The sequence below is a fragment of the Hoplias malabaricus genome, chromosome 7, assembly GCF_029633855.1.
Source record: "Hoplias malabaricus isolate fHopMal1 chromosome 7, fHopMal1.hap1, whole genome shotgun sequence".
NCBI lineage: Eukaryota > Metazoa > Chordata > Actinopteri > Characiformes > Erythrinidae > Hoplias > Hoplias malabaricus.
The window spans coordinates 37,801,861-37,863,947 of record NC_089806.1 but is presented as its reverse complement, the minus strand read 5'-3'; the positions used below and the strand labels follow the sequence as shown (position 1 = coordinate 37,863,947).

Sequence of the window (62,087 nt, the reverse complement as noted above, 5' to 3'; positions counted from 1 at the left end):
GTGTGAGTCACTGGATGAACGTGTGAAATTGTCCCCAGATGTGACTGGGTGAGTGTGTGAAATTGTTCACATGTGTACCCTGTCCATAAAAGAGTGGTTACAGAAGATGAATGAATGCAATTACACCCTGGAAATTTAAAAACTCTAAAACATTATAAATCTTAAAGCATGAGACGCTCTATTTTGGGACATCTTTTCATCTAACAATTTTACTTGAAATTGAAGTGTTAGAAGATACCTGCTGTAGGAGCTTCTCCATATTTCTGAGAAGGCTTTAGACAGTGAGAACATTTGCTGTGAGCCACAAAGGCATTAGTGTGATCCAGGAACTGATTACAGACACCACCTCGTCCCAAAGGTAACGAAAGGTGCTTCGTCACTCCTGAGAAGTTCCAGTTCTCCGTAGTTCAGTGTTAAAGGGCTATAGCCCAAGCTTCCACTGTGAGCTCATATGCAACTGCTCCAGAGCGCCTCCATTTTGCTTCATGCTTTTCTATAGGGAATATACAAGTTGCATATCTGAATGTCTAGGTCCATGATGGGTGCACTTTTTAAAGCAGCTGAATTGTCTATAAACCTTTTAGCCGTTTCCTATATAAAATACCCAGAACACATAGGATCTTGGCCCTTTAGGTTATTTATAAAATGTTAATATCAATCTTCATGTTTTGCTTTGCTTCCAGTTCATTTACCAGCACTAGTTTTGCTTTTCCACACTTAACGCTCCTCAACTGGTTATTCTTTCATTCCCATCTCTCCCATATTCTCTTTCCCATCTATTCACTTCCACTTTTTCAAAATTAACACACAGGGACAGCGCTTTCCATATCAATTTCTCTCTAATTTCATTTCTCCCTTCACTTCCCTCTCAGTGGTTTCTCCATTTTTGGCCATTAGTTCCACTGCTACCTGTTCAGGGTGGAATCAATCACACTGAAATGGAGCCGGGGACAGATGGAGACGTGTTGCACTCCCTTCGCCGATGTTCTTTTTATTATTGCCTAATTTTAACAATGGAATGGCTATATTTATGTTTTCGTAAAGGGTAAAATGCATCCAGGATGATGGAAAGAGGGCGGCACGGTGGTGAAGCAGGTAGTGTCGCAGGGTTCGATTCTCGCTCCGGGTGACTGTCTGTGAGGAGTGTGGTGTGTTCTACCTGTGTCTGCGTGGGTTTCCTCCGGGTGACTGTCTGTGAGGAGTTGGTGTGTTCTCCATGTGTCTGCGTGGGTTTCCTCTGGGTGCTCCGGTTTCCTTCCACAGTCCAAAAACACACGTTGGTAGGTGGATTGAAGGACTGGTGCCCCCTCCAGGGTGAGTTTATGCCTTGCACCCAATGATTCCGTGTAGGCTCTGGACCCACCTCGACCCTGAAGTGGGTAAGTGGTTACAGATAATGAATGAAAGAATCATGGAAAGCATCAACGTTTTGTGTTAAAGGGACGTTTGGTTGGCTCCTATAAGGAATAATGCTGCTTTGTAATAAATAAATACAGTCCAGATGTGCTGAGTTTAAACATGCTAGAGTTAGATGTGTTGGATATGGCCAAGGGATGGGTTCCCACACTTGATGCTTGACCCTAAATTGAACCCTGTTTTTTAATTATTATTATTCTCAAGGACATTTGTAAAAAGCATCTCATATGAATTGTGGCTCTTGTTTTCCTCATTCACCTAAAGTGAGCTGCATAGAGTGTTTTCAAGGCCACATACTTATTTATTTAGCATTTAATATTATTTAAATATCTATTTAATACATAAAAAAGTGTTTAATAAACTAACAGTAAAATGCTGTTATATAAAACATAATTTGCACATCTACAAATTTAGAGCAAATTAGAGGCGCGTCATTTGTAAGTTAACTGACCTGACATTGGGGTCTCAGCCCCTAGTTGGTTTTAGTAATATATACTTTCCACTGTTCTACACAACGTCAACAGGTTTAAATGTGGTCTAACAGAGCTGGTTGTGTTTTAGCCACATGGGGCGGGGTTTAGATTGTGGGTGTGACTCGAGTCCTTGGACCCGCAGGAACTGGACAGCAGGATGGATCATGTGCTGTAGAAAAGCTGTTATCTTTTTCCTGCTGCCTTTTCTTCCACAATCACTCCACAAAATCACCCCATTCATCAGCTCCCAGGAGCAAGGCTCTAATAATCCACTGTCTGGGTCTGACTCGAGGCAGCAGCGTGTAGGACAATGGAGTCCTACTTTGTCCTCGGTAGTATAATAGCCTAAAGTCAGGGAAAATAAACTGTCTACACAATTGGTACTCAGATCTTTTTATGATAGTTTTTAGATTAATCCCTTTCCTCTTGCTCTATTTAATTTCACATTTAAGTTGGATCACAATTCCACAGCCAGGAGAAAGGGTTAGGTTCAGATCGTACTCAGAAACTTCAGCCTGTAGTTCCATCTCTGTGGTTGATTCATTTCTGTTGGTTATTTAGGCCATTGTCTTCTCTGGCAGTTCTGTGCAAAAGTCCAGTCAAAATGGCCCTACAAAAGTTACAAGAAGCTTTTTTGTTTTTTTCCTCTCAGTGAAGCATTGCACTGACTTTGAAGCTCTCATTTTAATTTAAATTTGAGTAGAAACAATGAATAAAAATGATTAAATGTTAAAATGAAAATAGGACCCCTAACAACAATTACAAGGCCTGGTAGCCCATTATTATTATTATTATTATTATTATTATTATAGTGTTGCCCACAGTTTTAATGTTTAATAAAAATAACGATAATAAAAATCAAGACATGCACACAAAAAAAGTAAAGGTCTATCCAACCCCGAGACCAGACCTCAACATCACTGAATGGACCTGGATCTTTAGGGACTGAACTTTTGGAGGTATGCAAAGCTGTCCCTGCAGATTTCGGCGATTCCCCCAAAAAAGGAAGCTATAATAAATGCAATGGGTGGCTGCACTAAAGCAAGTTTGCAAAGGCATCAATGCCGTTTTCTGCTTTATTCCCTAACACTGAAAAAATGTATTTAATGACTGCTTTGACTGATGAATAAAATAATTAATGGGTGGTCTCTGATATTGTGTGTTGCTGTTTGATGTAAAGATTGTTCCTATAGGAAATAAAGCCAGCATTGATGTCTAAATGAGTGATTTGTTTTTTTATGTTTTTTGATGTAACAGTAAAAGGGGGAGCTGTTGTCTTTATCATTTAAAAGAGATGTTTTTGAAGCATTATTTATTTAATTAGATTAAACTGTGCTGAAAATGTGTTGCTATTTGTCACCAGTCATAACTAGTGCTTGTGTAACCTTTCACTCCATTGCATTCATTTTACAACACTCTGCCTATCCTTCCTTTAAACCAAGAAAATCAGACCGATGGGTGTCTTCTATGTTTGCTCTCTCATGGCTATGTTTATTAAATCAAGTGGTATGCTGTTTTGATCAGCGGGTCCCGGCGTGAATGAACAGCTTGTAAAAGTGGGTTCGTTTGCCTTCTGCACCCGACACCCTCAGTACACGGTCCCGTCTTAAATCCAGAATCTGTTCTGTGGTTTATATGGCTGTATAGTTGTCATGGCCACGCAGTGAGGAGGTGTATGAGCTGTAAAGGATCACCGAATCCATTATTCTGCTTGTCAGGGTTTGCTGATGTTTGTAGAACAGTGCAATCGTTCTTTCTCTCTTTCGTTTTACAACCAGTAACACAGCTGTCATGCCAATAATGAGTAAGTATTGTGTGTACCCAGAAGTGAGGGAAAACACGTTTTAATAAAATGTGTGTGTTGGGAGGAAGTGGGAGATGAAAGTCATGTGACAGGGACCTTCCAGTACACAACCCTAGGGGCTTTTCTAAACATCTTTTTTTATTTTTTTTGGAGAAGGCCCACACATCCTAAACACCTTCTAGAATTGACTGAAAACATACACAAAATGCCCTACAGGGCACTAGACGGCCACTAGACCCGCTCACTATTGGGTCAACCGTTCAGGCCTGTGAAGGATATGGTATAGGGTAATACATCTGGCCCCACCACGTTATGTAACAACCATTACACCGACCCTCAGTGACCTGGATGTATCAAAGATTCTGTTCCAAACGTATTCTGTAAATGACCGTACCCATCAGGGAAGCACAAACTGGTTCATTCAAAGACTTCACCACAAACTTGACTCGTCATGTCATGTGAGTTGCATATAATAAATAAACCCTTTCATAAATGTTGGTTCCTTTTCGGTGGTAAAGATAGCATGCACCTTTAAGTAGGGCTATGTAAGCAGGTGTGTGTATAATAACCCCACCTTAGTTATTACATGGCACCTGCACTGTTCATTAAGCTCTAAAAATAATCCCAAGTCCTGATTCAGCTGCGATTAGGCCGGTGATACATCAAGGAGGGACACTGTCTGGGGGTCATCCAGGAAGCTACAGCACCCACCAGGCCTTATGGTCCCTGCCCCTCTCTCTACCTCAGGAGGGGTGCGGTAAATGTCTCCTAGCAACAGTGAAATATGACCCGAGGCTCCAGCCAGGTCCAGCGGGACCCAGCATGACAGCCAAGGGCCAAGGTGTCATAAATCAGCCTCTTTTATTACCCACAACACCCCTCTCCCTCTTCTCATTTCTCTCTCTCTCTCTCTCTCTCTCTCTCTCTCTCTCTATGACCCTCCCAGAATGCAGTGTCCTCAACCATAGTGCGATCAATGTAAATCACTCCATTTTTATTGTTTTCTTCCCCCCGCCCTTACCTTCCCCACCCTAGTCTGCCTGTTTTACTGCAGTATTCTGCAATGGGTTGGCACTCTGGGCAGAACAGAGTGACAAGGACATCCACAGAATTGTTTTCACATGTGCTCCAACTCAAATAGGAACATGTGTGAGCTGTTTAAACCGTAGGCACAGTACTCATTTTATTATTAAACGTCTATTATTGTACTCCCTATATATTAATCCTATGCAACTACTGTGTATGTCTTGCAGTGATTGCTGTGAGGAGTTGATCTATCCATTCTCTGCCCACAAATGTGTGTTTTCATAGCAGCCGCACTGAGGCTGAGGTTAGACAAGCTTTGGAGACCACTGTCAAAAGCAACTCAACCAAATAAGAAGCCTTAAATCACATTCAATCTCCACTATACAATGCCGGATTCCCCAGCTTTAGCCCACTAACTACAGTCAATGGCTTTATACCAGGCTAAGTCCCTACTGCCATTCTTTATAAATGGGAACTACTCAGTCGGCTCTGTCACTTGGAACAGAATGCGGCGGCTAGGATTTTAAGAGGAATAAGAAAAGGAAAGCATTACACCTGTTTTGGTGTCTCTTCACTGGTTACTAGTGAAACACAGGATTAAAGACTTGATTAATGGGTTTTAAAGCTCTGAAATGGTGACTCTCCCACATACATCTCTCTGACATTTTGAGCCTCAGTTTAGATCCTTAGATCAGTTGCTATTGGCCAATCCTCATTCTCCATTAAAATCTGAAGGTTTCAGAGCTTTTTATGTAACTGCCCCATAACTGTGGAATGGCCTACCGCTCTGTATAAGGATGTTACCCATAGTTAAGGTTTTTCAGTCAAACCTGAAAACCTATTTATATTCTCAGGCTTTTTCCACTTAAATTAATTATAGTTTTAGATCTATGTCCAGGAATTAAATTAGTTTTATTCATTCATTATCTGTAAGCCCTTATCCAGTTCAGGGTCGCAGTGGGTCCAGAGCCTACCTGGAATCATTGGGCGCAAGGTGGGAACACACCCTGGAGGGGGCGCCAGTCCTTCACAGGGCAACACACGGACACTTTGAGTCGCCAATCCACCTACCAACGTGTGTTTTTGGACTGTGGGAGGAAACCGGAGCACCTGGAGGAAACGCACGCAGACACAGGGAGAACACACCAGCTCCTCACAGACAGTCACCCAGAGGAAACCCACGCAGACACAGAGAGAACACACCACACTCCTCACAGACAGTCACCCGGAGTAAACCCACGCAGACACAGGGAGAACACACCAAACTCCTCACAGACAGTCACCCGGAGGAAACCCACGCAGACACAGGGAGAACACACCAAACTCCTCACAGACAGTCACCCGGAGTAAACCCACGCAGACACAGGGAGAACACACCACACTCCTCACAGACAGTCACCCGGAGCGGGACTAGAACCCACCACCTCCTTGTCCCTGCAGCTGTGTAACTGCAACACTACCTGCTGCGCCACCATGCTGCCCATACATTTGTTTTAGTTTTATTTATTGTAAATAGTACAGCATATTGGCAGGCTTCTGTGGTCTTTTTAAAGCTCCTTTAGAAATAAAGATGGACTTGGCTGGACTTGACTTGTGCTGCATGATTAACCTGCTCAGGGGCTGGTCAATTTTGGGATTACAGATCAGACAGACAGTTTTTGGACCAATTAAGACAAACTTCTGACCAATTATTAAGAAATATGAAGGCATTAACCTTGTGAAAATGTCACTTTTAGCACTGGAAATATATATATATCAAGAATATGAAATCAATATCTTCCCCTTCTACTTGAGTCTTTGAAGGCTAAGGGGTTAAGAATCCTTTTATCGAATTCACATTCACACAGGCACTATTATGCTCTCCAGGTTAGAACTCTTACAGTGAGTATTTGAAAGGCACAGCCTTATGCTGTTGAGCTCCACTGCAGAAACTGTGTTATTTGATTTTTTTTCTAGACATATTCAGCAATCTCTTTCAGCCTCCGATGTAATAACCTCAGCATTTCCAGCCCTTATGAGTTCTGCAATGATGTCTAAATCCAGTGTCATATCCCTGCACTTCCAGAAGAGCAGACCTGATTGGTTGCCCCATAATAATGCAAATGAGGAAGGCAGTAAATCCCTCCTCCTCCTCAGATCACTTGCTGACTGTAATTGAAACTTGTGCTGCATGCAGCATCAAAAAATGAATAAAAGCTGATAGAGATGTGAAGCAAATTATATTTCATTTCTTCTTATGGTAATATTCTGGTGTGGAGTGTTCATAAACAAACCAGGCAGAACAAGAGCCATGTATGTGCTTCCTGTTCTTCCTGTTCTGATTTTTAGAAAGGGAAGCACCGTCACATTTTGGCTTCAGCTGTGCATATACACCTCTACAACACATGGATCGACCAGGATGCAGTTTCATAAAACACAATATTATGGTCTTATCTTGTTAGAGAGAGCTTAATGTGATGCTTGCCTTACTATTTGGCTGTGATTTTAATATTATAATGTCTCTAAGAACCTCAGACATTACACTGTTCATGCTTCCGGTTCCTATGAACTCCACTGTGAACATTTCTGACTTGGTAAACTCTTCCAAACTTCTCTTACTATGACTATGTTTAAAACCATTTGATTTATTTATGCAGGAACTGTGATAAATCAGTGAAATTGAACAGACTTCTATCAGAGGTCTAATCTTTCCCTAATTTGTGACTATGACATGATGTAACTATGACGTTTACATTTTAAATATGGTATTTAAAGGAACACTAGGTAGTATTTTTACTCTTAAACTACAGCTTTGAAATCATTGAGATGCTCCACTGAGCAGTGATAGGGAGAATAGAGCCTCTGTTGTCTCTACTCTGGGCTCAGCACTGCAGAACCAACACTGTGTAACTTCTGGAGGAGGGTAGGGAATCCCCCTTGAATCCCTGATCCCTCACCCACTTCCCTTGATTTCAGGACATTGTTGTAAAAATCAATTGCAATCAGCAACTGTAGGTGGAGCCAAGGAGCACAAAAACAACAACAACAACAACAACAAAACCCTAATGTTGCTTTAAGCTCAGACAGTTGTCTTGGTTCTGGTTAGAGTCGCAACAAAACCTGCATATCTCCAAAATATATGGTAATGTTATAGAAGGAAAAAACATGTGTAACTTTAATGGAGGAATCATGAGAAATCGTTTATTTTAAAATCACTCTACAGCATTTTGATTTTGAATTCTGAGACAGATTAAACAGCAACTGGATTTTTTTTGTGTTAGCAACTATTTGTGTAATAAAAATGAAAAACAACAAATGTGGAAATGCCAGTTTTAGACCAGACAGTGGTGATATAAAACCTGTGTATTTTGGTAGACCAGTCTCTGTTGTTTAAAATCCTCATACACTTGTCATTGTCATACTGGAGGTAACCAAGCTATGGCTCCAGTCCCAAAATTTTTTCAAGGCAGGGCTTGGGTTATGGGGATGAAACCTGCCTTTGTTCTGAGAGAACAGAGAGAAATTCAGACAAGAGTGCTTCAGGGGAATATGTGCTTCCTGCTGTTATGTATTATATAAATCACATTGTGTGTGTGTGTGTGTGTTTGTGCTTAAATTCCAGATCAAGAGTACAGGCTACAAGACAAGCTTAAGTGGCATAATTATATCTGGCAGACTTTAAGCAGCAATAGGGCAGTGATGTAATGGACAGGTTTACCTGTGTGTGTGTGTGTGTGTGTGTGTGTGTGTGTGTGTGTACTCATGCTCGCTTGTGTGTGTGGGCTGTCTGGCAGGCTGCTGGGAATCTGACCTTTGAGCAGCCAGGTGGAAGACCTGTTGAAATGCTTTGATGAACAAAGCTGTGGGACCACAACATCCAACCAGAGCTACAATGCCCTGTGCATAATTAAACTGTATATCTGCATTTCTATATGCTTTATTCCATTCAGTTTGATAAACAGAAGTGAGTGAGTGATAGGCTAGTTCTCTAAGGTGCTTGCATTTATGAACCTAATTTGTAGGTTATAGGGTGGCATGGTGGCACAGCAGATAGTGTTGCAGTTACACAGCTCCAGAGACCTGGAGGTTGTGGGTTCAAGTCCTGCTCCGGGTGACTGTTTTTGAGGATTTTGGTGTGTTCTCCCTGTGTCTGTGTGGGTTTCCTCCAGGTGACTGTCTGTGAGGAGTGTGGTGTGTTCTCCCTGTGTCAGTGTGGGTTTCCTCCAGTTTCCTCCCGTAGTCCAATTACCGTAGGGGTGAGTGTGTGTCACCCTGTGAAAGACTGGCACCCCCCTCCGGGGTGTGTTCCTGCCTTGTGCCCAGTGGCTATGGGTGGGTTCTGGACCTGCCATGACCTTGAACTGGACAAGTTGTTACAGACAATGAATGAATTTGTAGGCTATATTAATTCTTTCAGAGTTTTACTTTCATCTTCTGTTTGACTTCTCTGTGATGCCCTTTACACCCTTATATTGTTTACGCTGTATGCCCTAAATTGTATCTGTAACTGATTTAATCTAAAATTATGTTGTCACTGTTCTTCACAATTACATATTTAGAAATGACTGACAGAGGTGACCAGTGCCTTAAATTTATGATGTAAGAAACCTTGGCTGTCTGAATCGCCCATTTGAGACAGTCTTTGAAAGATTAAAACAAAAATGCATAGCTATGTTAACTACTTATTTCACGTGAGATACGTTACCTAGCACATAATAAACACCACACAGACGTTGTAACAAGGTAAAATACTTGATTTCCAAAATATTATAGTAAGCAAATTTATTGGCACATACTTTAAAACTAAAAGGAAATACAATTTACATCAAGTTAACTTAAATTTGATATATGTCTACAGATATGATACTTGCTTACCAGTTATTTGCTGAATTTAGCAAATTGGAATAGGATCATACGCTAAATTTATGGAAGAATAGCCTTTTCTTTAAGCATTCACTTTGCAGGTGGACCACTATACACACTTTTTAAACATTATAACACTAAATGTAGTCTTTTCGATGCTAAAATGCGTCTTCTTGCACACTACATTAATCTTAAAACCATGTCTGAACTGCGTGATTTAACAAAAGTCCGTTCTACTCACCAGCGGCTGTTTTCCACTACATACACATCCCATAGGATCAACGTAGTTCATCATAATGGCGCAAGCATTTTGTTCCCACCCGTTTTCCGACAAGTCCCACCTCCTGCCAACTCTGATTGGCTGAATGCGTCCGCCTTCTGTTCACTGTGATTGGGTGACATTCTCCCGCCTTCTGCGCTCGGATTGGTTGAAAGAAAGTGGCTGGGCGGAGCATGTACGAAAACAGGTGGGGAAAAAACAACGCGGGGTCTCGATCCTCCTGCTGGGTTTTTTTTCGTCAGTTGATGAATCTTGCTCCCTGGGATCAGGATCATGGGTTCGAAGAGCAGGAAGATAACCGATTAAACAGCTTTATTTTCGAGTCAGAAGAACATGTAAACTCAGTTTGTGTTTCAAATAAGCTGAAAAGGTTACTGGGTATAGTTTCCAAGCGAGTTTCCTTCAGTTTTGGAGCAGTCGAACTCGGGAATAAAGTGTTTTGTGGGAAGCGGAGCCGAGGCCGTGTTCAAGGTAAACGTTACCGTTAACACTTGCGTTTTTTTAAAAGCCCCCGGGCCAACAACATCACGTTATAATTTTGTGTGTTTAGGTTTTGGTCATTTCACATGAATTGGCTTGTCGTTATCTTGACTTAACTAAAAGATAAAAGGTGTTTAATGTCGTGTTTGGTTCAAGTTAACATTAGATAAAACTGTGGCGAAAGCCCTGAGAAAGACACGAGTTTAGATATAAACCTACATTTGGCATATTTTGCGGATTTGGGGATTTCCCTGACTCTTACTTTAAGCTGGTTTCGTATCACAGGCGGTTAATTAAGTTGCTGTAGAGTGTGAGGCTGGAGTCGGACTTGTTATTTCAGTTATCCGCTCCACCTTAAATGCTCCAGTAGTTGTAGTCTGGCGCCTCAGACTTTAACCTTACTATGTTTTTCTAAGACACTTTACTGAAAGCTGGTTTAAAGGGCACAAATAATAGAACACTGAATTTCCCTCAACGTTTAAAACATTTACTATGTCTTATAACACTCAAAAGCATAGAATGTAACGTTAACAGTTGTCTTCTTAAGGTGGTAAGGAAAGTTCTAGCTTAAGTAGGAAACCAACTTATCTGTATCATACACCGATGAGCCATAACATTAAAACGACCTCCTTGTTTCTACACTCATTGTCCATTTTACCAGCTCCACCGACCGTTTCTGTGAACCTTGTACCTCTGCAATTATAGCTTGGAGTCCATCCGTTGCTCTGCATACTTTGTTAGCCCCCTTTCATTCTCTTCTTCAATGGTCAGGACCACCACAGAACATGTATAATTTGTGTGGAGGATCTTTCTCGGCGCTGCAGTGGTACAGTGAGTGGGTCAGACACAGCAGTACTGCTCGACTTTTTAAAACACTGTGTCCACTCACTGACCACTGACCACCTTGTAAATGTAAAGTCAGAGACAGTAGCTGTTCTGTTGCTACGCAGTGTGTGTTGGTCGTCCTCTAAGTCCTTCATCCATGGTCAGTGGACACTGTCGGCTGGATATTTTTGGTTGGTGGACTATAGTCTTTGTAGTGAAAGTCCCACCTACTAAATACCTGCCCTGTGGTGTTCTTAGGGGGGTCTTGACAGTTCAAGAACACAGTAAAAATGGGTTAGAAAAGTATATTAAGGTGATGACGATGATTAAGAGATGTACAACGTGCACCTGTGCATGAGTGGATCTGATGAAATGGACACTGAATATGTAGAATTAAGGTAATTTTAATGTTATGGCTGATCTGTGTATAAACAAATATAAAATGCACTTTTAGATTATGTAGTTTTCATGGAAACTAAGCTACAGTAACAACCCGTTTTAAATTAGTTGTTTTTTTTGCATGTGTCGTTATCAAAGACACAGCAACATGAACATCCTGTTTAATCCTATGGGATGAAGAGAGTTTGGAAAATGGCCATGTGATAATGAATTATGACTGCTGCAGCTGTAGTAACTGGAAATCTACGGGGGAATAAATTTCAAGAAATGTAGGATGTGGTTCATTTAAAATTGATCCAACTCGTTTGGCGGAAAAGAAATAGATCTGTCACATCCAATAATAGGACTGTGGGAATGTGTATTCTCCAGTTCTACACAAATTAGTAAATGTATTCAAGCAGCGAGTGAGTGGGGAAACACCAAGTTTTCATAACTGCTGCAATTAAACTGTTCTGGTTAGAGGGCTCATATTTTTGAATCCTAATTTAAAATGTTTAATGAGACCTTTTAAAATGAAAGCTGTGCGCCAAACCTTCTCACTCTTCATCTGAGATGTTGCTTTAATAGTTCAGGCACGTAGACACGACTCTTGAACGGAGCAAATGTGAAGATAAAAGCAAAGCCAGCTTGTTTCAGTGTATTCATTTCATTTGAGGAGCCAGAGAGTTAGCGGTCCGCATGTATTTTTGGTTGGTCTGGTGGCTGTGCAAGTTTAGAACACGTTACATTACATGGTTCATTGTCCTTTTGTTGGTGTGTGTTTACAGAGGGGCAGGCTCAGTTGGTTTTCCTTGTTGCGTCTAACCTAAATCCCTGATGTATCACCTCGATGAATCATGTGGAGTCTTCCTAATGTGCTGTGAATTAGGACAAGTCAAAGCCTAACAACCTGATTATCCTGTGTTTCTTAAAAAAGTCACAGGTGTTCATAGGGAGTTTGATCCCCTTTTGCTGCAGTAAGAGCCTTTGCTCCTCTGGGGAGGCTTTACACTAGACCTTGAGATCGTTGCCATTGATGACTTGATTTCTTTCAGTCACACGAGCATTAGTGAAGTAAGGGAATGGTGTTAGAAGATTAGGTCGGCATCACAAACATTGCTGCAGCTCACTCTGGATTCGGTCGTACTCCATCAAGTCCAGTGCGGAGTAGTGGAACTGCTGAAACGATGTGTGCTGGAACTTATTATAGGGCATTGTGACTTTAGCTTATAGTTCATCAGTTCCTTTCACTGAGTTTCTGGATACTTTTTTTGTTTTCCGTATCATGTAGCATCACTGCTTCTCAATTCTGGTCTTGGAGAACATCTGCTCTGCATATTTAGATGTTTTCACAGCTCAAGCACCTAATTAACTCCCTAATCAGCTCATAAACAAGTAAAAAGTTAAAGTTGGTATGTTAATGGAATGTAACTCGGCTGCAACTGTAGCATACTTTAAATTGACCATAGTTTGGCGTCTATCCCTTTACTTACAAAAATAACAGAAAGCACAACATGTTTTTATGTGCGTGTATGGGAGACGCTAAACAATAGAAGTCAATGTGCAGATGCTATAATTTAGTCAGTGGGTTTTCTGTAGTTTTCAGATTGTATAGACAATGCCGGTACTAACTGACCATTAGCTGCAGAAGCAGCAGAAAGTGACAAGGATGAACAATACCGCAAAAATTATTGTAGGCTTGAGCAAACATAAACATATAGAGGAGTCCAAGCCTGGGCACAACTGTTCTAAAAAACTCATTCTGTCATGTTTCTTTGCATTATACTAGGCATCTTCTTTACGTCTAAAAATGACACTGTGCTCTTTTTCTGTTTCCCTGCAGTGGCTGCTGGTAACGTGACCATGAGCGCGGCATGGGAGTGACGTGACAACTGGGGTGGATCTCGGCGCTCTTTCTTTCTGTGTCTCTCTCTCTCACGCACACACAAACACACACATGCACACACACACCATGCCTCTCTCTGCTTCAATAGACAGAACTGAGTGAGTGAGTGAGCGAGAGAGAGCGAGCACGTGGAGGAGTGACAGCCTGGGTGCCAGAATGGACGAGTCTGCTCTCCTGGACCTCCTGGAGTGTCCAGTATGTTTGGAGCGGCTGGATGCCACAGCCAAGGTTCTGCCATGCCAGCACACATTCTGCCGCCGCTGTCTGCTGGGCATTGTGGGCTCGCGTGGGGAGCTGCGATGCCCGGAGTGCCGCACGCTCGTGGAGAGCGGCGTGGACGAGTTGCCTAGCAACATTCTCCTGGTGCGTCTGTTGGACGGCATCAAGCAGCGGCCCCGGCGGGTGGGGACAGGACCGGCGGCAGCGGCGGCTGCTGCTGCTGTAACGGTAGCTGCGGGCTGTACCAACGGCTCGGTGGGTGGGGGAGTGAGGAGCCTGGGGGCCGGAAGCGGGGGACAGAGAGACCAGACCAGCACAGGAGCACAGCCCCAAAGAGTCCAGGCTAAGAGCACCCCAGTGAGGGTGAGCTGCTGTTATTATTTTGTGTTTTACTGACATTTTCAAAAGGTTTCAGGGTGATGATCGTATTAGAATAAGTTTGTGTAAAGTAGCACAGGGCGAATCAGGAATGTCAGCTTTTTATACTTTTCTTTGCTGCCTTTAAAGCAGGTTTAAAACCTGACAATGTGAATAACAGGACTTTAACTTCTGTCACAGGTTTACTCACTTTTATGGTAAAACTTGACTGATTTCGGTACTCTGTTACTACCACACCAACAAGATCATCACATAGGAACTTGAAGTGTGTGTGTGTGTGATATTTAGTTTTAATTTTGGTCAATACAATAGAATTCTGATATTGATACATTTACATTTATGCATTTGGCAGACGCTTTTATCCAAAGCGACTTACAAAAGAGGATCTAACATTCAAAATACTGCACAATTTATACAAAATTGTGCTGTTGATATATTTTATTATATTGATGTAAACAATATAAACTGCCAAGAACAAGCAAGAAACATGATATGACCATCAAACCTAAACCTCTTGGCTTTGTCAATATTAATAATTTAAAAATATATTTAATGCTGTGTGCAATGAACTGATGGAGATGCTGTAAATTATGTATATTGAAAATGTGTTTAAAAATTAATTATTTATTTATGTTTTTATTGAAACATTTTAAATTGTGATGTATATTGATATTGAATTATCGTCCAACCCGACTACACTCCTGTGCAAGCACAAAAATATCAGCCTTTGCGTTCGCGTGTAAGATTCGTATTTATTGCAGCTGGTGTGGCCTGAAACATTTTCTGGAAGTCCGTGTTTTTGTCTGGTTAATATTTAGAAAACTGTGGTTTCCTTTGGTGCAAGTATTAAAGAAGGAAATGGAACAAAACAGTCTGAGCAAACAGTCTGTGTCAGGAGTATGGGACATGATTTTGGTCTAGGATTCAGTTCTCAGGGAGCATAGCATTTTAATTAAGCACACCGTTAATTTATAAGAAGTTGTGCTGTGACTTTAATGTTTAATTTCGTTACTAGTGTAACATTTGAAGTATTTGTTGGGTCTTGCAGTCTGGTAGCTATCTGTGAATTGTTCTTCAGTTTGGAGTGGAGTAGCGGACATTTGCTGTCTGTACAGAGTTTGATGAGTTAGATTGAAGGCTGAGTGTGTGAGGGGAATTTTGTTAGTACAGGGCATTGTGTAGCTCCCAAATTGACTAGCGCAGCTGAGCTAAGCTTTCTTTACTGGCAGCATAACACAGCAACAACTGGCTCTTATCCCTGTTGTGTGCAGTAATCAGACACAAAAGGAAAGTGTATACACAGAGATTCTGATATCTCTGCTGGTACGCAAAAAGTATGTGTTTGTGTGTCTTGCCATTATGAGTTTGAGGCGAGATGTTTTGCTTATGTGGTGATAGTTGTCATAGCAGCAGTTTGTTATGTTTTTGTTTTCTTTCTTCTCCCTCCGTCTGAATCTGGTCTGAAACGCAGGTGTCCTATAATCAATGCTTCCATTCCTGCTCCCATTACCCCGTTTGAGTCATCACCTCTTTTGTTCCGAGCTCATCAAGCAGGTCATATTCAGCTTCTATGTACAGTCTTTTCTTCTTTAACCATCTTTTAGGAGTCAGGTTACAGCTTGGTAGGCCTTTATGCATGTTCTGTGTAGATGGCCAGTTTAAAATACAGTATCAAATTGACAACAAGCTTGGGCATCCTCTTGTTTTTCTTACCTTGAATGCATACTGAGTTTCTGTATCACTGCAGGCTTGTTTGTTTTGAAACAGAAACAAAGGATACATCCAGGAAGCTATAAATTGTTTTCCCGCTGCCTACAGTCAGTAGTGGAGCTGCAAGATCTATAATCAACCCTGTTACTCATTCAGGTTCGTGGTGGGTCTGGAGCATACCTGGAATCATTAGGTGCAAGGCGTGTACACACCCTGGACAGGGCACAAATCATCACGGGGCATTCACATAAACCGTTTTATGGTTTAAGATTAAAGTGTGTAAAAAATATCATCAAATTGTCATTATCTTTCACCTCAACCATAATAATATAGCGCTTCAGTGTGAAAGCCTAAAAATACTGAGGTATCTATTGTGTCATGTTCCTGATACACAGACATATTTATTTTAATTTTTTTACTGAATTACTTCATATTAGACATATACATTGAACACTACCCAGAAAGAAGAAATACAGTGGAACCTCTACCTATGAACTTGATCCGTTCCGTGACCTGGTTCGTAACTAGAAAAGTTCGTTTCTCGAGTCAATTTTCCCCATTTAAAATAACGGAAAATCAATTAATGCGTTTCAGCCCCCCCTCACCCTTTTTGCACTGATATATCTTTACAAAACTCTCAAATTAGTAAAAAAAAATACATGTAGCATTACTAAAAATAAGAAAGAAATATAGTGGTAACAGTAATAAAAAAGAAATAGTTTTAAGTGGTTACACATCGCTACCTTGAAGACGTGACGACTGGCTGGAGGAGTAACACAGGCACTGGCTGTATGACGGGAGGTGGGGGGTGGGTGGAGAGTCGGCGGGTGAATGTGGGCGTAGATACGGCTTAACTTAGCACGAATTTTGATGTCTGCTATTTACACTAATGCTAAATTGCTTAAACTACAATTTGCTAATCTTAAAAGCTCACTCTAGTCTGGGCGCTGGGAGACTCGCCTATTGGGGTCAGTGGTCATTTCCAGCCGCCGGCTCGGCGGAGGCTCGGGTTCGTTTCTAGAGTCGTGGTTCGTTGGTGGAGGCAACTTTTCAAATTATTAATTTCAAATTATTCAAATGCCCAGTTCATATCTTGGAAAGTTCGTTAGTAGAGGTTCCACTGTACACAACTGAGAATGCAACAGAGTATAAAGTGATTGTCAGCTATTTACAAGACTTTCTTCCCCCTTTCATATTTGATCTAGCATTGTCTCCCAGTTCCAGTATTCATCAGTATGTCACCAAACTCAGCACGTAGTGTAACTATTAAAACAATGGTGGCAGTTTTCCTATAATCATGAGTGTCAGCCTTTACTAAGAATAGCACTGTTACTGTTTAACTGTCCACCAGGGTGTCCTCTATCAGTTGACCTTTAGAAATAAAACAAACTCAGGTGAGCACTATGTACTCAGGCTTTCTGCTGTTTCACCTGGATTAAAAATTGTTCTCCGTTCTTTTATTCCAACAGGAGACGAAATGCTTCTCTGCGTGCACAGTCAGCACCACACTGGCACTTTTAAAAATTCCCAGTCTCTTGTTTTCTTCCCCTCAGATCAATTTGAGTGTATCAGCGTGTGGCAAAAAGCCTACTGTCTTTGGAGGCCTGTTTGTATCAGGCCTCTTTGTGAGAGATTCTTTGCCCGTTTAATTCAGCTATGTTCTGGGGTCTTCTTTATACGCAGATGCTTGGTGTTCATTGCTTAATATACTCAGGTGGCAGCAGATATCAGTGATATCAGACCCTAACTCAAAACGTCATGCTCTGATGAGTGAAAAAATTAATGCTGTATTTTAGCTTTTCCCTTTGAAGGAAGGAGGCACCTGTAATAGGTTAAAGAGCTCTCACCTGCCTGCACAGTGTCAAGTTCTGCTGGACAAGTCCAGAGAGATTACAGCATTAGAGCTCATGTGTACCAGCATGTTCTTTGATCTCTTGGCTTTTCATCTGCTCTCAGCTTCTGCCTGTGTACCCCTGCAAACCACCACCATCATTCATCATTTTTTTCTCTCTCTCTCTTTCTCACCCTCTCTCCTTCTAAAGAACAGCATGGTGCAGAGAAGGCATCTTCTGACAGACGAACATAGTGCTAGGCGGTATTAATATTCTGTATCCTGTTATTTTCCACATATCACAGTATCATGTAATTAGATGAAATTTCAGTTGCCAAGTTAATGAGCCAGTGCTTCCTGGGTACAGATTCTCTATCCAACATGATGCCAGTTTGTGGCTCATAGGAGAACCTGCTGGCTTTTTCAGTGGTGCTCCATTGCAAAACGAGAAATACGCACAGCTAAAGGTTCGCGGTGGTCTGTCTACCATCATTTATATGAATATACTCTAAGTTAAGCGAATTAGGGGTAGAATGTATGTCAGGATAAATCACAATATTCCATTCTATTCGACTGTGATGGTTTCAAAATGCATAATGTTTCACAATATTTCAAGACTGGTGCTGCGTTCCAAAGTGTAGGCTGCAGCCTCTCATTCAGAGAGAGTTGGACGATGGTTCTAATGTGTCCTTTGTGTCATGCGCTTAACTATAATTCGCAGCACATGTACATTTATGGGCAAAAACTTGAACATGGTTTAAACCAAGGTCTCCAGATTGGAGTTTGTCTTAAATCTATTAAAGCTTTTATATCGGTCCAGTGAATCAGAGCCTCACCCAGGATGTCAGCCTTGCCTGCGTTTGAGAGAGCTGTCGACTCTCCTGAGGACTTTCCTATTGAAAACACACACGTTTCTGAGGCTGCAGCCACAGCTTTATTAGAAACACAATGCACTGGTGGTTCCCCGTTTAAAAACAGCCATTAAACCTCATGCAATTGTTCAGTGTCTTTTAAGTTTATGATATGTACTGTTACTCCTCTCTCCACCAAATTACACTACAAGGAACGTCCAAACAGAAAGCAGGTTTCCAGACATTTTAGGTATACAGACCAGTTCTTTCAAAACAGCATTAACCCTCAGCAAATTACCTTTTGTTTATTTACACCTCTTAAATTAAAATCAGTAATGTATGCTGCAGATACTGGTATAGATCCAAGGCATTGTTCCTAGCTAAGTGTGCAGCTGACAGGGAGTGGTAACAAGGCAGATGTCACACACGATGGACTGTTCCTCCACACGCAGCTGTCGGCCCCATGAATGACTCGAAGGCATGGGTGGGAGAGGCAGACGTGAAGGGAATAGGAATAGGTGTTGCAGGCAGGGGTAGAATGGGGAAGAGCGCTAGCAAAAGACTGAGGTGTCAGGAACTGAAATGGCTCGAGGACCAAATGTCAGCCTGGCGCTGTGACTTGTCGCAGTTAGAAAAGCCACACTCAGCTGAAACAAGTCAGCAGGAGGATTTTACGCTCACAAGCTTTAAAAGAACTCTGTGTGTGTTCCCGCGCAAGAGACTGATTCATCAAACTTTTCTCAGGAGTCACCTTTTGTTGGTGTGAGAAAAAACTAGTCCTTTAACTTCAGCTATGTGTGTGTGTGTGTGTGTGTGTGTGTGTGTGTGTGTGCGCGCGCGCGCCTGTGTGTGTGTGTGTGTGTGCGCGCGCCTGTGTGTGTGTGTGCTTGCACGTGCGCCTTGTGCACACTTTGACTTTGGTCAGTTGTCTTGAAAGCAACTTCATGGGAAAATAAATACAGTCTCAAGCTCTACCTTTGACCTGGGTCAATTTCTATAGTCTCTCTCTCTCTCTCTCTCTCTCTCTCTCTGTCTCTCTGTATATATATATATGTGTGTGTGTCAGTGGTCTATGACTTTTAACACAGTTACAGGTGATGAGCAGCATGTGTTGCTTTAGTGGAAAGGTCACAACTGTCCTTTCCCCTAACTCACTAAGGTTTCATAAAATGTGTTAAGCATTTCTGCATTTAGCAGCAGTAGTGAGAAGGAATTTAAAGCCAGGCACTTTCAGCAATTATGGTATTTTCTTGCGCCTGTATAGGTACTATTTTGGTGATGTAAGTTTTTCTTTGGACTGTGATGTATTGTATATATTTTTGTGTATTCATTTGCTCAGCCGGCAAAGCCAAGCGGTCTCTGGTGTTATTGTGTTGGTAAACCGTTAATAAGGCACTTTATTCTCTGCCATGTCAGTTGATCCGACACAGATGAAGCCCACAAAGGAACAACAGGAGTGGTCAGAGGTTAGGGGTGAAAGGTCATGGAGCGTGTGGTGTCAGGAGCAAAGCGGGAGAAAAGGGGAATTTTTCTTTGAACCTTTCAACACACGGGGACACACACACACACACACACACACACACACACAGAGACATCCAGAAGAAGTGCGCTATTAATATTTCATGTGAGTCAAGAGCAGCATCATGTCTGTTTTAATGAATTTTTAGAGCTTCCAGTGAAGCTGTTGGTGAGGAGTGCTAGCTCACACCATTACACTGTGTTATCTCGTAGTGAGACACACGCGCACACACACACATACATACACTGAGTGTTGGTGCTCTGTTAAAGGGAAGTTTAAAAGGCCTCTGGGTGGTACAGAAGAACAGGTGCTGAAGTCGGCAGGACCCGAAGAGTTCAAAAGTGTCGATCTTAAGCCAATCTTAAGTCTGGGCCTATAGTAGGTTTAAGCCTCCTAACGACAATCTGAGCAGTCATCATTAATCTGTGAAAAACTGCAGTCAATTTGGATGATTTAGATTACACAGACCATGCTGACCGTGGTTTTGAGGCATGCAAAACCATTCATTATCTACATTTGCATCTGCTGTCTCGTTTAAAAGCTTCTGTATCAGGACATGGTAGTGTTTTAAAACACATGATAATCCTTACTATACAGATAAGATGTGTCAAAGACTTCCAAGCACAGATAGTCTTCCCTGTTAAAGAAGGAACAGATATATCTTGTTAGATATAACATGACAGTAACAGTAGCATCTAGGCTAATTAAATACAGTCATTATATGTGTTAGTGTTATTTTTAACAAAAATAATTGATCTAAATTCATTAGCTATAGGTGCTAAATAAATTAATAAATAAAATCTAGAATAATGTTCAAAACCTTTAGCTAGGTTTTTATTCTTCTGTTTTAAGCAGGTTTCTCTTTGGCATTGCCACACTGCTCTGCTAAACAGGTTGAAAAAAACAATATTTAAAGATGCTCCTCAGTCTGTATAGTAGAGTTAATAATGGACACTGTATTCTGGTCAAACGGGACAAAAACAGTGGCACACAGTTACCTAAAGCCCTTACAAGTGAATAATAAAAACAAATAAAGGAAGTATATTCCATTTTGCTCATTTCTTGGTCAGTTTTCTGATCTTATTAGAGCTCTAGTCACTTTTTGCACCCCCTGCTTGCATTTCACTGCCCCTCATCCGTCAGAATATTCTCTACTTCTTTTCACAGATTTGCCATCTTCCATCGCTCCCCAAGGGATGGCCCTCGTCCTTTTTAAAAGGCCTCCCTCATTCCCAAGCATGCACTTACACACACATACAGGGAGAGGGAGAGAGGGCAGTTCAGAGCTGTTGTCCATCAGTGGCCGTGTTTTGTTCAGTGTCGTGAGATGAGTGTCCCCAAACCCCAGAAGCTCACAGCTCTAAAGCTTGTCATTCCTCTTGCTTTGATGTGTGAAGCCTTTCTTCTCTTCCCGTGTGTGTGTGTGTGTGTGTGTGTGTGTGTGTGAGAAAGAAAGAAAGAGATACAAGCAAGTAATTCTTTGAACAAAACTAAGAATTTTTGGCTGGATTTTATAGAAACATGGTTGTTGTAGGCTCTACTACTAATTATTTTGTTGCTGTCCAAAGAAAAACATGAATCTCAATGAATACCTTTTTTTTTTTACACTTTTGTGTTTAATTGGGCTCTGGATCTTGGGCACAATTTAGATGTGAATTTGTAAGGATTCAGTGTTTTGTTGTTTGTTTGGTTTTAAAAGAAAGAAAAAGAACAAAAAAATTCTGTTTTTATCTATTTCCAAATAATAGAGAGGTAAGTTAGGATAGTAGCTGTGCTTAATAGGATGTAGTCTTAGAGGACAGAGCATAACAGTGCAATATTAAATCATAATCTTAGATACAGTGACAACATTGTGTAAATCTAATGCTAGTGTATTGTCTTAACACTAGAGTTTGCAAACAGCAAGCACCAGCCAATTACTCAGTGCAGCAGGTCATATCATACTCCTCCTGCCTTCCTCCTGCATACCTGCTCTGGCCTCATTAGTAAAGTGTGCAACAAAATGGATTTTTTCCTTCAGTCAAATTATTGTAAGTCACAGACCTAATATTAAGAATCAAATCTGTTGTGATGCTATGGGCTTACTCATAGTGCTGAAATGTTGTGGTAGACATTATGATTCATGAAAATATCTGCTTTTTTTGGATCGTGTGTATTCAGTGTCACCCACTCCTAGTCCCTGTGCATAAACATCTCCGGTGCTGGCTCTTGTGGCCCGTCAGGCCTCACTGATTCACCCAGGCTCTTTTTGATGACACAATTTCTGCCGCAGCAACCTCTGGCTGACCTGAGCCTGTGTCACAACACCCCTAATTAAGACTAGAGTCCTGCAGGCAAGCCCACACACACACACACACACACACACACACACACATGCATGCACACAAGACCTTAAACAGGCCGTCTCTTATTTTTCTTGAATTTTGGTTGTTCTGACATTTTCACCTTGGGCATTGCCCTTCTTGTCCTTGACTCTTTCTCCATTTCCTCATTGTCTTTTCAGTACTTGTTTAATCCTCTATACCATTTACTTGCCCTGTCCCTGCCTCATCGCCATTTTCTCTTTGCCCTCTCAGCTTTTTGCAGAACAACATTTTAGTTGAAAAAATGTTTCCCAGTGGAGGTGAGTGTGTGTGTGTGTGAGAGAGAGAGGAGCAGCCCCATTTTTATTTAAGTTTTTATGACGTCCTCCGTTTTTCTTTTTTTAGACTTTCAGTTATATTGTCCCATGCTTGGGTGAGTAGTGTTAGCAAATTTGATTGTGTAATAGGATTTGAGTTTACTAACTCTTCGTTGTAACTCAGCTCTGCATCCTGACTACATCCACAGCCCAATCAGCTGCTTTACTGTGTATTTGTGAAATTATTTATTTGTTCTAACAATTCTTCTTGCCTATAAATCTTTTACCGTTGGAAAGCCTGTTAATTTCCCTTTTAAATGGTGCCACATTTGCAAGAAACATGCATTTGTGGGATGAGAAGCAGAGCTGAGTATGTGGGTTGCGCCCATGAAAAATTCGCCAAATCCTCTCTACCAATGCCAAACAGCTTATTCTGCCATTGACTCATTTGGTGTTTGCTGGACTGGATGTTTGAAGTTTGAAGAAACAAGACATTTTTACAAACAGGGGCCTCAGTAGTGTATGGAAGAACCAAACACAGCCACAACAGCCTGGCACCTCCCACCTGCTGTGGGATGGTATCCCATTCTTCAACCAGCATTTGTTGTAAGGCAGCTAACGTGGGTGTGTTGGTCACTCTGGCACGAGCAGCACGTCCAAGCTGATCCCACTTTTCCATCGGGTTGAGGTCAGGACGTGGCAAGCCATTCCATCCTCTCCACTCCCAAATTCCGGAGGTAGTCTCTGATAAATCTCACTCTGTAGGGGCACGCATTGTTATCTTGGAGGATAGAGAATATCTGGTTGCAGAATTATATATTGATATCGCTCTGCATTGAGATTGCCTTCAATGATGACGAGCCTCGTTTTTCCAGTGAGGGAGATGCCGCCCCACACCATCACACAAAATAAGCTGTTTGGCATTGACAGAGAGGATTTGGCACAACCCACATACTCAGCTCTGCTGCTCATCCCGCAAATGCATGTTCCTTACAAATGTGGCACCAATTAAAAGGGGAATTAACAGACTTACCAACGGTGTAAGATTTATTGCCAAGAAGCATTGTTACAACAGAGAAATAATCTACCAAACACAAATCTCCTTACTTTTTAGGCTATTATTATGTTGGATAACTATATATATACTTATATATTAAGGAAAAATTCGGGCCATGATAATCATTCTGAGGACCTATATATGGATGTATGCAAGTGCTGGTTGGGAATTTTCAGAGTGTTTTGGCAAGGGTGAGGTCGCATGTAGCCAGAGGTCGCATAATTTTGGAGGAAAGCATCAAAAGAGTCAATCAGGTGATACTCCTGAAGCCTTGACTACAGACTTTTTATTTCAGAACATTGTGCCTGAGGGAAAGGGTGTGGGTGAAACTCTGTCTCGTTGTGTGTGTGTGTGTTTCTGTTGTGGTGTGTGTGTTTCCTTTTACCTTAAACTTAAAGGATGATCTTGAAAGAAAGACTTAATTATAGTTGGGCATGTTTTTTTTTTTTTTATAAAGTGTCTTGGATGTGTGTTCTACCATGAAGATTTGGTCTGATGATAACAGCACCTGCTACAGAATGCCCTCTCTCTCACACACACACACACACGCTTACTTTGCAGGTCTACACTTGTGCCATATGCCTCCTAACACAGCTGAGTCTCCTCTAGTCATTATTCACCTGTGTGTGTATGTTTCTGTCTATCTCATGGGTGGTTTGTGCTTGCTGCACCTGAGCTTTTCTTGGCAGGGTTGTTTGTGTTTTGCATGTTTTTCTTTCTTGTTATATTGCGACAGACCTCTCACACCTGTGATTGCCCAGGTACTCAAACTCCCTGAAGCGTGACGGTTGTCGAGGCTTATAGATTATACTAAATATTGATTAAAATTTAAAGTGTGTTTTTTGAGATTGGACTCTGATTTGTCAAATATAACCCTTCTAATATTGCAGTAACTTAACTGTAAGATGAAAATAATGTTAATAAAGATAGACCTGATCAAGGAAAGCTTCTGATTTCAATAGAGTGACAGCTCCAAATTTCCCTAAACGTCTGTCTGTGGAAGACTGCGGGAGGTATCCCTGGTGATGTCTTGAGCACAAATGGGCTCCTGAAGCTCATATTACTGTAAATAGTACTGTCACCTTCTCTTGGTTTGTGGTGTGTTTCCATATATGCAGTTCATTTAAACAATGTAAGGTTAGCAGTTTATATGATTGTATTAAAAGTATGTTGTTCTTTGTTTCTTATCACACACTCAAGTTAAGTCTCAAGTTCTTTTGTTTACGAGATTGCGGTAAACCAAATAATGCATTGCACCTCTGCTGAACGCTTAGTTATATCAGATTAAGTTCCTTGTTTCACTCCTAAGGTAGAGTTAGCTGGCTCAGATTCAGGAGCTCGACTCTTGACCCCTGTGTTTTGATTGGTTGAGTGACATGTTTATTGTTGGACCTCCACCCCCATACTTTGTGGTGATTGGTGGGCATTTTTTTTCTTTTCACCTGTGACCCTAGTATCATCACTCTGAAAGGAAGAGAGGGTGTGTGTGTGTATGTGTGTGTGTGTGTGTGTTCTCCCTGTCCCTGCTAGCCCACTTCTGGAGGGTTTTTTTTTGTTTTTTTTTTCTTGGTCACAGTGTTTACATTCTGTTTGCAAGCACGTCTGTTTTGTTTTAAGCATGGAGGACACTGAGGAAATTTCTGCTTTTAAAGTATGTGCACGCAACATATTTCCTTTAAAACCAAAGGTCTTCATGAAAAGGGCTGACATTTCTCTGATTTTCTGTGGGAAGCTTTCTTTCTCTTTCCCTCAAACAAGCTTTTCCTTTTTTTTTTATTCTGCCTTTCTCTCTGCTGTTTAGAAGTCTTCTCCAGTGTGGTAGGTACGTGTCCAGTGAGAATCTCTGTGTTCCAGAGCCTGGCTAGTTGAAGGGAATGCATGTAATTCAGGAATTTTTTTTTATTTATTTATTTTTTTTCCCCGTTTGTTCTCAGTCCACTTGTTTCTTAAATGAAATATTTCTGGTAAAATGCAGTAGATTTATAACTCAAATATCCCTTTTGTTTTGTTGTCTGTTGATAATGCCATCCAATGACATACATATATAAATAGAAATTTGTTGATTGCCGCATAAAAAAGACTAAATTTTCAAACGTGCGTTAAATAAAATGCTCTGAATGAGCTACACAGCTATGTAGACAGCTTCAGATATCACCATATCTTAATTCAAGAGATTTCAACCGTAGGGAGCTTTGTAGGGTCCGTCCTCGTTGAGTATAGACATTGGAAAGTTGCTTCTGCTGGGTGCTGGTCAATTGCCATGCATCATTTGCATAAAGTAAAAGCTCAACTTTTCCTGTCTCACGAAGCTCCCCATCCCACAGTCTGTTGTGAATTTTTTAAATCACTACTCTTCACTGAAAATGAAGTGGAGCAGAATATTGTATGATGAATTAGTGTACAGTGGATGGTGTTCTGTTTGCGGTCAGACATCCCAGCATTTGTTTTTATAGGCTGACAATCTGTGAAGTTTTGCTTTAGGTCCCTGGGGGGCCCTCAATCCCTTTTTAATCTGCATTTGTCCTCAGAGTGACATTTTTGCTCTTACTGTCTCTCTCTCTGTCGTGATTAAGTGTGATTATACGTGATGGCTGTGTAACTGTAACATTATGAACTGGATTAGAGAGGCAACACTGTGGGTGGCCCCAAGGCTTCAGGAGCAAGCTCTGAAATGGTGCTAATCAGGCCTTTGCAAGTGTGTGTGTGTGTGTGTGTGTGTGTGTGTGTGTGTGTGTGAGAGAGGTGGTGTGACATCCTGGCTCTCTGGGTGTCCTTTTCAGACCCTCACTTGCAATGACAGACTGTACCTCAGACTTACTGACACATTTAGACACACTCACACAAATAGGAACCACAAACACAGCGTCTATCGATCCACACTCCCAGACTCCTAGATAATGTTCTAACCTCTGGCACAGGTCCTGTTTAGGCAGTATAATGTGTGAGGGTTAAGGGTGTGTGCGTGTTTGTGCTGTTCCTGATAAAGTGTGTACGGCTAACCTTGTTAACCTCATTACACTGTCATTCCTGCTCTCCACCCTCCAGCCAAACACTACTACCCCATTTCTCTCTCAATCCCATAATAATAGACTTTCTGCTGGTTACCATGGTAATCTTTGTGTTGGGCCTTTCCTTTTGTGTGCATGAAGTTCCTCTAGAAACTAAACACTGTTTTTCAGATGATGTAGTGATTGTTTCTTTGCTTCACTTTAGGTGAACACTAGTCTTCTCACATGTGAATGTAAATGTCCAATCAGATGCATTTGTGTGATGACAATAATCAGTTGAGTGTGCTTGAAGTGACTGGTAGTAAAGAGATATGTGAATAAAGTGATGGACACCATGGATTGGCAGATGTTGATATTCACAGGGCTTTACATTTTTGATGTCTGTCAAAAAAGCACCTTGATATGCGATAGAGGCTAGTTGTAGTTGAGAGTAATGTGTGAATGTCACCTAAAATTTGAAGTAAAATAAATCTTTGGTAGCACTGATATACATCAAAAGAGATTCCCAACTAAAGCAGAGTATAGGGTTTCAAAGGGGTGGAAAATAAATTACTGGAACTTAGGGAATTTATGGGATTTTTTTGGAATTAATAAGAAATATTAGATAATTTAAAGGAAGTATCATACACTATCACCAATATACATTTTTTCTTCTTTTTTTTGGTCAACAAAAGGCATAACAATACAAATAATAACTTTGACACCTTTGATGTCATAGTTGATGCATGTGGCATTTTTCTGTTAAATAAAATGACAGTGTAAAAACACTAGAGCTAATGGTCTTCAAAATGTTAAACAAATACAAAGTATTAATTCTTTGTTACAGAAACCCATTGAGGCAAAAAAATATAAGTAGCTTACCTAGGCTAGCCTTGGTAAGCTAACTTCTTGCTAGCCAGCTAGCCTTAGAAAACTAGTCTTTTAAATTAAATTGCTCATTGAGCTTTTCTGATTAAGCAGGTACCAAGCAACTGTGAGATTACACTTTGATTTAATAGTTGCTTAAATATTTGTTGTTGAAGGACTAGAAGATAAAGTCGTTGAGGGCTGTATGTTTTTGGTGGGAGGGCTGATCTCAGAACAGTAGTGACAGTCTAAAAACTTCAGTAGTTCTACTGTGCCTGATCCACACTGTGTGTCGGCAGTGCATGAATCCAGTAGCCCCTCCCATCTCATCCAGTGTGAATCCACCATAAACATGACTGACATCTTGTGGAAAAATTACATTACCCCAGCTCCCCACGTAATACTAATTCCGTCCGAATGAGACTTAAGTCAGATTTAAGCTGGGCAAGCATTATGTGATTTTTATTTATTTATTTATTTTTTTAAATCTTAAAGTGCACATTTGAATCCGTCTTTGTGTATGGCCATCACTCCCACATTATATGCCCACGCTGAACCAAATTCACACTAACGATGGTCTCCATGATGATGAAATAATCAAGTAAAGCAGTGTGGAGGGAAATTCATTGTTCCCGCTGTCATTGATAATGCTCCACCACCCCTGACTGGGTCAGAGAGGTTTAAATGGAAAATTAACCCTAGATGTGCAGTATAACTATCCCAGTATGGTGCTCTATCTTTGTGAGAGAAAAATGGATTAGCTCAATCTGAGTTTAAAGCTGGCTAACTATAAATGCTGCTGAAATGAAATACAGGCCCAGAACAATGGAGGAGTAGAGTTAATTCGATTGATTGCAATAACCCACTTTTTTGTTGACATAAAATTTATGAGCTGCTGGTTTATTGGAAATATTGAGTTGTTTTTCAGACTCCCACAATGTGTTTTTGAGCAGTGCATTCTGGGTGCACTGTGTACCCAGTGACCAGCTGGAGAGTGAAAGTTTTTGACAGTTTGGTGTGACATTTGGTTTGGTCTCTCGCTCTCTTTCCAACTTTCTCTCTCTCTGTTTTTTTTTATCTCTCTCTCTCTCTCTCTCTCTCTCTTTCACTCTCTTTGTCTCTCTATTCCTTCCTTTAATTGCTGAAGTGGGAAATTAATATGGGAAATATTTATGTACACTGCACAATAAACACACATATGCTTGCATGTTTTTGCTAACAGACAGTAGCATATCCTGTATTCCTCTTCTGACTGTTCTCTGTACTGAAGTCAGATGCCAGTCCTCCCAAGGCAATATTTATTCCCATATTACAGCTCACTTCAATCAATCATAAAAATGTGTAAAAAAAAAAATCCCAGAACTGAAATATGACAGCTACTTTTTTTTTTTTTAAATCCCTGCATAAAAATGCAACACAATATATGTTAGACAAATTCTGATCAACTTCAAATCCACATTATAAAGTGTTAAGTAGATGGAATATTTTTCCAGCACACACATTCACTGTCACTCACACCTACGGACACTTTTGAGTCACCAATCCACCTACCAACGTGTGTTTTAGAACCATGGGAGGAAACTGGAGCACCTGGAGGAAGCCCACGCGGACACAGAGAGAACACACCACACTCCTCACAGACAGTCACCCGGAGGAAACCCACACAGACACAGAGAGAACACACCACACTCCTCACAGACAATCACCCGGTGGAAACCAACGCAGACACAGGGAGAACACACCAGACTCCTCACAGACAGTCACCCGATTGCTGGTTTCAACAGTTGCGGGACTCGAACCTGCAACCTCAAGGTCCTTGGAGCTGTGTGACTGCGACACTTCCTGCTGCACCACAGTGCCGCGCTAAAAAGAGCAAATTACGAAAAGTAAAAAGCCGGAGCCCCATATGTTAGTTTCATTGAGTTTGGCTGCAGGCATCCAACACTGTTTTGTTGTTCATCTTAAACAATATTGGTCTTTTCTTGTTTTACTAAAAAAATTTGAACCTTCTTTCGGCCCATTGACATTCCCCCTTTTTTTCTTCTTGATGTCATCTCAAATGTGCAGCAAGCTTTCAGTGTGCGAATGAGTGTTGGAGAGAGTTTGTCCTTGAGGGATGGTAGAATGAGGGAGGGGTGCTGGAGCATGAGTAGTAGCTGAGAGAGACTAAACGTGTAAAATGGGTGAGAGGGAGGACAAAACATGTCGTTGGTCTAACTGTGGGCTATTTCAAAGAGAAGGAAAATAGCATGTCTCGCCTTATTTCTCTCTCTCTCTCTCTCTCTCTCTCTCTCTCTGTATTTTTTTCCCCTGTTTCCCCATCACTCTTGTTCTCTCAGCGGTTTGTGTGTGCCTCTGAATATGTGATGGATAGTGTGACAGGGCAGAGCAGAAGAGAATGACTAGCAGAGGGGAGGAAAAGCAGAAGAGGGAGGAGAGAAGTGCAGATGGAGAGCGGAAGATGTGAGATGTGGGATGCAGCTGAGGGAAAAGAGTGAAAGGAACAGTCATGAAAATGCAGTAGAGGAGATTGGAGTGAAACTAAGGGGGAAGTTAAAGCGCAGCAAAGAGTGTGAGCCTCCTGCAGGACTGAATAGACGGAATAGATGAGAAGAGAGAAACTTGGAAATGAAATTCGAGCATGAGCTGAACTAGAGGTGGTGCCGACCTGATTCCAGGGATGAGCATTGGGTATAAGCAGAAAATTTTATATTGAATGAAGCCAAAAACATGCTACAGCAACCTACTTACAGTGAAGCACGGCAAAGCTACAGTTCATTTTGTCATCAATACACCTCAAATTAGAACACCTCCACGAAGCTCTGGTTTACTCGTGCAAACTCTGTGCCCTTAGTGGCACAGTGTATGCGTGACTTGGCGAACGACTCAGCGAGCGGAGCCATGCTGGGAGCCGCAGTACAGCCTTAATTTTAAAGTGGGCGATAAGTGCTGATCTTCTGAACAATAGGGTTGGCCCCGATAGTATTCGGGTATTCAGAAATTCGTTTGTTGGGTATGTATTTGGTTTCTAATTTTGACATTCGGATATTCAGTTTTTTGGATATGTGGTTATCAATAAAGGCAACGCTCCACCATATTCGGGCTCCAGCAGTAAAAATGGTGTTCTCACAACTCTACCCGTATTAAGGCTCAACAACATAAGTCTTTGTTAGCTAGTTATCAGGTTAGCGAGCAAAGCCATGCTGTGAACCACAGTGCAACCTGGAGAGAGGGATATTAAAGCAGGGTCGGAAGCGGATTTTGTTAATGACAAAAGTATACAACACCACACTCCCCAAATATTCACAGAATATAACGACCAAAGCTCAGACGACCTCAAAATGGTATTCGAGATAGTTTTTAGCTGTTATTTTCAGTTAAACTCAATTAAATCTGGAGGGTTCTGTCTTCTCTGAAGTGATGGAGAGCCTTGGCATGAAATGGTGTGTTTGATCCCAAACTAGTCATCCAATCTCAACACCTCACTTATTCTCTTGTGGCTAAATGCAGTCACTTCTTTCGAAAAATGTTCCAACATTAAATGCAAAGTCTTTTTAAGGGATTGGAGGTTTTTGCTGCAACAAACTGTCGACAAAGACTCTATTACATTTTTTTATTATGAAAATATTTGACACAGACTGTGGATATTTAGGGTAGCTTTGAGAGAACAGATGGAGAGATGCATCTTTTTGTCTTTTTTGACTCTTTTACTGCCTTGCTTTATGTCTGGCTTCTAAGCAGTCTTTTTTTGCTGTCTTTTCCCCCACTTATTTTTTTCCTGTGTGTGTGTGTGTGTGTTGGCTAGACAAAAAGTTATGCTTTACTGACTCTACTGTGCTCAGCCAAGCGGCCTGTGATCCACAGCCCACCCACAACTTGTCTTTGCCATGTGAATGAGGTCATGTAGTCACACACTTCTTTTTTTTTTTTAACAATTACACAGAGAAATTTAGTCAATCAGACAGGCATGCACGAAGGCACACACACACGTATATACAGTTTTTAATGTACTGCTGTACACACCTGCTGCCATTTTGCAGCCAAGAACAGTCAAAAAGCCTCGATGAGGGGACACATTAATTCCATGAAGTCTAATGGGATACTTGCTTCAGTGTAGTGCTCTCTTACTTGCCTTACTTTCACTTGACTTTTCCAGACTGTTCTCCAAAATGTGCAACTCGTTCTCTCTCTCTCTTTCTCTCTCTCTCTCTCTTGCACACACAAGGACTCCTCTCACACAGCCTTTTCACTTTATGAATACCACATGGGTTCTTGCACTGTTCTATAATTCTCCCATAAACTGCAGACCCCCTTCCTGCTTGAACACTCTGTTTTTGATGACTAATCTGTAGCTTACAAAATGCCCCCGCCTCTGCTTTTCCATATGGTTAATGTATCACTCAATGAAAAGCTGTGTTTTCCCTCAAAATGAAGCTTCACTCTGCTTTTCTTGTCTCCCAGTTTTCTAGTTCTACACATGGCCACCTCATGGTTCATTTGTCCACACATTTTAGGCCTAGGCAGCTTTGATCGCACTCAAGGACTTGGACTCCCACAAGACCTTGCACGCCAGTCCCAGGCAGCTTGTCTCAATCAGGCTAAATGACTGTGATTCCCATGTGTCTGCAAATTGTAGTTTAATGCTTGAAGGCTGGGCACATGCAGAGAAGGGAATTTATGGAGGTCAGTGGCCGATGACTGTAGAACAGGTGTGTCTTAATGACTGCTGTGGAGTGTGTGTATGTCTGAGTGTGTTGGGAGGTGGTAATAATACCACAGAGGATACACTACAGGAATCACACCCCCAACAAACACCAATTATGTAGTGTTTTTACAGTGTTTAGAAAATGCATTGTTAAAACATGACGTTCACATCTACAGACACACTTTAACACGCACATACAGCAAGCCAGCAGTATGTTTGGATTTGTTGTTGTTTGTGTGGTCATTGCCCTGGTCTTAGGTTAACCTCTGTGACTGAGGTGATTCCAGAGGATATGGAGCTAATGACAGAGGGATGAGGAGAGTAGAGAGGAAAAAATAGAAAAATGAGGAGGTAGAACTAGAGAGAGCTGCTGGGATCAGGTTCATGTGTGATCCTGGTCCAGACACACATCTGGTCTCCAGATAAGTAAGTGTGTGTGTGTGTGTGTGTGTGTGTGTGTGTGTGTGTTCATTCTGTCACCTTTTTTCATAGATTGTCCTTTTTTCTCTATTCCGATTCTAAGCAGTTCCATATTTAGCTTCACTTTCATATTTCAGTTTTTGTGTGTCTTTATGTTCTGAGATAAATTTAGCTTGCTGTAAAAGCTTGGCAAAGATGCTAAAGTAAGATTGGAAACAGCTTCCTGGTTTCTTTATTCCTTTATTTATTTCCTGTGACAATTTGCAAACCATTAATGCTGTTAGGGTGCTCATTCTTTTGAAAAAAAGGACAATTTTAATGAATTATGTTTCATTCTTTTCAACATAAGTAATGTTTGTCTGTACTTCCTCTCTTTTTTTTTTCTCTGGAGGGACAAAGAAATGGACTATTTTTGTCCAGCCTTTCACCGTTAAAGCCCCTCTCATAAACCAACCCCCCCCTGCCCCCCCCAACCCTTGTTTTCAGTGCTTCACTGCATTCATGATTGGCATGAAGTCCCATAAATAGCCCGAGAGAGGAATAGATAGAGGGAGGAAAAAAAAGGTAGAAGACTCTTGTGGCAAAGTTGCCATGGAAACCAAAACTCCTGAAGTTTCACTTTTGTCAGGATGTGTCGAGAGGGAGCAGAAGCCTCCCATCGTTCCACCATAAAGGTCAGAGGTGAAGAGAAGACAGGTGACCCCACAAGTGGTGGGATAATGATTAGAGCTTTGTTTCGCTGAGACGGCCAGAAAAGACAGGAAGTCTTGCTCTGCGCACTGATTAGCTCTGATAGTTCTCTAGCTAGCTATGCGGTGACCTTGTCATCCCTTGGCTTCTGTTCTGGCTTGTTAGGCTCACCTGTCTCCAATGGAAAGTTACCACCTTTATGATGACCCCTCATTGCTAGAGTAAAGCCTTTCTAATGACCACCATTTTTCATGCATATTAAATTATGCATACCGCTCTCACATATAGGCCTGTCAGAATGGTGGCGTAATTACTAGATTTGAGTTCATTGGAATTATCTCAGATTTATCACAGTTTCACTGTGATTTTACACATTTGTTAGTTTTAAGAATCATATATTTACATGGAAAGAATGTTAAATCAACATCTTTTTATTTTGATTTATGACAAATGCATTCAAATAAATGTATGCAAATACAAACTGCTTTTTAGAGAGCTGCAGAGAGTCAGGTTTGTTTATTTTTGCTCTAGATGCAGAGCTTGGTCTGTTGGGAGCTACTAATTGGTTACAGCTTGAAAACAAGATAGCCAATCAGCGATTGGAACAATTTAGACTTAAAAGGGACGTGTTACCACTTTTCCACACATTTACAGGTTCCTTGGGGTCTTAATAAAATATCTGTGACATGCTTTGGGAGAATATCGCAGGGATCAAACAACACAGCTGTGTTCTCACTCTGTCTGAACAGTCCTGTTCGGAACGGCTGGTTTTCAGCGCCTGTTCCTTTAAATGAGCCACGGCTGAATTCAGCATGAGGTGCCCAGGAGTGAGGAGGAGAGACTCTGGTCTTTAATAATTTTTGATTTGTTCTTTTGTTCCTTAATTTTTATTTAGTTATCTTTTATTCCCCCCCATATTTAATAAGTACTCTTATTTCTCCATGCTCGTTCTGTTTGTTTTGCTGTGTCAGCCTGGTCTGTATGCTCTCATATAAACGTGGCTCCAACACTGTGATTGGAGAGATTCAGACAAGAGGGATTTAGATAAAATGCAGAACAAAATCAGTATGGCTCATTTGTGAACAGACTTATAACAAACAAATTCACAGGGTGCGCTGGTAGTAGGCGGGAGATACACAAATTAATGTGAAAATGCAGAGAAAAGGCGCTTATTTTTTTCTTCACAATATGTCCCCTTTAAACATGGAGGCAATTAAATTGATATCTTTTGTCTTATTCTGTATGGAATTTAATAATCTGATATAAATGTCCAGACCACAATAGGCCAACCCGCAGATCAGTTGATTTGCAGCGACTGTTGTGAAATTGAAAAAGCTTTATTTAATGCTGCCACAACCCTCTTTCAACCTAATAAAATTAATAGAGATCAGTTAACAAGGCCATTATTTAAAACCACTCATTTGTAAGGGATATATTATGTTTAGAGGGTTTTTTGTTTGTATGGTGGCATATTTTTGATCTGGCTATGATGAGCACGAACAACACAGTCCAGCTTTGTAGCATAGCTTTTAAAAACCATGAACAAACAGCTGTGTACTAAATCTAAACTGCAAGCCCAAACACTAAGGTGAATGTTATTATTTATTTATTTATTTATTTTTTACCAAAGTAATGTAAAGCTTACTCAACATTTATAGCAGGTGGCTACTGGTGGATTGAGGATAGCTCAATTATTATATAACTGACTACTAGGAAAGTGAGCATTAGATAAATTGAGGTGGTGCATGAGTAGAGAAGCTTATTGCAGAATAATTGCTCTCAGGAAGGGAGTAGGACAGAACCAATGATGCAGGCACCACAGAGGCATGGACCAGAGGAGACTGGAGTGTATGGATACAGGGCGGCTTACTGCCTACTAGTTGTAAACAAGGCCATTAGGAGCCCATTTCAGCTAATGGGGATGTAATCAAAACAAGATGGCCACCCTCCTCCAACCCCGTTGACCAAGACTCATGTCAACAAGAGCACATGACCTCCATTTGGTGCAGAGATCAGTAAATCGTGGTAAAGCAGAGAAAGAAATGTGTAACTCTGTGTGCTGTTGAAGCCCTGGAGAGCTGCTTACTTACGTCTTTCTTGGTTTTGTGTGTGTGTGTGAGAGAGAGAGAGAGAGAGAGACTGTAAATCTCAGGCATGAACCTCCTGAGGGGTTTAAGTGGTCAGGGTTTAAGACAGTCTTCTGTCTAGCTATCTCCACACCCTTAATAATGGCACCTAATAAGGACCAATAGACTACAGGGATATTTAGAACAAAGGGCTACCTGTAAAAACGGGGGCGCCTTTTTTGCCTGTAAAAACAAATGCTGAGATTCAGCATTTACCAGCAGCCAACTTGCTGCTCAATTCAGCCTCCCCACTGGATTCAGTTAGATGATATATACTGTTTGGATTAGTGTGCTTTTAGGCCAGGTGTAACTGCATGATTTTAACCCTGATTGTGTGAGATGGACAGTTTAGTAACTGAATGAGCAATTCAGACATCAGCCATTGAGAGATCAAGCAGAACCAAAAAACAAGCAGTGCTTCTATTGCATGTATTCAGAAGAATTAAATGACTGCAATTCATTATAGACAAACAACATCACCACCTAATTAACTACACACAAACATAATTTGCACATAGTATATATTATTCCAATATTATATATTATTAAACACTAGCCGAGATGGCAGTTGTATGGTAACATTTTAGCATCAGAGACCACGTGTCAGCATGTTTAGACGAGTTATATTGTTTAAAGCAGTAATTCTGCAGCCAATATTTGTCCCTCTGAATTAAAACATTTGAGAGCCCTGCAAATTAATATTCTTCACAAGCTTGCCTTATAATGGTGTGATTACGATTGCTTAATTTGTGAGATCCAGTGTCTCTGCCCTCACAACAAAGACAATATATTCTGTGAGAGATGGACATTAACCTGACTTGAATATGCTAATCGTTTCCAGCCTTTGGGATGTCACATGTGGTTTAGTGTGCACCCCAATTAATGCTAGCGGAATATTAGAGCCAGTTGCTTGTTCTGAGCGTGTAGAAATACTGACCTTAATTTTCTGTGTAGATCTGTTTGTGCAAGCGCCCTCATTTGTACAATGCTGTTTGATTGTTGACATCATGTTGACAAGTTGATTCTCCGTGCTGTGTGCCAGGCCATTCTCCCAGCACTAATTTCATTAGCCCCCCCCCCAAACAAATTAAAACAGCTCTGATGGAGTACACAACACCTGATGGGTTCGTACTGACCCAAGGTGAACAGCAGGACAGAGATCTTGAGATGGAGACAAATCACAGGTGTTGTGACTCTTGCATTTCACAATGATGTCTGTGTTGTGGGATATTATGGGATATTGAGGGGAAAATAAAGACTTTAAACATCATTAAACTGACACATCTTCAGAGTACTTCAGTATAGTGGGTATCAGAAGCTTAATAAGCAGAGATGATTCCGTTAGCTTTGTTTAGAGCTTGTGATAATGAGAGTTGTGCTTTTTATTGAGAGAATCTCTTTATTTTATATACTCTTTTTCTCTTAATGTGCATCCTCAGAAAAGCACTGCTCTTGATTCAGCAGGACTGGGGGAAAAAAAGGTAATTGACTTAGCCTATCTCACTGATTGAAGCAGCAGTTGCTAAGTGCTGATTCTGAAATGGCGAAACAAATAACTCGCTCCATAGAAATGTTTATAGCTTTCGATTTGCGGCTGTACTGTTGTTGTAGAGAATACTGGATTCTGCCGTTTGCAGGAGTGCTTGAACCTATTTATAAATTCTCCTCTTGCACTGACTTCACCCAGAAGGTAATGGTCACTTTAAAATAAAAACAAGATCCAATTGTGTTTGCTTGACACACATGCTGGATGTTACAATGTTCTTCACATGTAGATTTGTAATTTAAGTTATCGCTTCCGTGGTCCTAAATGTGAATCTGACAAGCTCTGTATTGTGGAACAAAAATAACAGTAAACGTTGTATTGCATTGTTTGTGTGCTATGACAGCTGTGTTTAGATGTATGTTTTAATAATAAGCTTTTGTGTTTAACAGAACACTTCAGTTTCTATACACTTTATTACATAAAATCTACATGTATGCAAACTGTAGTTTTCAGTTTGAGTGCGCAGTATCAGTCCACGAGCTTTTATGCAGAGACGAATTTCTGTTTTTCATAAGGCATGAATTGTTTATGGTGCCTCACATTTACGTTGCTTATTCAGCATGTATGTGCTAGCATAGCCTTTATTTTGATTCATTTCCTGAGACCGGGCAAGAACTCATTAGTTTCTCATTACCCAGGCCTCATTAGTGCTGGAATAGGCACCTGAACCTGTCAGCCAGTGACAGACTGTGGTGAGATATAACTCCCCAGAAAGAGTTCAGCCCAGAGTGCAGGTCTAATAATACAAGAGAGAGCACCAGTCAGGGTGCATTATCTCAGCTCTTCCTTTTACTTAGTACAGCCGGGCTCGGACAGACCAGCCCAAAACCGAGACTCAACACAGGTGAGGAAGACTGTGACCGAATACCCAGAGGGAAGAGCAGTTCAGCTATTCCATAATCTTGTACAGATTTGATTTAGAGAAACAGTGAATATCCACTGTTGTTGAGCCACCAATTGTGGCTGGCTGTATCTTGGCTATATAAATATCCTGGCTATATGTGGATATTTAAATGCTGTTCTTGATGTCACCTGACCTGGGAGCTGCATAATAATCAGCTACTAGCCATGGTAGTATGATGTGCATTTGTCCTCTATCCTAATCTATTGTCAGTTAAGGAGCTAAATGCAGTGCTTTGTTTTTCAACAAGGCTCATCCATCATGCCTTCTTCAATTAACTGTTAGATTATATTATCGACTGTTTGCAAAATAATGCCTGTCAGTCATTGGTGATAGTCTCTAAGCAATATTGCCTCTGTTGAGTGTAAGAAGATCTCAGAAATCATCCTGCAGTGAGATTGGCAGTAACAGCATTTACATTAACAAGGTCAAAAATGTGTGACTGGAAAACTATTTGTGTATTTTGATTGCATATTTATTATCATAAATACATAGAGAATAGAAAATATGTAGAGGCATATTCTGTAAACGTGGTGACCATTGAAGCAGTACCTTAGAAAGGAGGACCAGTAGTTATGTCAGTATAGAAGATCAAAACAGAAATGCGTGCACATACGGTAAAGACTCTTGCTTTCCTCCTTTCAATCGATGTTTCCTCCACACAAGACCTCCCTCTCTGGCAAAAGTTGGAAAGTCTGTAAATCTGCTGACAGCTGGCTCTGTGAGAGGCCCACAGAGGGGAGAGGAAAAGAGCAAGAGAAGACTGTGAAAGAGGAAAAGAAAATGAGAAACACTGTGGGATTGAAGATGGGCACTGGACCGTGGGCTTGGAGTTTGTTATCAAAGACCTTGCGGTTCCACAAATGGCTTCAAAACTTGTGGAAGTGATGCGCATGCAACTGGAAGAACTGTTGTTAGCAGTATAAATTCTTGGCCAGGTGCTAGTTAACTGTGGGTAAAATATTTTAGTTGCATGTCCTTGTTTGACTGCTTTTAAGACTTGTAAAGCCCAGCTGTAGTGATGCAGTGCAGATGTTTTGGTTTTCCAAGCCTCCATCTGTTATTTCTTGCTCTTGCTATCTACTCTCTGGTCTCCCTCTCCCCATCCCTACCCTCTCTGTCTCTCTCTCTCTCTCTTTCGTTCCTCATCTGTTGTGTTTGTGATTCTGCTCCCAGCTCTGGCTGTGAATCGTAGAGGAGGAAGCTCATGGTGGGGTTTGGTTTGTCACTTCTTGGGGTGGGGGACTCTCTTGGACATCCTGCCTGAAAGGGGTTCATTGAATCAGGCAGCACTACATCCACAGCCCCCTCCCTCCCTCCTGCCAGTGGATCTTTGTCACTGTTGAATGGAGCTTTGACTGGTTCCAGACGACTGGGTCTGCACCATAAAGCTCTTCACACACTGATAAATGGGCATTGCCCCACAGTATTGTGGGTCCATGGGCAAACCCCAGCATATTCTGGGGCTGCCAGACAAGGGGCTAGTCAGTGAGTAAAGCAACACAGGCGGAGCAGAAAGGCAGCCCAACACGAGCAGTCAGAGAGACAAATCAACGCTGTCAGTGTAGCAGACGCACTGACATTAAATATGGGTTTTTGTGTGTTGTAGCATGAGGAAGAGATTATTCCCACTGCTTCTTGGATAAGGAAAGAGTATTGATAACGTCTGTAGATTTCTGTCATGGTTCTTGTGTTGAAATTTGGTAAAGGGTTTATCAAGGATTTATAGAAAAACCTTGGGATAGGGATGGGATTGTTCAGAAAATCAGCGTCTAATGTCCTCTTTAAAATCCATGTTCTGCCGCTCGTGCATACGCTGTGCCGCTAAGGGCATAAAGTATATTTAAGTTAACCAGAGGTGCTCTTATTCCGTGTATAAAGCTGACAAAATGAACTGTATCTTCACCACGTATCATTGTAAGTTGGTTGTTGTGGCATGTTAGGCTATTTGTGTGTTTCGTTCAAGACTTTTATGTTGACAAGGCTGAATATTAATGGACTGCTGGGGTGTGCATTTTTATTTTATATTTATTCATTTTTTTATTCTGTTATAGAGCCTGAACATGAGTGGAGTGTTGTCTTTATCAGGAGCCACATTTATATAAAAAAATGAATATCCAAATCTCAAAATAATAAAAAAAATTCTGAATATTTGAGAATTGTCTGAATATCTTAAATATCTATTTATATTGATGTCCTCTAAGAGTGCTATATTCTGTTACACCCTATTGTTTTAGAATAGCAGAATATTCAGTGGCAGCCCTTGAAATATTGATTTAATGATTTTCCCAAATATCACCTAGCATACCACCTACTGTTTTTCACAGCATCTCCTGATCTGTCCTGAACTTATGAAAAATGAATGTGCTTTTGAGTGCTGATGTTGCATTATCCATGAATCTTGCTTTTACAAAGAAAGTGGCCTAAACTCTCTCTCTGTCTCTCTCTCTCTCTGTCTCTCTCTCTCTCTCTCTCTCTCTCTCTCTCTCTCTCTCTCTCTGTCTCTCTCTGTCTCTCTCTCTGTCTCTCTCTCTGTCTCTGTCTCTCTCTCTGTCTCTGTCTCTCTCTCTGTCTCTCTGTCTCTCTCTCTCTCTCTCTCCCTCTCTCTCTCTCTCAGGGAGTTCCTCAGCTCCCCTGTGCCAAGGCCTTATACAACTATGATGGCAAGGAACCTGGCGATCTTAAGTTCAGCAAAGGTGACATCATCATCCTGCGCCGGCAGGTGGATGAGAACTGGTACCACGGAGAGGTAGGCGGGGTCCACGGCTTTTTTCCTGCCAGCTTTGTGCAGGTGATAAAGCCGCTGCCACAGCCACCCCCCCAATGCAAGGCCCTGTATGACTTTGAACTGAAAGACAAGGAGGCGGATAAGGACTGCCTTCCTTTTTCAAAGGTGAGTCTGCTCTTGTAGAACCCACCTAAACACTGTGCCACAAACATGCATGAACATGTGCTCTAAGCTTTTTAAAGGTGGGGCTGGTGATACGCTCCTGAAGAATAACATACACAAGTCAGTAGTGTGTACGTATCTATGTATTTTTTTTTGTTTTGTTTTGTTTTGTTTTTTTAAGGTTCCAGGGGTTTTGTAAAGTTTCTGCTTAAATGCAGCATTGAAATGTAGACATCAGTCAGATATTACAAACGCGCCATTCTAGAGAAATGCAAGTCAGAATTGTTCACAGCAGTGGTGATAGGAACCAGATGTCCAACGCATTTAATGCTGCTAAAAGCATTAAAAGCATTACATAAAGGGGTTACAGATAGATTACTAGAGATTTGATTTAGGCTTAGATTTCATTGCATAGAGGTACATGAAGGGTGCTGTCACAATAAAAACATAACATTTTAAATGTTAATTTTGTTCATTTATTGTCACTGCCCAAATTAAAACATGTATCTCCAAAATAGTTACTCTGTAGGAGGAGAGAACAACGTTAACTTCCAGTGAAAGATTCTAAGTAAATCTGGATCATTTCTATTGGTCCATTCATCATAAAATTCTCATACAATGTGAAGGACAGCTGCTGTGTTCAAATGATGTAGTAAACAAAAACAATTGGCATAAACAGATGTTGTTTTTGTGTTTTTGGTTTTTTAAGAATGTGACAATATAAACACTGCTTATTAAAGGCCTTTTTTTATTTTTTTAAGCTACAGATTTTCTTAAAATGTAGTATTGAAATTGTTTGACATGGTAAGACATTCTATTCAACAGTTGGAATGCCTATTTGTCCGGTAATGAGGCCTTTCTCTGTTGTCTCTTTCCTTTTCCTCCTCTGTGCAGGATGACATTCTGACGGTGATTCGGCGAGTGGACCAGAACTGGGCTGAGGGGATGCTGGGAGATAAGATTGGCATCTTCCCCATCTCATACGTAGAGGTGAGATACATTGCCATATATACATACACTATTATCGAGGAGTATACAATTAATAAATAAATTCGTAGCTTGTCCTGTGTTTTCTTTATTTTTACTTGGTTTATTTATTTATTTTCATTTGAGGGTTTTTTTTTTCGTAGAGGTGCTTGACTCTTCAGTTTGCTCTTTTTTTCAGTTCAGAAGCATGTCTCCTTCATCTACTACAGTCACTGTAAACACATCCAATTATTCAGCCACTTTCTCAAAATCTCTGTCTTCACAGTGATGCTTTTTAAGCTCATGAATCAGCGAGCACTCGAAAAATGGTTCCATGAAAAGAGATGAACGTCAGCCTTTTACAAAATCACCATCAGTTTGTTAATAAGTGACGCACTGTCCCAGGAGGGGCTTTGAGCAAACAGCTGCTGAGGCTTTTATTGGAGCTGAGACATGACCTCATAGCTTTCTGTCCCCTCTCTCATACACAAATGTGAATGAATGAATGCATTTATACCTTCGTTCTCCTCTTTTCCCCCATGTATGGCACAAGTTGGTGAAATTAGCCGGCCATATACAGTGGAAAGTCCCTCATAGGCACTAATACAAATTCTCTTGTCACACATAAGACAATGCTTACATCCTTAGACTAAGAATGTGGATGAAGCTCTAACCTATAGTCTTAATATACACAGGCTTTGCCACCATTTTTGTTCTTGTTACATGCGATCACTAAGAACACAATCTGAACAGAATCATTAGTCTCTTTTCTAGACACGAGCAACTTCACACTATTTTTTTTCATCAAAGCATCTCTAACCCGAGCCTGAAAATAACCATCAAAACACTCCAAAATAGCTGCTGTCGTACTTGCGCTCCCAGGAGGAGGTTTTTTAGTAGCATTTTTCGATCTCACACACATACACACGCACAGAAAACAAGAAAGAGGAACAGGGGGTAATGTTAAGGGCTTGTAAAAGCCAGAGCTATTTTCACATGGCAGGAGCTTTCCATAAACAAGTGCCTTTTGAGATCGTGGTGTTCAAATACAGTGACATCAGAATAGACACGTACTCAAGTGTTCAGTGCATTTTATTTTATTTATTTATTTAATTGTCATCGTGCGTATTATTAAAGGGGATGTAGTTTGAATAACTGTGGTTTTTATTTAGTGGGTTTTTTTTTCTTCTTCTTTTTTAAACACCTTCAAGAAATGGACTTAGAAGCTGCTTGAATTCATTTTTTTTCTGTTTTTACAATCCAAATGATCCCGAACTGGTCCTATTCTGTTATACTTTAAAGTAAAAATAATATTAAAATGCCAGTGGACACAAATTAGCCCAGGGTCACCACCATGTGCTTAACGCACTGAAGGCTCCAGTTTGTTCAAGTATCTTTACATCAATAAACATGACCCAGTTTAGCTCCAGTGAGCTTGTATCTACACCGAGACCTACAGGTGAACTCAACTGAGCTCAAGGTGCTACATGTCTGTGCCTTCTGATAGGCTGCTTTTGAGTGTGGGTGTTGAGCTGTTTGCCTGAGGGTGTGTGCGTGTGAGTGGTAGTAAAAAGGTTCTGTCATTACCTGAAGCTTTTATTTTCCTATTCCTTTGATTTCTGTTTCACATGAAAATGGCTCTCACCTACAGTTTTATTATTTTACCTTGCAGATCACGTCCCATACACCAGTTTGTAGCTTCTCTCTCCGTCTCTTTCACAAATGCTAAAGGGTTTCATCACTCCCTCTTATTGTACCACCAGGCTGCCTCTCTCCTTTTTATTCACACATTCTTTTTCTCCCCCATTTCTCTCTATTTCTGTTCTTTCTACTATTCACCAGAGTTGCTTATGAGTGACAGTAATATATGGCTGATTCTCTGTCGCTCTTTCCTCCCACTCCTCTGCTTCCTGTCTTGCTTCTGATCCTCTCATTCTTTTATCTATTCTTTTCCTTCATCTTTGCGTTTTGAGAATGGGTTTAAAAAAAAAAAAAGAAGCAGTTCACTCTTTGTCTTTGTAATCTGTAGATGAGTCACTATATATTTTGGTGTACTATTTAAATGTAACTATGTAAATATCCCTTTCTTTTTCTGCTAACAAAGATAAACATGGTATTCACTGAAGATTTAAAATCCAGCTTTTCTGTGCTCGTTTCAGTGAGCTCCACGTAACAATGACTTCTGAGAGTTAACCTCTCTTTCTGTCTCTCTCTCCCTCTCCCTCTCTCTCAACCCCCTTTAATTGCTTTTTTCCCCCCAGTTTAACACAGCAGCACGGCAGCTTATTGAGCTGGACAAGGTGCCAGACGGCGGCGGGGACTTGGGTGAAGGGCCGTCTTCCTCTGCCTCAGGCCCTCAGGCCAATGGCACACAGAAGACTGCAGGCGAGAAGAAGAACAGCAAGAAGCGTCACTCCTTTACCTCCCTAACCATGTCCCACAAGCCGTGTCTAGCCCCGCCCCCGCAGAGGCACTCCATGGAGATCAGTGGTCCTGTGCTCATCAGCTCCTCAAACCCCACGGCGGCAGCTCGCATTGGGGAGCTCAGCGGAGGACTGTCCTCCAGCGCACCCTCCCAGGTGAGAACCACGGGAATAAAGAGTTGGATGGAAATGTACTAATCAACACACCTCCACTCGTACCAGTGCAGCACACACTAAAATAACACCACCATGTGAGTATCAGGAGAGGGCTGAGAATATTCCATCATCTTGACCATTGAAGATCAAAGTGAAAAAGGGCAAACAACGTAGGCAGGAGAACAGATGGACTACATTCTGTAATCGTAGGATTACACAGTGCTCCTACATGGGCAGTGTAGCTGAGAGAATGTACAGTGAGTGTAGGGGGAAAAAAAAACTTTTTATAATGTTGTGGTTTATCTAATGGTTCAATTAGTGATTATATGCTGTAATTTTGTGACACACTTTTGCCATTATTGTCACTTTGCACTGCATTTAAGTTTCTCCACACACAAAAAATAAAGATGGAGTTTAGCGGGGGAGGTTTGGCTGTAGCAGATGAGTACCTTGAGTGACAGATGGAGAGTGAGATGAAGGAAGTGCATGCACTCAGTCTGAAGTCCTACTTCCATTCACCCTTTCTGATATGCTTTCCTTCAACACTGTCTGTTCAAGCCTCTCTTCTTTTTGTCTGCAATTAACCCCCACCCCCCTTCTCCATTCCACACATGTCTCTCACTCCCTCATTCCACACAGTCCGAAAAAAAGAGAGAAAATCAGGATGCGTAATGGCAGCCCCCTCCAAACTCCTTCTGAGTGGTTACTGCACCAACCACAGAATGACAGCCACTCACAGCTGTTCCGCTGCTTGCCTGGTGATGTGGACCTCAGGAAGCCAACTCGAGTCAGTGGAAGTCAATTTGTGACATCCTATAATCTTGCTTTAGGAAGCTTCTAGAAGGCTGCCTCTTCTCCTTTCTCCTGAGCAGAGATAAGGAGAGATTGTAAACGGGACTAGATCTCCTCCACTAAAATGGATTTGGGGTTTGCGAGTTTCTGTCTGAAATGAAATCTAACGTTAGGAGAATTTTAATAGCAGAAGCCACTTCCCATGAACACAGCACAGCTGTAGCTCACTAACATTTTTTCCACCTGTCTTTTTTTGAATTTTATTTCTGACAACAGCTGCAGCAAGTTTCAGACAAGAATCTTGAGCTATCATGAGCTAGGTTTCTTATTCACGTTCTTGGGTTTCATTTAATAGTTTAAGTAGATGGTCTAAGAATCTTAATTAGTGTCAGTTATCAGTCAGTGCCTCAAAGATTATATCTTAGATTTTAACTTTTTTTTCTTGTCTAAATTTTCTGCAGTTCCTGTAGCGCATTGATTTCTACCAATTGTCATAACTGCTGGGAGCAGCCAAGGAAACATGGTTAATTATACACACAAGTAACTATCAACAGGGTCCAGGCACATCCAAAATACTGAGATCTCTGAGCCATTCAAGGCATTTAAGCAGATAAAAAGCAAATGATATGTTTTAAGAAACACACAAATTTATAATAATTTTAGGGTCATGAAACGCCAATTTAGAAACAGATTTTCAAGAAAACTACCAGGAAAACTTGTACCTGAACTAATACATGAATTGTATGTTTTCTTTTTAATAATTAATTATTATTTTACAGGAACATGTTTCATGCCATGTGTCAACTACCCCATTACCGTATTAGGTCCGGAGGTGTTCTGAACTTTTCTTTACCTTTTGTCATGACTCATGAGTCTGCAGCTCTGATAATGGAATGAGGAAGCTTTTGTGCTTTGTTACTCCTTTTGAAAGGACAAACAATGCCCCCACAATGAGAAATCTGATGCTGCTCATGTTGTGATGATGTGTTGATATTTGGCTGGTCTCCATGGGACAAGCTTTTTGTTTGTTTGGTTTTTTAAACATGGGTAATGATGCAAAAATGTTTTCCTGTACAGTACGTTCATAAAGCCTATGAAGATGTGTATTTTTATATAGACACATTGACACAACACAACTTTAAAGCCATTGGACAACTGTCAGAGCCTCTCCATAATTCAGGTGTTGTGGAGTATGCCTTGGTTGGTATCTACCAAACATAGCCATTGGACGTTAGTCTTGTGTCTGAGAAATGCAATGCTCTGGCCAATCTCCTGCTCAAAATCCTTGGGTTCTGGCATTCTTGTGGCTGTTGCTTTGACATGAAGCACCTATCTAATCATGGTTACAGTCTAAATATACCTCTTAATTGCAACACTATTCCCTTATGCGGGAATATAGCAAAAGCTATAAAATGTATCTTAGTCTGTTTATATTGTACCTGTTTATACACAGTGTGTTAGAATAGCTTAGTATGTGAAGTGACACAGCATCTCAATTTTCAAATGTATGAAGCTTGACGTTTGGTGTTTTGTTGCGCTGTCTAAAATTAGACTCTGTTTTTAGTTCTGCAAATGCAGTTTTTGTTTATTTGTCTTTTCATGATTCTGCAGTAAACATATTTTGCCAGAGCATGGATCTCTAAGCATGACTAGTTACCCTGAGGCACTCTGCTCTGATCTTGCTTTGTCTCACCCCCCCTCTCTATTTCCTTGTATGTTTTATCCCCCCTTTCTTTATTCTTATTTATTCTTCTCTTTCTGCATCTTCCATGCTGTCGTTCTTACATTTTTCTCTCCCTCTACTCTCTCTCCCTCTTTACCCCCCTCCAACCTGCATGCTTTTTTTTCTTTTGTTGACAGCCTACTCAATCCCAGAGCTCCTCTGTAATTAATTCAATTTTATCAGTGTTACCGCTTTATGCCGTCTGACAGACGGCTGTCGTCTGCCGGCTGGTGCCAGCTGTGAACCTCCTGAAATCAAGCCCAGCATGACTAGCACACACTTCACACAATGACGCACATCCCTTCTTGTTCCTGAATAAAATAGCCATAAAGCACTAGGTGCTTAGTGTCATGCAAGCTCTTGCTCTCTTGCTCTATCTTCTTCTCGCGCTCTCTCTCTCTCCTTCCTCTCTCTCAATTTTGCACTATATCCCTGACCACCCCTCTCCCTATCGTATGAAGGGGTATAATCAGTTCGTTTTAACATTCTGGCCTGGACATTTCAGTGCAAATCATTAACCGCACACTCCAAAACCCACAATAATGAGACAGCCTGTTCATGCCGCGAACATTACTACTCCATAGTCCTCCCAGTTCCGCGTTATGCTCTCTGACTTCAGGTTACAGAGTTACATCATGGAGCTTATTAAACGTGGCACACAATAACCAAACCTTCTCCAGGAGCTGTCAGTGTCTACCCGGTGTATATCCTCCTTGTTTTTCCTTTTTCTCTGTAGCACCAATGAAAGACTTGTGGCAGTGGTTTCATGGATGGAGTGAAAGAAGGAGATAAAAGGGTGGAAGGAGAAAGCTGGAGGGAGCGATAAGAGAAATCACCGAGCTGACTAGGGGAAGTGGAGAAATGTGGTGATGACAGAAATGTTGAGGGAGATAGAGGCACAGTGACTGAGGGATAAGGCTCTGATTCTGATAGTATTTGAGTATTTTCATGTTTTATACATTTTCGTAAATTGCTTTTTGCCAATTACACATGGAGCATGTGTTATTTATACAAGGTTTCCCAGATATCAGAAACTTTATTTGAATACAATTATAACAGATGATATCTTGAGCTCCAGTATAAATATGAAACTTATTCTCTCTTGACCATTTTTTTTCCTCTTTTGCAGCCAATGTGTTTATTCAATTACTGCTGTCTCGTACATTGGCGCTGCAGTGACTGATTAGCTGTGTCCTTCCAACTAGAATTTGTTTCAGAAACATCAGTTTATCCTTCACTTTTTGTTGTGAATTCTGCGAAGTTTTCCAAGCAGCTCATAATGGGTTATGGACATTAAATCTGTACAAATAATACTTTAGGACTTAGACCTTTCCATTCTTATTCCAAAAAATTTAGAGCAACACCTGTGATGCACTAATATTCAGATTTAATTTGCCAGAGCATGACTTCTCAAAACGCGTACATAAACACAGAGATTCTTGGATCTCTTCTCCACAAGTCTATTAGCAAACATACACATACTTGCAAATGCTTCATGCATCAGCATACGTTTCCACTGGGATTGTGTTTGTTGTAGCTTTATCGCGTCCTGGTCATGTGCAGTGCATTAAACTTAATGACCTGCTATAGGCTAGCAACCAAAGGTTCATTCAGGTCAAAACTGTTGGAGGACATGATGAAGGCATACATGATTGATATGTCTTTCAGGAAGCCATGCGAAATGCAGTATCACTTCAAACTTATTTCATCTGCTGTGTGGGAGAAAGACCAGGAAATTGAATCACTTGAAACAAAGTAGTAGATGTTATCATTGCTGCAGAATTATAACTCATTTCTCTAGTGATGTCTATTTTTAGGCTCTCTACGGACCTTGGGTGAAGTCACAATGAAACTTGAAGAAATGTGATTAAATGAGAAATTTGGAGTATGGGAAATATATTTGGAAGAAAGTGATTTTGTTCTCGCTGCTATTTATGTTTCAGCGATAAATGTTCATAATTACAGCTGGAATTTCTCTCTTATTAGCTCTGCTGACATTCCAGATGTTAATTTCTATGAGGCAGGTACCAAAGGTTTAATTATGCTGTAAATAATACCTGTTATTATCATTGGTAATAGCTGTTTCTGCTTTGCTTCAAATGAGGCGGTGTAGTGCCTTGCTAATGACAGTGTCTTGAACCGTCTGTGTGCGGAACTGGAGATTTTAATTCACTATTGTCTTGTTCTGGCTGTTCTAATACGACTTGCTTCAAATGAGCCCACCTTTTCATAGCGTCCCATAGGCGATCAGTAATTAGCCCTACTAGGTCTTTGAAGCAGCTCCAGCGGGGCAGGCTTTAGAATGTCATGTGGCTTTATCACTGCAAAAGATATGTTCTCATTGGTCGTGACATTTTCAGGTCACCTCTGCTGGCCATGTTGAGCTGCTGAGGTGGATTGTTCTTATTCATGGAGGGGAAAAAAATGTATGTGTGAGCGCACACACTTGTACACCTAGCAAAGCTGACATGCTGGCAAAAATGAGTGAAGACAGATATGCCTCTCTAGATTGAGCTCTGTTTTACTCAGTGGTGGTCAGGTCTTGGCTTGTCTTTCCCAGTTCATATTATACCCCTGACTTTCCAAGAACGCTGTTCTGTATGTTAACTCTGAGTCATCACACACCACCTATTTCTGACTGGATAAGTGTGTTTAAAGTTGGATTTTTCTTCTTGTTTCTGATAGGTTCACATTTGCACAACAGGACTCATTGTCACTCCTCCGCCAAGCAGCCCTGTAACAACAGCCACAGTCTTCACTTTCCCCCCAGAGACCAGCTATGCCTCAATCCCAGTGGTCAGTCCAGCGAAAACCTTTTAACGTTTTTCAAGCATGTTTAAACATTAGTGGTTACTCTTAATTAGTGAATTCAGTTCCTTTAGGATACACGTATTGCTGACATAATTCATTTGCACACATAGCTTGCAAACTCTAGGAATGCTCTGCAGCAGATGCACTTTATCATAAGTTCTTAATGCTCATTGCCAAGAGGTTTAAAGCCTGGAGCACTGGTCTGTGCAGCAGTGGAACTGCTCTGGAGTGACTGGAGCACCATCCAGGACTTTTGGTATGTGATTGAGTGGTGTTTATGATACAGAACTAAGAGTCCTAGCCCTCACTAAACACTCTCTCATGGCTGAATGCAGTTGAGTCTGCAATACACTATAATTATACGCTATAATTATATAAATATACTTGAGGTAGGAAGTGGATATCAAAATATGATTGAGTTTTGCCTTTTAACATCATGTTTATACAGTTATAGCAGAAGTCTGAATGATGTTTTTTGGCTTATTTGAAAAAATTTGTGATGCTTCCCTGATTTGTAATGGGGGGAAATGGAGCCTTTGCCATTGCTAATCCAGGCTCAGCACTACAGAGACTGCACTATGTACGATCACTAACTTGGTCTTTTCAAAGCATCTGCACTAACTTTGTGTGTGTGTTTCTGTTTAATTTATGAAGAGTCTAATAAAGATGTTAAAGTAACGTAATCCTGTAAAGCTGATCACAGTTCTACCTCACCCAGTTTCCCTACGCTGGCTCCCTGTGGTCACCAAATCTTAGACTCAGTGCTTCAGAATGAAGTTATACATGATGTTTTTGCTCAGATGATTTCTCTTGCCTGTGGGCAAACTAATCATTTCTGCTCAAGCGCCAGCAGTGAACCGAAACACCACATGCGCACGCACACACATACATTCCAGCTGAAATGTGGAGAGGGCAGAGTGCCATCTGATAGTAAGCCCTCCCTCTCCTCTCAGTGCTTAGTGGTAATGACTGCTCTAGTGGCCTCAGGGTACCCACTAATGTCTCCAATGATAGATGTATCTGTAAAGGCATGTGTGTTGTGTTGGTTTCTTTGTTGTATTTCTCTTTGTTTTGAGTGCACTGTCTCTAATGTTGGCCTTAAAATCAATTAGATAGCTTTGTGAGTGAGCATGATCATATCTGAACATTTGCCAGCCCACCCATATGCACACACTAGGGATGGGCCATAAGACTAAGATATAATATCACAACGGAACAAGAGACAGAAGGCGGCAATGTTGTGACATACCATGCACTGTGAATGAGCAACAAAAACTGAAATATTCTTCATTTTTTAAAAATTTTTCCTGTGAAATTCATTTATTTAATGATTAATATTTTTTTTTAAATATTCAAACGTTAATAATTATAATAACTCTGTAAAATGTGATACAGGACAGGACTTATCTTAATAGCAACATATATATTTATATTGTATTGGCACTTGGGGGTATATCTTGAAAGTTATTTGTGTCTTTTACAGATTTATTCATGTACTTTTTTTTAATTCAGGATGCTTTGCCTCCTCCTCCCCCACCTCCCCCACAGTCCTCTGCTGTGGGGGCTGCCTCTTCATTGGCTGCTGGACAGAGGCCTTCCCCCACAACAAGTGACCAGAGCAGCCGGCAGAGACCAACAGTGTAAGTGTTAAAAAGGCACAGGGTGTGGGTGGCTGCGGGTGTTTAGACTGCTGAATTCATGAGTGTGCACGATTCTGTTCAGAGCGTGTAGTTTCACCTCTGGCTGACCTCCTCGTCTTACTGAATGGCAGCTGAGCATGACTGAGCACCGGTCAGAGGTCAAACCCTGGGGGAAATGTTATAGACTCTGGAGTTCTGCACGAAGTCTGGCCCTGAGCCTAACTCTTGACCTTTAATTTTTGTACCCAATCAAAACTCTCACTAGACCAAACACACCTGGTTGTTATTAGACACACCTGCACGTCTGTCCGTGTTTTTCTTAGAGTATGTACTTGTAACATCAGCGTCCTCAATAAAGATTAGTATAACCACATTTGCTGGAACAAACACATTTGCTAGTGTGTAAATAAAGGCAATTCAGCTTTTTCAATTTAGACTGTTTTGGCCTCTTTACTTTTCCTCACATTCTAGTAGCCAAATTTACACATGAAACAATGATATTTACAGTATATTCCTTCATCCAAACTTGCAAAATAAATACTGTCATGTCCTTTTTAATGGGCCACATTGGCATTTTACAATGAAAAAGTGTTACTTGTTAAAATGACATGAACCAAAGTGCTGCAACAAATAACATGTCATATGAAGAGGGACTTTGAAATTGAGAATCATTTGGATTATAGAGTACGTTATTTAGCTGTATTTAAACGTAAAGTACACGTTTAAATACAGCTAAATAAAAGTGGTTGAAAAATGTGCTTTATTTTAATGTTAAGGATTTTATTTCCGTTTATTACAGCATTTAACATTTTTTAGAAACAGAAATCTGACGGTTGCAGTATTGATCTTTTAAGGTTTAAAACCACTGGGTGTAAATTCATGTTTTAAAAGAATAAAAATATTTGCTGTGTGTTTTTACTCCTGCTTCTCAGGTATGTAGCAATGTTCCCATACACTCCCCGTAAGGAAGATGAGCTGGAGCTGAGAAAAGGAGAGATGTTCCTGGTGCTGGAACGCTGTCAGGATGGCTGGTTTAAAGGGACATCTATGCACACCGGCAAGATCGGAGTGTTTCCTGGTAACTACATGAGTCCTGTCAGCAGGTATGACACAAATATGCATTGTACTTACTGCATCTATTCAAACTCAGTCAAACTTAGTAGTCAGTTGCAAGATTAGTTTGTCTAACTAAGCACAAACACATACTCAAATGTGAATTTACTTTATGATATATTTGGCGTGTGTATGTTATTGATCGTATTGATCCTACATAACCTGTGTATAGTAGTGTTTGCAGTGGTTGGGGCGTTTATTAAAAGAATGTCATCTTTTTCCTCCACCTCCACAAACATGCTTTATTTATTAAACATTTTTTCAGGAAGGTATTTTTCCCCTCTGCTCTAGACGACAATGTTTAATGCATTTATTAGCAGTACATATTGTAAATGCTTAATGCAGTCAACACATTCTGCTCAATTTGTAATGAGTTCCATGTTCATCAAACCCACACATTTCTATTAAACATTGACAGGATTCCTGTGCTCTGAAATTTGATGGTGCATTAACTCTGCTCAGAAAAGTACTTGTCTGTAAACCCAAGATCATGCTTTTTTTTCTCAAGCACCTCTAATAAAGTTTAACTAGATATTTTCCAGCATATAATGTAAACCTTTGTACTGTAGTAAAAATTAGAATGAGTGAACAGTTAGAGACATGGTTTGATTGTGTCTCTGAGTTGTTGTGTGTGCTGATTTGAAAAATGTTTTATTTATTTCTCTTCTAGGACGGCAGCAAGCGGTAGTCAGCCCAAAGTGCCCCTAACACTGTGCTCACAGGCTGGGCGTGGCGTCACCATCGTTAGCCCTTCCTCCGCTCATCTTGGCTCAAGCATAGATCCCAGTAAGCCCCTTCCAGTAGTTACAGGACCTGCTCCTTCAAACGCTCTGCCAGCTGCCATTGTAACAGCTGCTCACGTGCCTCCTGGTCAGCATCCCAAAGTCCTGATGCATGTGACTTCTCAAATGACAGTCAACCAAGCACGGAATGCTGTTAGGACAGGTAAAGGATGATGCAGTAATCATCTGTGTAATAATCAGTAGATTACTTATTACAGCATGTGTTTGGTAAACATTTAATAAATTAATTCAGTTAAATATTTGTGCAGTAAGTTGTTTCGCAAGTTCCAGTTTTCTAACATCTCCTTGTATTTCTTTATCTCTTAAGGAGTCTGTCACAGTCAGGACCGCCCCACTGCGGCCGTAACGCCCATTCAGTCCCAGAATACTATGGCTTTCATGCCTCACTTGGCTGTGTGTCCCCAGCCATCACCTGGCCCTAGCTCTGGCCCCACTTCTAGCCCTGTCTCAAGCAGAATGGGTGTGGCTATGGGCTGTGCTGCTGCCTCCCTCACCCCACCCAATGTCAGTGCTGCTTCTCTGGAAGTGGATGCCATGAGACAAAACAACATGGTTTCACTTCCGGTCAACCCCGGTAATGCCAAGAACCTCGGTGCCACGGCGACAAACCAGGGAGCTTGTAGACTGGATAAGGACTGCAAGGTGAGACAATGCAGTTACACTTGAATTAAACATTCCTCTTTCACCGCAGGTATCCTAGTGTGAACACCCAGTATACTGGCCTGATAGAATGTGTTGCATCATTCTGTGAATTGTATGGACTTTGGCCCATCATTCTACACCTTTGCTGTAGTGCAGCAGTGTCTACATTTTCAGAGTAATACTTTACCACTGATGGCAAACTGAAACGTCTTTTTGCTGCCCAGTTTACTCCCAAAAAAAAGTCAAGGTTGAATTTTCCCATGCTAATTACATTCTTTGTTTCATCAGTGATCTTGTATCTTAGTGTTTCTGTATTTTGCCCACAAGGACAGATTAAACAAAGTGCATTCAGGCGAAATGTTCCAAAGTTGGATAAGTCATATCTCAGCCTTGAGTGTTATCCAGGACCCTCCTTTAAGCCAGTGATTTCCCAGGCTTGTACCTCTTAACATCAGTGTAATTTGCTTGGAGGCTTCCAATTTATTTTCATTTTTTTTTCTTTTGGGATCAGAGGTGTCTGCATAGCGCACATTTTTTCATCAGACTGTACCTCCTCTAACTTTGGCAGTTGTATGAATTGGAGAATCAGTTCATTTGGCTGCACTCTCTGGCTGTTGGTGCCAGCAGATAATTTTGAAGTGTTTTGGAAAGCATCCCGCATATTTATTCTAACAGAGTAATTCACACAAACGAATGTTCTGCCTGCTTGGAGATCCCCTAGATCTGAGAATTGAGTTAATTACAGTAAGGAGGGGTAGATGTAGAAACAGAAAGAGAGGTGGGGCAGTTCTAGAGAGAGGAATGAAACCTAAAATATTATGAATTACTGATACGAGCGGCTGTGGAAAATTCTACAGAGTTCTACTTGGAAGGATAGAACCTGAAATCATATTATGAACACTTTTGAGACTTCAGTTGTTTGTCTGAGAAAGGGGCTTGTTTGTGTTAACTTATGGTCTGTGTAGATGCACACTATGCACCTGTACCTTTTTTAAAAACATGTTTCAGTCAGACCTTGTATCTTTTAATAGTGACATGACTCCAGTTTTCTCTTACATTTCAGAGGGAGAAGAAAGGACTGTTAAAATTGCTGTCTAACAAAAAGAAACTTCGCCCATCTCCCCCATCATCCCCGACGCTGGAGACGGAGCAGGCAGCTGCTGCAGACATGACACAAGGAGCAATGGGGCCTGAAATGCCTACCACTGCAGCAGTTGCAGGTGTTAACCAAATTCGGGCTGGCTCCTGTCCAGTGGAGTCTGAGACGGCTGTGTCCTGTTCATCATCTTCATCTTTAAACCCTGATGCAGCACATCGTAGGAATGGCTCCCAAGACAACCCTGCCCCTATTGCACCACCTCCTCGACAGCCGTGCTCCTCGCTCCTCTCCATGCAACATGATGGCCGACCAATAGTATGCGAAAGGTACAGGAACCACTAACATTTCTTGATTAAATAAAGTTACATGTTTATTAAATACTAACTCCTCTAAATGTGAATGACTAAAAGTACTTTTACTCTAAATATATATATATATATATATATATATATATATATATATATATATATATATATATATATGTGTATATATATATATATATACTGTAGAATCATATTGGAGCCATGTGGCGTGACCAGAAATTTCATCACATTCTGTTTTCTATATTATGTAAATATTTTAAACAAATTAATTGCACAATTTTCTTTTTAATCATGACAGTAAAATAAATACTTATATCAGTGCCATCTAAAACACTAGTACTGGTATTTTTGGGAGGAACATAGATGTGTGTTTGCATGACAAACTGCTTAGAGGTAAAATCTAAGTGTAGTTTTGATGTTTTTTGAATTTGACTTAATAAATTTAATTTGCTGAATAAATGTTTCAGGGAGAGCTTTACCATCGAACACAGAAGCTTTAATGGAGAAAATTAAAGCTACATCGCAGCTTGTGGCTGAAACAAAAATACACCTCCATATTCAGCAACGTTTTAAGAGTGAAATTTAGGGAGTAAGCAAGTTAGAGCATGAAACATATAGTTAGGTGATTGTTCTTGCTGTTTGAGCTTATGCCACAACACCTACTTAACCTCAAAACCCCACTCTGTGGTTGTCTCACCCTGTGCAGATATCGCGTGGTGGTGTCATATCCTCCGCAGAGCGAGGCTGAGCTGGAGCTGAAGGAGGGAGACATAGTGTTTGTTCACAAGAAGCGAGAGGACGGCTGGTTCAAAGGAACACTCCAGAGAAACGGCCGAACAGGCCTCTTTCCCGGCAGCTTCGTCGACAGCATCTGACTTCTGCCAGCAGGCTTGCTGTCACGTAAAATAGGTTCACCAAATTGTTGAAAGGTTAACAGCTGCGGCCTTTCTTCTCTGTTGCCTGGAAAGCACCTGAAAAATAAGCGATGGACGGAACTGAGAAGGACAACAACATACACATGGGTTGATCTAAAAGCAGGTCAGCCTTGGAGTTCAAACAACCTGGGCTGCAAAAAAAACATCTCTTGAAGCTGATTGCAGACTTCCAGCTCTCTAAACTAAACTGGACCCCAGACGGGCCAGTCAGCACATACTCAAGCACATATAAAACCTTTAATCCTGTGCAAACAACGTGATGGAACTGGCTTAGCCTTTAGAGCCTTTAGCACCCGATTCCGAGAATAGTAGAGCTTGTCATGTGATGATTTGTTAATTTATGTATCTGTAACGTTAAAAAAAAAAGGTTTAAATGTGTGCCTTTTACTGTCTCACTTTATTGTATATAGGCAAACAAAGTTGATCTATGAGTCACGAAACAGTACGAACTGAGATGGGCTGGAAAATATGAATTTAACTTATTTTTTTATTTCATTGGAGTTGTATGTTATTGATATTGATGGATGACTTTTGCGGGAGAAGCTTTGTGAACTAAGGCAGAGATTGATTAGATGCCCCTGATGCGTGTCAGTGATGCACTGCTTTTGTCGTTAGTAGAGGCTCTTTGATGCCATGAGTTCACTGCTTGCTTCAATGGTATTGATGTCATTGCTCAGTTAAACTACTGTTGGTCATCTTAGTTTTAGAGTTTGCCCATTTACTACTGATATATTTTGTCTGTACTTTTAGTTATTTTAATATCATTATAGAAAGAAAGTACATGGACATTTGACCATATCATTGGCATATATGCGCTAAAGAATAAATTAAGATGTATTACATGTTCATTAGTTCAATTTCCAGCCACTGGCAGCACGTTTTGTGCATTGAATTGTCTAATGGTAGTGGGGTCCCTACAGTGCCGGTTGTGCATGGAGCAGGCACGTTTGAGTAAGTCTGCTGTAATTCTTTTCTCATTGAGTCAAGGGGTTAGTAGGGTTAATGTTTTAGACGTTTTGTTATTTAGGGAAAATGTCATCCATAGAAGGCCTCTGAGCAGAGTCATGGCAAATAAAATGATCATTCAAATTATACTAAGTTCATTCCTTGTTCTGAAAGTATGATAGCTGCTGGCTTCCTATTGTGTATTGTTCTGCGAGTCCTCTCACTGACAGCTGGTCGTGATAACTGAGAGACCACACAGATTCAAACTCTGCTACTTGGCAATGACAATTGTGATCTCACAAATATTACTGGTTACCCGTAAGGGTGCCCTGCTTTTACAGCTTGTTTTAACTTATCGCTAAACCCAGCAAAGCAGTACAACTGCCCTTTCAACCTCTCTTTCTCGAGCATTCCCGACAAAAGTTGAAGTCTGACTGGTTTGCCCTTAGCACATGCACAAAAGAAAGCAAAGGCACACTGTGTATTCTCATAGGACTGTGTGATAACCCAGAGGAGGGGGATGTCTGTAGAGTGGCAGCCAAGTTATATAATGAACATTTATTAGCAGTTCCACAACGGGATCGTTTAGTGTCATAACATATTTTTTTTATATTTTTGTTCCTCTTGTTGTGGTAAAGTCTCTCTTGGGGGGTGGGGGATGGCTGCTGTTTGTCGTTATAAAGTGTAAGACTTGAACATGGAGTGCATGTGTGTGGCTGGTTGTTGGAGGCAGTTTCCCATCATTTTATTCTGGATTGATATGAAAAGCACAAAAATGCATTTCGTACGAGGATCGTTATCCTGCCTGTTGCACAAATTTTTCTCCTATTTTTTGGTGCATTCTTGTTTAATACGTCATCATTCATGAATTTAATGACTGTTTCACCGCTAGTTAAAGAGGTATTGTAAGGTCAAAGCCAAACTGATGGCCAACATTATTTACAGCTTTTTCTTAAACCAGAGGCTCGTTGTATGGACTAAGGGACACACCAAAAATGTGCTTCATATTTACATCAGCAACATCACCACCGCAAAACAGACGGCCAAAATCTAAATAACAAATCGGCCAGTTGTGTGTGTGTTAGAGGCACAACATTTGATTTTGCCCGGTTCTTACAACGCATCCATCACATTTAATATTATCAGGTGTTGGTATCTGTGACCTTAATGGTAAAGTCTTACAAGTCTTACGACCAAATGAATTCTAAGAAGAATTGTTTTGCCTCTGGAAACACTCCATATTTCTGATCCGATCTGCAGCGTCTGGGGGTTTTTGAGTAAAACTGCAGAAAAGTATGTAGCTCGTCCCAAGTATCGTTTAATTGTTCTATTCTCTTGAGCAAACAGTTCTTTAATTTAGGGTTGTATAATAAATGTGATGATGAAACACTGTTTACAAGCATTCTCGTGTCACAGATTGAGGTAATGGGGACCTTTTTAAGAGCTAGTTATTTAGAGCGGGATGTTTTTTTGCCTGATGTGAGATTGGAAGGCTGGGAGAGGTGGTGGTAAAAGTGGTATAAAACACTGATCACTCCTAGGGGAAGCTCAAGTGCCTATAATGTGTTGAGTTCACCCTCAGTCATCTTGGCAATGTTTTTTTTTTTTTTTTTTTTTTTCGTTTTTTCCAAAACTTCTTGCATTTACTTTAACTCGCACGTTGTGCCAATTACAAATCTTTCAGACATAGATGCTCTTCACACACGCAACCACAACTACTTCATTCACACAGCTGCAGTTCGACTATCAACAATGTCTCTTCCGCACAGTCGTTAATTAACTGCGGTGGAATGTCACATTGTTGTTTTCAGTATTTTTATTATTATTGTTACTTTTTTTTTTTAAACAATGGCTGTCTAAACACACCCCACCTCTGACCAAACTGTTACGCAGTAAGGCAGGTGTAGTCACTGCACCGCTGGACCTTACTGGAGAGTTGGTACTAAAACTGATATCATTGGACACACTATTTGCCAAGGTGACTTACTTGATTTTATTTTTCCCTTTTGTTTTCCTTTGTATTGGTTGATGTAGATGGTATAATGTATGTCTGGTAATGGAAGTCGGTATCCACGTATTTAACACTAAAACATTGAAAGAAATACTCATTTTTGTAATGTGCATTACAGTAATAAAAACAATGGTTTACAAATGTCTGATTACTTTCTCTCCCCACCCCCACCCCCCTTAGTGCTGCACTTTTTTAACAAAGAGGAACAAAATGAGACTTTAAAAGTGAGTCATTAAAAACAAGTCTGACATCTACAGCTGTCGTTAACCCCCGTTTTGTGTATGTAAGGCTTTACAAGCTGGATTTATTCCAGAAAGCAGTGAGCTGATTAATTTAAAGCAGAGGTCTTCTGTCTAATTAAAAAGGTTGGTATTGCTGCAGGTTTTAATTCCAGTTAATCAGGAGTGCACCTGATTACACTTAAATCATAAGGTCTCAAGTCTTCTAACAGTTGAGGTCTGCCTCCAGGTGGTGGGAATGGAAACCTGCAGCAGCTGTGTTTTTGATGATAAGCCCAAAGACCCCAGACTTGAAACCTCCAGCACATTTCCTGCTAATCTCTTGCTGCTGAATCTCTAGCATCCAGTGGAGTACCACAGACTATAAATTTGAGAGATATGAGTTCCCACTGTGAAGTAAAACCAAAGAACAAACTTGTTTATAATTAAAAGTCAACCGGTAAACAAGATATTACATGAAATAATTATGAATGCCTCTTAAACGTTTTCTGCAGGGCTCCCATTTTTAGATAATATTTTCAAGCCCTCACAGTCTGACACACACACACACACACACACACACACACGTCTTTTGCTTCCTAACTCTTCAGACAGAATCACTGGTGTATGGGGAACATACAGGTTGTTAAGCCAAAACCCATCCAATGTCTTTGGGATGGTTTGGAGTGAGGTTAATGGTCAGGAACTCATCCAGTATCTGTATAAAGAACTCTCTGATGCTCCTGTGGCTGAAAACCATGAAATCCTTGCAGAAATGTTCCAGCATCTACTGTAAATCCTCAAAACAGTAAAAGATTGACTGCAGCAAAGAGGGAGAAACTCACTGTTAATACTCAATTAAGAAAACATTCTAAATAACCAGGTGTCCACACATTTTCCTTCATTCTCCTTTCCATTATCAAGATCAGATTTTGTTGGTTTAGGGAAAGGACAAAAGAAATCAATTTAAAACTGCCTTTTTTCAAATTAGATTTAATATTTGGACATTAATGGATTTTAAATGAATTGGTTGCATACAAAATAAATACGTGAGAATGGTGCCGTTTGAAAAGGATATTAATTTCCTTTTGTTTTGTAATTCATGTTCATGAACACTAACTGAACATTTAACTTCATATAATAGAGGTATCCTTTCAGTTAATGAAACTAGCTCTAAGAGGGCAGAATGGACAATGTGTGTGTGTGTTTGTGTGTGTGTAGTCGTGCAGAACAGTGTCGTTAGTTCACGAAGGTGTGAAGGAGGGAAATTGGGTACTGATGTTCGGACACCAGGGCAGAATACAAATGAGCTTTAGCGGCTATCTACACTCACTCACACACACACACACACACACTCTCTCCTCTGAGCTAAGGCTATGCACAATAAACTCTGCAGCATCGGCTGTATACTATGGATGGCTTACTGTGAGAAACCTAGTTTGTATAATGTTTCAAGGGCAGCAAAATATACCAAGGTCATATGCCATAATTGAAAATGTATGCTCAAAAATGACTGTCCCTACATATTGCTTACTCTGAGATGTACTGTATGTTCAGCTGCGAGATTTGTTTGCTCTTTATTAGACACTTCAAATTTCTTTTAAGTGAAATGCAAATGAGGCACTCATAGACGAGTGTGTTTCACACTGAAGCTGTTTCGTCTAGTGCACTGAAGTCTCTGCATGTTTCCAAGTTGAACAAAATGTTCACGAATCAGATGGAGAATGATCTGTGCTCCATTCAGTGCACTCAAATCTGCTCTTGTCTTTACACAGTGAGTACTTTACAATGAGTAAATACCATTGTGAAAGTGTTTGTATGCCGAAGCCATTATTTTCAGCCCCACAAAGTACACTAGACTTTAAATGTTCACAAAACACTTTTTATACAATTCACAAGATGTTTCCTCACTATTTGCTAGCTCTTCAGTCTATTTGTGCACTGGAAACAGGTCTAATAGGTTTATGAAGCCCTGATGTCCATAAACGAGTAAAAACCAACCAAGTGGTTCAGACAGATATGCTACGTTTCCTCTCTCTCTGCTCACAGCAAAAAAAAAAAAGGGAAAAGGGCCGTCCAAACGTTGAAAATCATAAAAAAAAGACGATATTGCTTTATTCCTGCTCAATAGATGGGTAATATTGACTTATTTTTGCAGTTTCAGATCACTTAGGTAGTGATAGGACCCCACTGTTAAATCAGGAGAATGTTAGCTAGGGTGACCAGACGTCCTCTTTTACTAGTTTGTGAACGAAACTTCTCGAAGTTCTATGTAAGCTCTAGAAAAACAAAATCCCGGATGTTTGTGAAATTCCACACACACTTTTTTTTTAAGTCTAAAAAAGAGGACATATCCGGGTAAAAGGGGACGTCTGGTCAGCCATATATATTCACACTGAATAGAAAACAATGGGGTATTTAAGTTACAACAGTGTGTAATTTTGAATATCTGTGTAAGTGTCAGCAGAAAGAGATATTTAAAAAAAAAAGTATAATTCAGCCAATAAGATAAAGTAAATAGTAACGTAGCGATAGCTAATTTTCTGAGTTACTCTTGGGGCTAGCATACATCTTTAACTGAATAAAAAGGCCAGTAAGAAGGTGATGAATGAACTAATGTCCAGTTTGGGACAGTTTCTTATTATTGTAAGTGTAAAACATATCCTTTAAAATACATGTTTTTTTTATTAAATAGCACACGTGTATAGAAATGTTCACTGTACCACAAATAAATAAATAA

At 40.7% G+C, this 62,087-nt stretch overlaps 1 protein-coding gene across 2 annotated transcripts; it reads left to right on the top strand.

Annotated features, from left to right (window-relative positions):
- The first annotated feature begins 10,095 nt into the window (after positions 1 to 10,095).
- Positions 10,096 to 59,251, top strand: sh3rf1 (SH3 domain containing ring finger 1). 2 transcript variants are annotated; one of them, XM_066677206.1, is made up of 12 exons: positions 10,096 to 10,312; positions 13,368 to 14,012; positions 40,475 to 40,750; positions 41,642 to 41,737; positions 43,975 to 44,292; positions 49,493 to 49,603; positions 51,131 to 51,258; positions 52,191 to 52,361; positions 53,042 to 53,316; positions 53,482 to 53,816; positions 54,880 to 55,241; positions 55,945 to 59,251. In XM_066677206.1, the coding sequence occupies exons 2-12, from the start codon at positions 13,587 to 13,589 to the stop codon at positions 56,111 to 56,113; spliced, it is 2,667 nt and encodes an 888-aa protein (XP_066533303.1). In that variant the 5' UTR covers positions 10,096 to 10,312; positions 13,368 to 13,586; the 3' UTR covers positions 56,114 to 59,251. The 2 variants fall into 2 exon arrangements, with proteins under 2 accessions (XP_066533303.1, XP_066533304.1); XM_066677207.1 differs by lacking the exon at positions 49,493 to 49,603.
- The last annotated feature ends 2,836 nt before the right edge of the window (positions 59,252 to 62,087 follow it).

Bases quoted from the DNA above. Each gene is read 5' to 3' on its own strand.
- sh3rf1 (XM_066677206.1), top strand. From the start codon at position 13,587: ATGGACGAGTCTGCTCTCCTGGACCTCCTGGAGTGTCCAGTATGTTTG. The intron at 49,604-51,130 runs GTCAGTCCAGCG...TTTTTAATTCAG, and splicing joins GCTATGCCTCAATCCCAGTG to GATGCTTTGCCTCCTCCTCC. The intron at 53,317-53,481 runs GTAAAGGATGAT...TTATCTCTTAAG, and splicing joins ACGGAATGCTGTTAGGACAG to GAGTCTGTCACAGTCAGGAC.